At 36.6% G+C, this 72,089-nt stretch overlaps 3 pseudogenes; all 3 read right to left on the reverse strand.

Annotated features, from left to right (window-relative positions):
* Nucleotides 1–29,726: 29,726 nt before the first annotated feature.
* LOC114022976 lies at nt 29,727–30,720 on the reverse strand (annotated as a pseudogene).
* A 2,663-nt stretch (nt 30,721–33,383) lies between these two features.
* Nucleotides 33,384–33,561, reverse strand: LOC114022988 (annotated as a pseudogene).
* A 34,162-nt stretch (nt 33,562–67,723) lies between these two features.
* Nucleotides 67,724–72,089, reverse strand: part of LOC114022902 — a 6,345-nt pseudogene continuing 1,979 nt past the window's right edge.

Here is a 72,089-nt window from a genome sequence, read left to right on the forward strand (position 1 = left end):
TGTATACAGTAACTGCAACATTGTACGATGAACAACTGTGAATGACTTACCTATTCTCAGCAATGCAGTGATCTAAGACAATTACGAAGGTTTGCTATTCACTTCCAGAGAAAAAACTGGTGGATTCTGAATGCAGATTGAAGCATACTTTTTTCACTTACTTTATTCTTTTTCCTGGCTTTTTTTCCCCTTTTAATTTGTTTCTTCTTTCACAGCTGTGACTAATACAGAAATATGTTTTGCATGATAACACATATATCCTATATATATGTGTTATATATATATATATATATATGTATAACCTATATCAAATTGCCTACCATTTTCACAAGAGGGGAGGGGAGGGAAGGAGGGAGAAAAATTTGGAACTCAAAGTCTTGTAAAAATGAATGCTGAAAATTGTCTTGGCACATAATTTTGGGGAAAAATAAAATATCAAAAAAATAAAGTGAGTATGCATTACCAGTCTGCATTACCAGAGCATAAGCTTAGGCTATTGAATTGGATTGGCCTTTTCATCCAAATAGTAGACAACTTATTTTCATCTTATTACCCAGACCAGTGTGGGATTCCAATTCAGTAATTCGTTTGCTTTCTAGTTTTTTTAAATTTTTAAAAAATTTCTCCACCTACAGTGAATGAATCAGTCAATCAACAAACATTTATTCAACACCTACTATATACCACATACTGTTCTAGGTACTGGGGATACAGATAGAATGAAATAATCCCTATTCTCAAATTCAAAAGAAAGCAAAATTCAAATGGCATTATTGCATATCCTTGCCTCTTCAAATTCCTTGTGATACTTTGCCTCTGCTCAGTGAACACAGGCAAACAAGCCTAGTCCTTTTTAAAATTAATTTTTTTTAGTTTTCAACAATCACTTCTATAAGTTTTTGAGTTTTAGATTTTCTCCCCCTCACTTCCTGCTTCCCTCCCCAAGATGGTGTGCAGTCTTATGTAGGCTCTACATATACATTCCTGTTAAACATATTTTCACATTAGTCATGTTGTAAAGAAGAATTAGAACCAATAGGAGGAACCACAAGAAAAAAGAAACAAAACAAAAAGCAAATAGTATACTTTGATCTGCATTCAAACTCCATAGTTATTTCTATGGATGTGGATAGCATTTGCCATCATGAGACTTTTGGAGATGTTTTAGATCCTTGCATTGCCGAGAAATAAGCCTACTCTTAAAGGCACATATCTCTGCTATATACAGCATTTGTAAAATAAAAAGGATTTACAGCAGCATTCCCTTATGGCTAAAGTGACAATAACATTGTATAAAATGTTTTCACTCTTTTTAAAAAGATTCTTGAATTGCCAATTTTGTAAGCAAATCATCTGGGCAATTGACATATAACAAAGTATGTTGTTTCTTATTAAATTTCTTTCTTTTTTTGTTACATTGTTTTACTCTTTAACTTGTAATAGTCACACACCACTTTAGAAAATGTGAAAGGTACCACTTGTTTTTAATAGGGTTCCAAACCTCCAGGCAAATTCCCAAGACCAATTTTGTGATCTTTATACATAATTCTTATGTGATGAATTCCCCACTAGGCCATTTATTGGTTGTGGATACCTGGGTTTACAACTAAAGCATATACCTGCTTACTACCTTTCAAAAAGAGCAGCAAACGATCATTAATTATGAAGTATTTGAGTAGCCAATTTCCTTCCTCTTCTTGACTTGGATACTTTCTAACTTTGATATCTTTATTAGAGTGTGGGCAGGAAAAGGTACATAAATTCTGGGCAACTTTGAGTAATGATTGGTCTGTTTAAAAACCAATAGTAATTAGGGAAGGGGATGAAACTTGGCTAAAAAAGAGACTTCTGTGTGAAGGAGGGATCTCTTTTTAAAAAATTGTTTAACATTTGTTAAAATCTTTGAGTTCCAAACTCTCCCCCCTCCCTCACCCTCTCACCTCCCATGGAGAAGGCAAGCAATTCCATACAGGTCATATATGTGTAGTCATGCAAAGCATATCAATAATAGTCACGTTGTGAAAGAAAACATAGACAAAAAGAACTCAAGAAAAATAAAGTGAAAAAGAAAAAAAAAGGTTGCTTCAATCTGTGTTCAGACACTGTCAGTTCTTTCTCTGGGGATGGATAGCATTTTTTGTCCTAAGTCCTTCAGAGTTGTCATGGATCATTGTATTGCTGAGAATAGCTAAGTCATTCATAGTTGATTATCTTACGATATTGCAATTACTTTGTACACAAGTACATTTCACTTTGCATCAATCCATGTAAGTCTTTCTAGGTTTTTTCTGAGCACCCTGCTCATCATTTTTTATAGTACAATAGTATTCCATCATAATTACATACCACAACTTATTCAGCCATTCTCCAATTGATGTGCATCCCTTCAATTTCTAATTCTTCACCTCCCAGAAAAGATCTGCTATAAATATTTCTGTACATAGAAGTCCTTTTCCTTTTTGTTTTTTTATCTCTTTTGGGATGCAGACCTAGTAGTGGTATTGCTAGGTGAAAGAATATACATGGTTTTATAGTCCTTTGGGCATAGTTCAAAATTCCTCTACAGAATGGTTGAATCAATTCACAGCTCCAACCACAGTACATTAGTATCTCTTTTTTTTCCCACATCCCATCCAAAATTTGTCATTTACCCTTTCTATCCTATTATCTAATCTAATAGGTATGAGGTAGTACCTCAGAATTGTTTTAACTTGCATTTATCCAATAAATAGTGAGAATATTTTTTCATATGGCTATAGATAGTTTTAATCACTTTATCTGAAAACTGATTATGTCTTTTCATCATTTATCAATTGGGGAATGGCTCTTATTTTTATAAATTTGACACAATTCTCTGTGTGTTAGAGAAATTAGTTCTTTATCAGAGGAACTTGCTTCAATTTTTTTTTCAGTTACTATTTCTAACTATATTTTCCTCCATCCTATCCCCCCCTCCTGTTTATTCTCTCTCTCTTTTCATCCTGTCCTTCCTCAAAAGTATTTTGCTTCTGATTATCCCTTCCCCCAATCTGCCCTCCCTTCTATCACTTTGCCCCATCTCTCATCCTCTTCCCCTTCTCTTTTCTTGTAGGGTAAAGTAGATTTCTATACCCCATTGCTTATGTATCTTATTTCCCAGTTACATGTAAAAACAATTTTTAACATTCGTTTTCAAAACTTTGAATTCCAAATTCTCTCTCTTCCTTCCTCCCCCCCCCCCCCCCCTTTGAGAAGGCAAGCAATTTGATGTAGGTTATACATGTGTAGTCATGGAAAACACTTCAATAATAGTCATGTTGTGAAAGACTAACTATATTTCCCTCTATCCTATCCTGCCCCCTGTTTATTCTATTCTCTCCTTTCACCCTGTCCCTCCTCAAAAGTGTTTGCCTCTGATTATCCCCTCCCCCAATTTTCCCTCCCTTCTATCACTCCCATCCTTATCCCCTTCTCCCCTCCCACTTTGCTGTAGGATAAGATAGATTTCCATACCCAACTGAGTGTGTATGTTATTTCCTTCTTAAGCCAATTCCAATGAGAACCAGGTTCACTTATTCCCTCTCACCTCCCCGGTTTCCCCTTCAGTGTAAAAGTTTTTCCTTGCCTCTTTTATGTGAGATAATTTACCCCATTCTACTTCTTCCAGTACATTCCTCTCTTACCCCTTAATTTTATCTTTTAGATATCATCCCTTCATATTCAACTCATCCTGTGCCCTCTATCTATATATATATATATATATTCCCTCCAACTACCTTAATAATGAGAAAGGTTTCAGGAATTACAAAGATCATCTTTCCATGTAGGAATGTAAACAGTTCAACTTTAATAAGTCCCTTATGATTTCTCTTTCCTGTTTTCTTTTTCATGCTTCTCTTGAGTCTTGTATATAAAAGTCAATTTTTCCATTCAGCTCTGGTTTTTTCTCAAGAATGAACTAAATTCCTCTACGTCACTGAATATCAATTTTCCCCCTCATTGATTACACTCAGTTTTGCTGGGTAGGTGATTCTTGATTTTAATCCTAGCTCCTTTGACCCCCAGAATATTATATTCCAAACCCTCTGATCCCTTAATGTAGAAGCTGCTAAATCTTGTGTTATCCTGATTGTATTTCTACAATATTTGAATTGTTTCTTTCTGGCTGCTTGCAATATTTTCTCCTTGACCTGAGAACTTTGGAATTTGGCTGTAATATTCCTGGCAGTTTTCATTTTGGGATCTCTTTCAGGAGGTGATCAATGAATCCTTTCAATTTCTATTTTACCCTCTGATTCTAGAATATCAATTATTGATAATTTCTTGAAAGAGGTAGCTGGGTGGCGCTCTGGCTTTGGAGTAAGGAGGACATGAGTTCAAATCCAGTCTCAGACACATGACACTTACTAGCTGTGTGACCCTGGGCAAGTCACTTAACCCCGATTGCCTCACAAAAAAAAAAAAAAGATGATGTCTAGGTACTTTTTTTGATTAGGGCTTTCAGGTAGTCCAATCATTTTAAATTTATCTGTCTGGAATCTGTTTTCTAGGTCAGTTGTTTTTCCAATGAGTTTTTTCACATTGTCTTCTATTTTTCATTCTTTTGGTTTTGTTTTTATAATTTCTTTATTTCTCAAAGTCATTAGCTTCCATTTGCTCCATTCTAACTTTTTTTTTATTATTTTTTTGGTGAGGCAATTGGCATTAAGTGACTTGTCTAGGGTAACACAGCTAGTGTCAAGTGTCTCAGGCCAGATTTGAACTCAGGTCCCCCTGACTTTCACACCAGTGCTCTATCCACTGCACCACCTACCTGCCCCTCCATTCTAATTTTTAAGGAATTATTTTCTTCAATGAGCTTTTGGACCTCCTTTTCCATTTGGCCAATTCTGCTTTTAAGATAGTCTCCTCCTCGTTGGCTTTTTGGACCTCTTTTGCCATTTGATCTAGCCTTTTTTTTTGGCTAGGCAATGGGGTTAAGTGACTTGCCCAGGGTCACACAGCTAGTAAGTATCATGTGTCTGAGGCTGGATTTGAACTCAGGTCCTCCTGAATCCAGGACTGGTGCTTTATCCATTGTGTCACCTAGCTGCCCCTAGACTTTTTTAAGATGTTATTTTCTTTAGTATTTTTTGGATCTCCTTTAGCAAGCTCTTGCTCTTGACTCGTTCATAATTTTTTTGCATCACTCTCATTTCTCTTCCCAGTTTTTCCTCTACTTTTCTTACTTGATTTTCAAAATCCTTTTTGAGCTCTTCCATGGCCTGAGATCAATTCATATTTTTCTTGGAGGCTTTGGATGTAGGAGCTTTGACTTTGTTGTCTTCTTCTGAGTGTATGTTTTAATCTTCCTTGTCACCAAAGTAAGTTTCTATAGTCTTGAGTTTATTTTCTGTTGTTTGCTCATGTTCCAGTCAATTGCTTGAGTTATAAACTTTTTGTTAAGGTGGGGCTCTGCTTCCAGTGTGGAGGGCATACTGCTCCAATCTTCAGGGGTTTTGTGTGGCTGTTTTCAGTGATACTTCTAGGGACGTATAAGTTTTCAGTTCTTCCAAGGTGGTATGATCTAAGGAGAGGTGTTTACTCCTCTCTTGGCCTGTGCTCTGGTCTGTGAGTGACGACAATCACTCTTTCCTGCCCTGGAAATGTGAGGAGGGTTGCCTCTCCACTGCTGTCACAAGTTCTGCTATGCCAGTGCTCCCCTCCCCCAGGACTGCCACCCAGATCCAAGCATGGGCAAAGCAACAGAGTCCTGCCTCAGTACCAGCAAAGAGACTCCTGTAATCTCCTTCTGATCAGTTGTTCAATCCCCTTAACGTCTGTGGGCTGAGAGCTCTGGAAGCAGCCACTGCCCCTACTGCTGCCACCACCACTGCTGCTACTTCTGCCCTAGGGCTGTGCTGGGGTCAGAACTGGACTGCTATAGGGAAAAGTTAAAGATCTGTGTTGATCTGTTATAGCCACAAAGATGAACCTCTATAAGTAGCATTATCATTAAATAGGTAGGATGATAAATTATTAGCAATGTTGTGGTTGTACATTTTTCACTGCATTCTTAATAGGTTATGCTATTTTAGAGTGATTTTTGCTGTTGTCCTGCCTGTGGTGGATATGTTATGTTTGTGGACATAACAGATTTTTGGCTATCCCATAGTGTCACACAGTAGGATGGCTTGGCCTAAAGTCAGTGCAAAGGTAAATTCTATTTATGACATTTTCGCTCACCTCAGAAAGCCACAAGAAAAGGAAGGTCTGCACCTTTCAAGAATCTTTACAAATGCTTTAATGTATATTTCTAGTCAGAATCTAAGATTTCACAAATATTAGAGGAATGACAGGAACATAAAACTTTTACATCCTTTTAGAAAGTGTTTTCTTTTGTTTGTTTGTTTGTTTTTTTTTACTGTCAGGGCATCCTTTAAACAGTCATAAAAACTATAACTTGTTAGGAAGTAAATAAAAAGGATAGAAGAGAAATCTTTAGTGAAGAATAGATGCTATAATTGTTTTTAAAGCTAGATAAAAGTTATTTGAAATTATATGTATATCAACAGGTGAAAACCTTGTTGCAGTAAAACCATAAGTCCCTGAAGGCATTTTTATAGAAAGACTGGGCAAAATAGTTCCCAGGAAGAAAATCCAGGGCCTTCCTTAAGAAAAAATCCAGGACCTTCCTTTTTACAAGAAAGTTTCAAACTCTCCTCTCCAGAAAAGGTAGAACCCTCCTATTGTGAAAGGAGAAGATCCACATGGCAAGCAAAGCATGTCAAAATCTCCAAACACTGACAAAAATAAAATAATATTTCATTAGGAGAAAATGCCAAGCATCACCAGGGATTTTTTTCTCTTCTCTTTCTACTGTGATCTCTCCTGAGTCATTCTTATCTCATCTAGTTCCCCTCAATCTTTTCTTACCTCAAGCTTTATATGTTAATATGTAAAGATGATTTTTTATCATACACACACACACACACACACACACATATATACATACACATGTGTGTGTGAGGTAGTTTAATAGGTCAGCTTACCTAATCACATTTTGTGTTACATGCTTGAAATGACCATAACATCTTAAGAAAATTTAAAATCAGTGTATTATTCTGTCCTGTACACATATAAACTGGTTATCAAGTTTCACATTAATCTTATTAGTCATGTTAAAATAAGAATCTGATTACACACTTTTAGATCGAGGGCATGTTTTAATCTTCAAGTCAGGGTTTCTCTTTTGCCAATATTTAAATTTACCTCTTCAGTTTAAACTGGTTTTTGCCTGTTCTAACCACTCTCTCAGTTTTGTGGCTGCTGAAGGCTCTTGGGTGAAACTTTGATGATGTGGACTCAGTCAATAAGTACAATATAGCTGTGGCACAATCACAGTATTCTGTCCTCCACCCTGCACTCAAAGAAATAATGATTCATAATGAGTACTCTTCTTGAAAATGAATCAAGAACAATAATGCTTATTTTGAATTAGCTCTTCTATGCATGGGGACTCGTGAAACCACAAGTAGGTCACCCATATGTTCTCCTTCCACTTCATTGTATCTGTAGATAATTATTTGTTAGGAAGCTTTCCTTACATCAATCCTAAATTAGCTTTTTATAATATCTACCTATTACTCCTGGTTCTGACAGCCAAGCAAAAAAAAGTCTAATCCCTCTTCCATCTGATAGCTTTTATATATGTAGATAGCAATTGCATCCCAACCAACTGTTCTGGTTAAATGTGAGCAATTCCTTCAACAGATCCTCAATGTGACATGATCTCAAAGCTCTTCATTTGAGTTGCCCTCTTCTGGACACATAAAAGTTCTTTCTAAGATGTGGTCTCCAGAATTGAACATAATACTCAAGACTGTGATCCAACAAGTGCACATATATACAGCAGGACCTAATTGAATGTAGCCTAAGATTGCTGTTTTGGCTTCCATATCATGCTTTTGACAATATTAAGTTTGTGATCCACTTAAATTGGCAGAACTTTCAGAGGAACTGAAATTCTATGGAGCCATTCCCTGCCCCCCCCAATACTTGTGGGTCAATATTTTGATCCTTAGTGCAAGAAAACATTTATCCTTATTAAATTTAATCTTAGATTTGGCCCAGTGTTCTAGCTTATCAAGATCTTTGGGGATCTTAATTGTAATGCAATATATTGCTATTCTGCAATTTTTTTTTTTTTTTTTTTTTTTTTTTTTTGCAGTCAGATGGCCAGGAGTACTTGAATGTATTTTATTTGGAAACATTAGAAATCTGAAAAGGCAGCTTTCTCCTGGCCACTGACTGAAGTATGTTTTTATGGTCTTTATAAAAGAAGAGCAATAAAGATGTACAAACAGGGTAGTTAAGTTTAATGACGGTAAGCGCCAGACACCTGAATATCTGTAATTTATTTTCCTACAAAACTCACCCAGTTGAAGCCACTATTAATTAGAACAGTAATGCCTTGTACAACTGTACTTGTATATGGTTCATTATCTGAGGTGCTTTTTTTCCTTTCCCTTTTAGTTCAGTTTATTAATTGGTCAGGAACACAGTAAAGCAATAATATTGTCTAAAACCAGTGATTTTGGTTGGGTTTATCATTATAGCAGATGGAATAAAATATTGGAGTTTTGTTGTTTTTTCCCCCCCCCGGTACATTTTACATCTTTATGAACAGTCTTTGTTATGCCTGTTAAATTTTAACTATTTTTTACTACATCAGGTGCTCCCTGGCATGATCTGAATGACCTAAGATGGTCGTTTTTGTTTTTGTTTTTGTTTTTTTTAAACATGCATTTTTCAAACTTTGGGTTCCAAATTTTCTCCCTTCCTCCCTCCCCACCCACCCTCATTGAAAAGGCAAGCAACTCAATATAGGCTATACATGTGCAGTTATGCAAAACACTTCCATAGTAGACATGCTGTGAAAAACTAACTCTATTTCCCTTAATCCTATCCCTCCCCCCATTTATTCTAGTCTTTCTTTTGACCCTGTCCCTCCTCAGAAGCATTTGCTTCTGATTACCCCCTTTCCCAATCTGCCCTCCTCTCTTTCATCCCCCTACTCTCTTGTCCCCTTACCCTCCTATTTTCCTGTAGGGTAAGACAGATCTCCATACCCAATTGAGTGTCTATGTTATACCCTCCTTAAGTCAAATCCTGTGAGAATAAGATTCACTCATTTCCTCTCACCTTTCCCCGGTTTCCCTCCACCGTAAGAGCCTTTTCTTTTCTGTTTTTTTTTTTTGTGAGATAATTTACCCCATTCTACCTTCCCCTTTCTCCTTCTCCTAGTATAATCCTCTCTCACCCCTTAATTTTATTCTCCAGATATGACCCCTTCATCTTCAACTCACCCTGTGCCCTCTATCTATCTATCCATCCATCTATCTATCTCTATATATATACATACATATAATTTTTTCCCTCCAACTACCCTAATACTGACAAAAGGTCTCATGAGTTACAAATATCATCTTTCCATGCAGGAATGTAAACAGTTCCACCTTAATAAGTCTCTTACGATTTCTCTTTCCTGTTTACCTCTTCATGTTCCACTTGAGTCTTGTATTGGAAAGTCAAATTTTCTATTCAGCTCTGGTCTTTTCATCAAGAATGTTTGAAAGTCCTCTATTTCACTGAATGACCATTTTTTCCCTGAAGAATTATACTCAGTTTTGCTGGCTAGGTGATTCTTGGTTGTAATTCTATCTCCTTTGCCCTCTGGAATATTATATTCCATGCCCTGCGGTCCCTTAATGTAGAAGCTGCTAAATCTTGTGTTATATTGATTGTGTTCCCATAATACTTGAATTGTTTCTTTCTGGATGCTTGCAATATTTTCTCCTTGACCTGGGAACTCTGGAATTTGGCTACAATATTCCTAGGAGTTTTCCTTTGGGGATTTCTTTCAGGAGGAGATCGATGGATTCTTTCCATTTCTATTTTGCCCTCTGGTTCTAAAATATCGGGGCAGTTTTCCTTGATAATTTCTTGAAAGATGATGTCTAGGCTCTTTTTTTGATCATGGCTTTCAGATAATCCAATAATTTTTAAATTCTCTGTCCTGCATCTATTTTCCAGGTCAGTTGTTTTTCCAATGAGATATTTCACATTGTTTTCTAATTTTTCATTCTTTTGGATTTGTTTTACAGTGTCTTGATTTCTCATAAAGTCACTAGCTTCCAATTGCTCTATTTTAATTTTTAAGGAAGTATTTTCTTCAGTAAGCTTTTGGACTTCCTTTTCCATTTGTCCAATTTTGCTCTTTAGGGCATTCTTCTCTTCATTGGCTTTTTGGACTTCTTTTGCCATTTGGGTTAGGCTATTTTTTAAGGTGTTATTTTCTTCAGTTTATTTTGGGTCTCCTTTAGCAAGCTGTTAACTTGATTTTCATGATTTTCTTGTATCACTCTCAGTTTTTCCTCTGCTTCTCTTACTTGCTTCTCAAAATTACTTTTGAGCTCTTTCAAGGCCCGGGACTGATTCATATTTTTCTTGGAAGTCTTGGATGTAGGAGCTTTGACTTTATTTTCTTCTTCTGGTTGTATGTTTTGATCTTTTTCACCAAAGTAAGATATTATAGTCTGACTCTTTTTGCGCTGCTTGCTCATGATCCCAACCAATTACTTGAGTTTTAAGCTCTTTGTTAAGGTAAGAGTCTGTTTCCAATGTGGAGAATGTATTGTCCCAAGCTTTGGGGGTTTGTACAGCTGTTTTCAGAGATACTTCTAGGGACCTGAAAAGTGTCAGTTCTTCCAAGGTGCTATGATAAGGGGTGAGGTGTTTCCTCCCCCCAGCCACAACAAGCTCTTCCTCACCCCAGGACCACCCCTCAGAACTGTGCCCCAGATCCAAGCACAGGCAAAGCAAGAGATTCCTGCCTCAGCACTGGCAAAGAGATCCTTGCAATCCACCTCTGATCAGCCACTTGATTCTCCCTCTGTCTGTGGGCAGGAAGCTCAGAAGCCAGCTGCTGCCCTTGGGGAGACTGAGATCTAGCTTCTTCTCTCATTGAAGTAACAGACTATTCTCACTGACCTTCTAAATTGTCTTTGGTGTTCGTGGATTGAGAAGTCTGGAAACCGCCACAGCTGCCTATGATTCTGCCCTCTGAGGCCTGCTCCAGGGTTGCTGTGGCCTGCGTGCCCACGCCCAACTGTGCTCCTCTTCCTGCCCGGCGTGATATACCTTTCTGATCAACTATCCAGGCTGCCTTTGGCTGGAGATTTGTTTTACTCTGTTTTTTTGTGGGTTCTGCTGCTTTAGAATTTGTTTAGAGCCATTTTTTGTAGGTATTTGGAGGGGTTTGGGGAAGAGCTCTAGCAAGTCACTGCTTTCCCTCTGCCATCTTGGCTCTGCCCCTCCTAAGGTCTATTCTGCAAATTTGATAAGCATGCCAGCTATGCCCTTCTCAAAGTTATTGATTTAAAAAAATGTTAAATAACACAGGCTTCAGGACAGATTCTACTCCACTAGAAATTGCCTTCCAAGTTGACATCAAACAATGATTGCTTTTTGGGCTTAGACATTGAATCATCTCTGAATCCACCTAATTGTAATACTATCTAGCTCACATCTCTCCGTCTTTTCTACAAGAATTGAAAGAAATTTTGTCAAATGCTTTCCTAAAATTTAGGTAAGCAATACCACTATAGGGACCTTGTCCAAAAAAAAAAAAAAAAAAAGGAAAAGATGTTAGCCTGCTATGTATTGTGCTTAATTAACCCATGCTGACTCTTGGTGATCACTGCTTCCTTTTTCTACATCTTCATTAATCATTGCTTTAATGATATCTTCAAGAATTTAGACAACAACTGTATAGTCTCTCTCTTTTTTTTAGTCAGGATACTTACCCTTTTGAAAAATACTACACTCTCCCATTCTCAATAATATTTCAGAGATCACTGGCAGTGACTTAGCAATTATGGCTGCCAGGTCTTTCCATACCCAGGTTGTTCATCAGGTTTATTGCCTTGAACTCATAACATTTAGCCAGGTACTCTCTTAGTACCTGACTTAGCTAAAACCACAATTCTCTATCGGACATTTTTTTCTGGCCTTTCCGTTCAAAAATATCTTTCATTTTGCTGATAAAACAGAAGCCAGTTAAAGAGGTAAGCAGCCATGCCCTCTCTCTGCAGTCCCTTTTCATATCATCTCTCCCCTCCTCATTGCAATTCTCTTCCTGTTTTGACACTTCTGTTTTCCCCAACACAGCTTTAAAACAAAACAGAACCCTTTTGTTTTCTTTAGCACTCATTGCCAGCCTCAGCTCACTCTGAGCTTTCATATTCCCAACACGATTTTTACAGCACTGTGCTGTGTTTTTGTACCATCCTTTATTGCCAACTTGCTATTATCTTCTATTTATTTCTTTTAAAAATGTAAATTGGTCAATGAATTCCATGTCCATCCCCTTAAATTGCTCCCTTGGCAACTCCATTTTCTTCCTTACTAAAATTGCTTTTTTATGTCTTCAAAGTTTCATTCTTGAGGGTTTTCTATCCTGGGATGATTTCATATGTGTGTGTTTGTGTATGTATGTAAGTATATATACACATGTGCACATATCCATGTATACATATGTATATTTGTGTGTATATACCTGTATTTTTAGACACACACATACATGTATATTACTTAGTCTTTTTCTGAATTCTTTGAAATCTGCTCTCCTTGGATATAAGGTACATGGAAGACTATGTATGACTTTCCTCTTTTCTATTACAAATTTTAAGATAGTATTAATTTTCACTCAAGGTTTCTGTCATTTCTACCCCAGCAACAGGTTCCTCTTTGGTAAGAATGAGATATAGGAGTCCCCTTTAACAGTTCCTCCAGCATTTGAAACATAAAGTAAGTAAAATTAAATTAAAATTAAATTAAATTAAAAGCTATCTATAGCCTTATGAAAAAATGCTCTAAATCACAATTGATTAGTGAAATGCAAATCAAAATGACTGAGATACATCACACCTATCAGATTGGCTAACATGGCAAAACAGGAAAATGATAAATGTTGGAGAAGATGTAGGAAAATTGAAACATTAATGCATTGTTGGTGGAGTTGTGAAATGATCCAGCCATTCTGGAGAGCAATGCCCAAAGGGCTATAAAATTATGCATACCCTTTGACCCAGCAATACCACTTCTAAGTCTGTATCCCAAAGAGATCATAAAAATAGGAAAAAGACCCATATGTACAAAAATATTTATAGCAGCTCTTTGTGTGGTGGCAAAGAATTGGAAATTGAAGCAATGCCCATCAATTGGGAAATGGCTAAATAAGTTGTGGTATATGAATGTAATGGAATACTATTATGCTATAAGAAATGATGAGCAGGTAGACTTCAGAAAAACCTGGAAAGACTTATATGAACTGATGCTGAGTGAAGTGAGCAGAACCAAGAGAACATTGTACACAGGAACAGCCACATTGTGCAAGGACTGATTTTGATTGACTTAGCTGTTCTCAGGAATGCATGGATCTAAGACAACTTCAAAAGACTCATGATGGAAAATGCTCTCCATGTCTAGAAAAAGAACCATGGAGTCTGAATGCAGATGGAAACATACTATTTGCTCTCCTTTTCTTTTGTTGTTTTGTTTTATTTCTTCTTTATCATGGTTCCTCCCATTAGTTCTACTTCTTCTATACATCATGACTAATGTGAAAATATGCTTAATATGAATATATGAGTAGAGCCTATATCAGATTACATGCCATCTTGGGGAGGGGGGAGGAGAGGGAGGGAGAGAAAATTTGGAACTCAAAATCTTATGGAAGTGAATGTTGAAAAGGAAAAATAAATAAATTATTCAAAAAATAAAAACAATTAAAAAACTTATTAGCTGTTTTGCTTTCTTCAGAGAGAATGACTGCAGATGTCCCCATAACCAAAGTCTCCATCACTACTGTTCTCAAGTCTCTACATTGGGCTTGTGATCTATTTCACCAACTCTTTAACTTTTTGCCATTGTTGATCTTTAACCTGGTATCTTTCTCTAGTTTCTTGATTTCTCTACATGAGAATATCTTCTTAATCTACTTTTCTACTTTGTCTCCACTACTTCCAACCCTTTCTTTTTATATATTCTGTTTTTTTAATAAAATATATCTTTCCAACCACATTCATATCCCAGCCAGAGGACCAAGTCTCAGTAAAATCTATAATATCAGATTCATCTTCATGTGTTGTTAATCTGGTATACCTTGCCTGTTAGCCAGTCTTTGTGCATTTGTCTATCATCTGAAAATACAGATTTTAATCACTGGCTCTTTTCTTGGGATTTGTTGACCATAAATTTCTGAGTATCTCCATCACTATTCTTCCTTGTTCTCTATGGTATCTCATTTGATAACTGTGCATCAGTAGTGTTCTCTCTTCCTCTTCTTTGAGATTGGCTTTACAGCTATTACTTAACTGGATTTAGTGGTCCTCTTCCCCTTTCTCATCTATCTCATTTTTCTGCCTCCCAACATCCTGATATAGATGAGGGTTGTTCTATTCTTTGTCAGATACTTTAATGTTGTTTTTACACCGAAGGCTTTCTTCCCTATTTTTAAGAAACACTCCTTTCTCTCTGATAACCTAGAGAGTGGAAAAGTCTGCCTTGAATCCCTTTACCTTCTAGAAGTAAGTCCAGCCTGCCTTTTGAACATAGATTAAAAGTTATTTGGATGTGGCAGATATACCAACATTGTACCCTAATTTTCTCTATTCTTCATTCTTGCAGGAGGTAACAGCATCAGTCCCTCATCTTTCCTGCTTGTAGCCAACCTGGGGAATGTATATGGCAAATTTCTTGTGGGAAACTGAAGTTATCACTCTCATTCTCACCTCCTTAGCACCTTTCCACATGATTAGTACTTTTTTTTACCTTGCTAATATCTTAACTATGACCAATTTCCAATATCTTATCTTACTGATGTCTTTTTTTTAATCTTGTCCTAGCTTCCTTCTTACTCTCCTTCCAGGGTTCCTTCTCCTCAAATGGCTTTCTTTTCTTATTTTCTTTCAATTTAAGCCCTTCTCTTTCTATTTCTCCTTCCATTGTCTTTTGATCCTTCTGCTTGTGTCTTTCTCCTGGAATCTTTATTCTCTTTAGTTTATGCTTTCTTCATTCATCTCTAAACTTTTTCCTTCTCTTTCTTCTCCTCAAGTCCTCTCAATTTCCCCCTCCTTGAATGAAATATTTGATCTTCTTTAAAAGTCTTCCATCTAAGTCTTTCACAATTCATTTTCCTCTTTCAGTTCAAATTATCCTGCTCCTCCCACACAACCTTCTCCTAATATGACTTAGTCTTTTAAATTGAATATTATTTTTCAATTAACAAATATTTTTCCCCTTTCACTTTCCTCATAATGAAAAAAAGAAAGAAAAATCTCACTTAAAAGTTATGCATAGTTTTTTAAAGTAAGTTTTTTTACTAATGATTATTTATTGTCTTTTTTTTACATCACATTACATTACTTTCCCCCAGTATCCCTTCTCTTCCTCTTCCCCAAGAGCCATCTTATATAAATAATAGTTTTTTCTTTTTAAATTTATTTATTTTTAGTTTTCAACATTCACTTCCACAAGATTTTGAGTTCCCAATTTTGTTTCCATCTCACCCCTCCCCCCATCCCAAGATGGCATGCATTCTGAATACCCCTTCCCTTAATCTGCCCTCCCTTCTATCTCTCTGCCCCTTCTCTTATCTCCTTCCTTTTCTATTTTCCTGTAGGGCAGGATAGATTTCTATACCCCATTTCCTGTATTTCTTATTTCCCAGTTGTATGTGAAAACATTTTTTTTTAACATGTGCTTTTAAAACTTTGGGTTCCAAATTTTCTCCCTTCCTCCCTCTCCACTCACCCTCATTGAAAAGGCAAGCAACTCCATACAGGATATACATGTATAGTTATGCAAAACACTTCCATAGTAGTCATGTTGTGAAAAACTAACTGTATTTCCCTTAATCCTATCCTGTCCCTCATTTATTCTATTCTCTCTTTTGACCCTGTCCCTCCTCAGAAGTGTTTGCTTCTGATTACTCCCTTCCCCAATCTACCTTCCCCTCTATCATCTCCTTGCTCTCTTGTCCCCCTATTTTCCTGTAGGGTAAGATAGATTTCCATACTCAATTGAGTGTGTATGCTATTCCCTCCTTAAGTTAAATCCTATGAGAACAAGATTCGCTCATTCCCTCTCACCTTCTCCATTTCCCCTCCACTGTAAAAGCCTTTTCTTTTCTGTTTTATGTGAGATAATTTACTCCATTCTACCTCTCCCTTTCTCCTTCTCCCAGTATAATCCTCTCTTACCCCTTAATTTTATTCTCCAGATATCACCCCTTCATCTTCAAACCTCCCTGTGCCCTCTATCTAGCTATCAATCTATCTATCTATCTATCTATCTATCTATCTATCTATCTATCTATCTATCTACATACATACATACATATACATACAGCTTCCCATGATTCAGCCCTCTGAGGCCTGCTGCAGTTTCACTGAGGCTTGTTTTGCCTGCTTGCCCACCCCAAACTGTGTTCCTCTCCCTGCCTGACATGATATACCTTTCCAATCAACCATCCGGTCTGTCTTGGGCTACAAATTTGTTTCACTCTTTCTTTTTGTGGGTTCTGCTGCTTTAGAATTTGTTTAGAGCCATTTTTACAGGTATTTGGAGGGATTTGGGGGAGAGTTCAAGCAAGTCACTGCTTTTGCTCCACCATCCTGGCTCCGCCCCAACAGTTATGCATAGTTAAGCAGAAAAAGAAATCAGAGAAACCTTGGAAGATTTAGATGACCTGATTCAATAGGAAGTGGACAAAAACAGGAGAACAATTTTTATTCTAACAACAACATTGTAAAAATGAAAAATTTTGAAAGATCAACACAACCCCCAACTATGATTATAGAAGACCAGTGATGAATAATGCTACCCATCCCTTGACAGAGAAATGATATTCTATACGGGCAGAATGAGACACATTTTGGGGTGTAAGACAAATTTAATATGACAATTCAGATTTTTTTAAGATAAATTAAATGGTATTTATTTACCCAAAAAGGTCAGTTAATCAGTCAGTAAGTATTTATTAAGGACATATTATGTGTCAGGCTCTGTATAAAGGTAGTTCCAGATATAAAATGAAATGAAAAATGAAATAGTTCTAATTCTCAGAAAGCTTACATTCTATTAAGGGATATAAGAGATGCATATTTAAATATATACAGAAGAATTATATTCAGAATAACTATAAAATGTAGTGAAATACAATTAAAAGCAATTAGGAAGGGGGAGCACTAACAGTTGAGTGAATCAAGAAAGATTTTTCAAAGAAATCAGTGCTTGAACTTTATCTAGAAGGAAATTAGAGATTATACAAGGTGGAAGTGAGAATGGTGTTCATTCAAACATAGGGAAAAGCCATTGCAAAGGAAAGCAGATGGGAAATGAACTGCCTTGTGTTAGAAACAAAAGTCTAGTTGGAATATATTTTAAAGTATGGAAAGGATAGTAACATATAATGAGGCTGGAAAGATAGTGGATTTTGTTTGTTTGTTTTAAATGTAGCATTCTGAATTCAAATAGCAATAACAAATTCACAAAAAATGTGGATATATTAACAAGATATGGTTAAGTACTTTTCAAAGTTTTCCCATGATCTTATAAAGCTTGCAATTTTTCATGAAGCCTCATGATATTCTCAAGTAGAATGAAAAGGCCTTAAAAGCCAAACAAAAGATTTTATGTTTTATTTTAGAGGCAGTAGGAAGTCATTGAAATAGGGAAGTCAGATTTTCACACAGGGAAAATCATCACTTTTGGAACTGTGTGAAGGCTGGATCAGAGTGGAGAGAGACTTGAAGGAAGGAGATTGACCAATTTGAGGTCCTTTGCTCCTTTTGTAGAGTAAAAAATGATAAGGACCTGATCTATGTTGGTGGCTATAAGAGTAGAGATAATGGGGGTTGATGCAGTTGATGTGGAGGTAGAAACAGCAACATCTGGCAGCTGACTGAATATATGAAGTGAGGAAGAGTGAGAGTTCAAGGATAACACCAAAGTTATGAACCTCAAAGACTGGAACAATGGTAGATGCCATAACTGGCAGATATTACTGTAGAGTACACACTCCACACTCTCTTACCCCTCTCTCCATGTTGAGGAATTGATTCCTCCTAGATCGCACTTTTCTCTTTTCACTAGGTGGCCAATAGGTTGTGACCTTCATGTCAGGGCACACTTCTACCTGACCCTTTTAAAACTTTTGTGTCAGAGACTTAGAGCAATTGAGGTCCTAGCTACACCCCTGACTATAGGAATGACCTGCATTCTAGCCTGGGATTAAAATGTCCCTTTGTTCCACATGGATCCCTTTCTCTGCTATTTTAAAGAGTATATAAGCACAGGTAATTAATAAACATAATTACTTGAAGATAGCTCTAGAATTCTCTGATGGCCAAATTCTGATCATCAGGAATAAATTTTAAAAGCTCTGATCTATTTAAATTATGGGTGTTTCCAGCTAGTCATTGGTTTCATCCAATTTCCCATTCCCAGCACAAAATAAAATACTGACATGTAGTATCCAGCATCTACCATGGACCATGGATTTTATGTGAAACAAAAATGAGAATAAAGAAATAACTTGAAAGAATAGAGAGAAAATCATGTAGAACACCCATTAGCAAACAGACACACAGATGGGAAGTGAAAGAGTAAAACCTTTCCATACCTTTCCTCGGTTCTTAAAGGTATGGTCATAGGTAGTGCAGTGGATCAAGTCCTTTGTTCTTTGAAGTAGAGGCTGACCTGCTACACTTATTCACTAGTCTGAGAACATATACCATAGGACCTCAACTTCCATGCTGCCATGGCAATTAAGAGATTATTGTTAACTTTGATGAGAATAGTTTCAGTTGAGTATGAGTTTTGGAGAGCTCGTTGTAAAGGGTTGGGGATTGAGTGAGAAATGAAAAAGTGTTAACAATGAATTTAGACATTTTGACTGAGAAAAGATAATAAGATGATAGTTTGAGGGGATGGTAGGGATTAATAAAGATTATTTTTTGTGTTTTTGTTTTATTTTGTTTTTAAAGATAAAGGACAGAAGCCTGTTTGAAAGCAGTAGGAAATGAATTAGTAGGTAAGAAAAGGTTGAATAATAGAGAACAGGATCAAGGGCAGATGTAGAGATTAACCTTGAAAAGGAGAATTATGTCACTATCAGAGGACTGGAGGAAAGAAGGAGAGTGGAAGATAATGACATGAGATTTTGAGACCCTATTTTTCAAGAAAGGGAAGAAAGGAAGCACACAATGAATGGTCTCAATTTTCTCAGTAGAGTGGCAAGGTCCTCACATGAAAGAGTGTAGGAGGGAAAAGTGTGAGAGATAGGAGGAAAGAAGAGAAGGTTTAGAATAGCCCTTTGGAGAATAGGATAGGAAATCAATTAAAAATTAAAAAAAAAAGATTGACCTTCTACAGTGAGAACCCCCCAAATCCAATCTATTGCCATGGCTTGTCAACTTCACCTTTACAACATCTCAAATACACCCCCTTCTAGGTCAGAACCTCATTATCTCATGCGTGAACTATGGAAATAGCCCATTTGTGGGTCTGCCTACTTCAAGTCTCTTCCCACTCCAATTCATCCTCCATTTAGCCACTGAAGTGATTTTCCTAAAGTTTAGATCCAACCATGTCACACACACACACACACACACACACACACACACACTAAACTCCAATGGCTCCTTGTCACCTACAGGAGCAAATACAAAATGCTCTGTTTGGCATTCAAAGCACTTCATAACTTATCCCCTTCCTACCTTTTCAGTCTTCTTACACCTTATTCCCAGCCATGTACTCTTGGATCCTTGTTTCCTTGTTCTTCCACGAATAAGACACTCCATCTCCCAGATCTAGGCATTTTCTCTCTTTTTTCCATGCCTAGTATGCTCTCCTTCCTCTTCTTTCCCTTCTACTTTCCCTGGCTTCTTTCAAGTCCCAGCTAAAATCCCATCTTCCAAAGTATGCCATTCCCAAGTCTTCTAATTCTAGCGCCGTCCTTCTTTTAATAATTTCCTATTTATCTTGTACATAGATTACATGTATTTATTTGTTTGCATGTGTGTCTCCTCCATTTAATAAAGAGCTCCCTAAGGACAGGGACTGTCTTTTGTCTCTTTTTGCATCCCTATTGCTTAGCACTGACTAAGTGTGTCACTGACTAAGGCACATAGTGAGTGCTAATAATGTTGATTGATTGATTGAGACAACCAAAACTTATAACAGGGCATTGGAGCACTCCCAGATTGCCTAACATGGAGGCCTTCTGCATCCTCCTGCCACATGGGTGAGAGTAGCCTTGTTTGACTGGCTATGTAGCCAGAACAAGCTGCCTCTTTAAAAAACTATCAAACTGAGACAGTTTCTCTCTTTCCTGCTTGTCTTTTCCTGCTGTTCCAGAGGATAAAGATCACTCACCAAATACACATCATGAACTGAAGCAAAACTTTACTTGACTCTAAGTGAGCCTGCAGGTGTCATTTGTCCTTCTCAGTTATTGGCAGTTAGGTGGCACATTGGATAGAGCCAGGTGGCTTGGAGTCAAGAAGATCCAAGGTCAAATTTGCCCTCAGACACTTAGTAGCTACTTGTGAAAGTCACTTAACTACATTTGCCCCAGTTTCCTCATCTGTAAAATGAGCTGGAGAAAAATGGCAAACCACTTCAGTATCTCTGCCAAGAAAATCCCAAATGGGGTCACAAAGAGTTGGACATACCTGAAACTACTAAACAACAACAAAAGTCCTTCTAAGTTTCAGGGGCTGGCAGTGATCCACACTGGACCTGGATGTTCAAGTCATGGTGACCTTAGAGTCAGGATTCCAGGTGGGATGTTGCAGTTATCCATCCCAGCAAGGAAGTCCTGAGAAGCTAGGGTACCTGGGACTGGAGCGCCAAGTTGGGTTTGGACTTAGAAACAGGACTGTGCTCTGTAGGAATTGAGCTGTGTTATGAACCTAATTCTCTTCCCCTTCCCAGAGACTGAGGAGTACAAGGGGTATGGAGATTAAGCTGTATATACTGTGGAGTAAATTTGTATATTTGGGATTACACCTTTGAAATATTATTTTTCTTTGTAAAAGCTAATCTGTTAGTGGCTAAATAGAACTGTGATGTAGGGGAATCCACCTCCCCTCTCCCCTACACACACACTTGAGGAACACCATTGATAAAGACTAGGTTATTGGCAAAGAGCTTGGATGCACCAAATCCCCATAAGGGTAGCAGAGAATCCTCAGGGAGGGAAGAGCTATAACATACTTGGCCTGCAGACAGCCAAGGCTAGGGTAATCAGTGTCACACTTGTAGCTTACCCAGACTGGTTTTGTGAATGCTTCCAATTCTGTTTAACTACACAGTAGGAGCAGACAAGAATACTAGAATTAATCCAGGGTTGTGATTAGGCCAGGGATGAGGAGTGATAGGAAAAAAGGATGAAAGAATTGAGATTAGAAGAAATCACTATAGGAATCTTAAAAGTAGCTCCACTAATCCATTTTAAAAATATAAGAGATGGGGGCAGCTAGGTGGTGCAGTGGATAGAATATATATATATATAAGAGATGCATGCATTTTTCTTTTTAAGAAGATACCTAGAGACTTCACCCCTGGGAGCCAAGATGGCAAAGTAATAGGTGAGTCTCTCTTACGCTCCCTTATTAACCGCTGAAAGCCTAGAAAATATCACCCCAGGAGAAACCCTGGAACAGTTGAACTAGAAGAAAGATGGGGTGCAGCAGTCCAGTAGCCCAGGTAGCTTGAGGGACTAACTGGAAAGGCCCCTCCTACCCTAGGGGAAGGGGAGCAGTACAGAATGGGAGGCATCCTGGCAAGCTAGTGGAAAGCCCAACCTCAGTGTACCAGGAGGAGATCTTGAAGCCCAGGTGGTGGAGCAGACAAACACCAACACCTAGACCTCCTGAGTGCCTCATTGAGGGCAGGGGAACTAGTGGAAACCAACTCAGAAAACCAGCAGGTGCCTCGGCATTCTACAGCAACCGGCTCTCCCAGTCCCTCAGCAAAACTAAGGGAAACAGAGCTCCAAGGGGCCCCAGGTGGATAAACACCCTACAACATCCATCTGAAAAGAGCTGAAGAAAGTAAAAGGAAGGAAAGGCCTGGATGAGCAGGAAATCTCCAGGAACCACACTACCCAATCCTACCCCTAGAGTTCCAGTATCGTTGTTTTCAGCCCAACACCAGGTAAACTGTCAGAATCCTACAGCCTCCAACTGTCAACATTGGAGGCCCCAGCACATAAAGCCATGGATCAGGTCCCAGGCTCCCAACACAAGAAGCTTGGGCAGTACCCTCTGCTCCCCAGCAGGAGAGCCCAATCTCTTTAAAGATCAGGAAATAAGCAAACACCATGAGCAAAAAGAAATGTATGATAGATTCTTATTATGGGAAGAGTGAAGATCAAGGCAAAAATTCTGAAGAGGACAACATTTTCAACAAACCCACATCTGGAACCTCAAAAGGGAATATGAACTGGTCTGAAGCCCAAAAAGCCTTCTTAGAAGAGCTCAAGAAGGATTTTCAAAGTCAAATGAGAGAGGTAGAAGAAAAAATGGGAAAAGAAATGAGAGCTATGCAAGAGAGAGACAATAACTTGGAAAAGGAAGGACAAAAATTAACAGTAGAAAATAAGTTCTTAAAAGATACAATTGGCCAACTGGAAAAAAAGTACACTGAAGAAAACAAGTCCCTAAAAAATACAATTGGCCAATTGGCAAAAAAGTACACTGAAAAAACAAGTCCCTAAAAAATACAATTGGCCAAATGGGGAAGGAGGTACAAAATCTAATAGAAGAAAACAATGTTAAAAATTAGAATTGAGCAAATGGAAGCTAATGACTCTATGAGAGAGCAAGAATCAGTCAAACAAAAACAAAAGAATGAAAAAATAGATGAAAATGTGAAATATCTCATTGGTAAAACAACTGACCTGGAAAATTGATCCAGGAGAAACAATTTAAAAATTATTGGTCTACCTGAAAATCACAATGAAAAAAAGAGCCTGGACAGTATCTTTCAGGAAATCATAAAGTAAAACTGCCCTGAGGTCCTAGAGCCAGAGGGTAAAATAGCCATAGAAAGAATCCACCAATCACCTCCTGAAAGAGATCCCAAATTGAAAACACCAAGGAATATAGTAGCCAAGTTCCAAAACTACCAGGTCAAAGAGAAAATACTGTGTAAGCAGCCAGAAAGAAACAATTTAAATATCATGGAACCATAGTCAGGATTACACAGGACCTTGCAGCTTCTACATAAAAAGACTGTAGGGAGTGAAATATGATATTCCATAAGGCAAAGGAGCTTGGATTACAGCCAAGGATCAACTACCCAGCGAAAATGAGCATGATCTTTCAGGGGAGGAGATGGATATTCAATGAAATAGGGGACTTCCATACCTTCCTGATAAAAAGACCAGAGTTCAACAGAAAATTTGATCTTCACATACAAGACTCAAGAGAGACATAAAAAGGTAAATGGGACAGAAAGTAACAACATGTTATTAATAAGGACAAACTTTTTACATCCCTACAAGGGAAGATGACACTTGTAACTCTTGAGAACTGTATTGTTATTACACCATGGTAAAGGGGTATACATAAAGGGAGTGGATATAAATTGACTTTGATGTAATGATGAAAAAATCTAATCAAGTAGGTTAAATGGATCCAAGTAAGTGGATCTGATCTAAGAAAATGTACTGAGAGAAAAGGAAAGGAGGAGTCAGACAAGGGTAAATTACATCACAGGAAAAGGCACAAAAACCTATTACAGCAGAGGGAAAGAAGGGAGGGACATGAGCATTGTTTGAAGCTTACTCTCATCAGATTTGGCTCAAGAAGGGAATAACATAATCAGTTAGGTATGGAAATCTAACATGCCCTATAGGTAGTAGGAGGGAAAAGGGGAAAGAAAAGGGAGGGGGCTAATAAAAGGGAGGTGGGACTGAGGGAGGTGGTGGTCAAAAGCAAAAGATTAGTGGATTAGTGGAGGAGGGAAAAGGAGGAGAAAAAAAGCATAAATGGGGGGAAGGATGAAGAGAAAGACACAGATAGTTATCATAATTGTAAATGTGATATATGAATGTAATAGAATATAACAAATGATGAACAGGCAGACTTCAGATAAACCTAGAAAGACTTGTATGGTTTGATGCTGAGTGAAGTTAGCAGAACCAGGAGAGTGTTGTTCACAGTAACAGCCACATTAAGTGATGACTGACTTTGATAAACTTAAGCCACTCAGCAATACAAGGATCTAAGACATCTCCAAAAACCTCAAGATGAAAAATGCTATCCACATCCAAAGAAGGAACTATGGAGTTTGAATGCAGATCAAAGCATACTATTTGCTATTTTTTCCCTTCTCTTGTGTTTTGTTTCCTCTTTCTGGGGGTTCCTCCTATTTTTTCTAATTCTTACTTACAACATCACTAATGTGAAAATATGTTTAATAAGAATGTATACATATAGCCTATATTAGATTGTGTGCCATCTTGGGGAAGGAGGTAGGGAGGGAGGAGGAAAAAAATTTTAAACTCCAAAGCTTATGGAAGTGATTGTTGATAAATCAAAATAAATTAATAAAAAAAAGAAGATACCTAGAGATGAATAGTGGAGTATGTTCTTTCTATTCTTGTTTTTACCTTTCCCCCTTTCCTATTTAATAAATTATGCTTATACTTTTTGTCCTATACTTAGAAAACCTTACAGATGAAGAAACTGTACTTCAGGTTTTAGCACTGAACAGTATAAAGGGAGACATACTTCTCCCTAGGAGAATTTTTCTATGATTATAACATGTCATAGCACCTAATTATAAATAATATTTATGAAGCTAATAATATTGAAATGTGTAGTCTAAAATTTACATTTAATAGCTAAACTAAATTTAGGGGGTGGGTGGAGGAAAAAGGGCAAGTTATTTAAGATAACCAAAGACACAACCTTTTTATGCCTCTCAAGACATAGAAGAGGATGTGGTTTTAGTTGGTTCTTCCTAGTTTAATTCTACAAGAATGTATTGATGTTTCAGAGATAAGATAATATATAGTTAGACTTAGTCATTTTCATTGTATATTGACTTCCTATTTTGTTTTAAAAAAGATTTTCTAAAAATCTATGGTATGGTAAAAATTTATGTTAAATTATCATACCACAGGAAGAATTTGATGAATTTGATATAGTGAAAACCTATATTTAGGCTGAAAAGTGCATTTTTACAATAAGTATATTTGTGGAATACTATATGACTCTGCTCTATCTCAAATTTCAAGTATCTTACATATACACAAAATCAAAACCAGCAACAATGTAAGGAACTCGGGCTTTTCAGGTAAGCATCACTGTTCCAAAGAGAAGAAAATTAACAAATGTTTTACAGTTCTCACTTGCATAAAAATGAAAATCACCTGAATCTTTGCTTCAGAGATATAAAATGACTAAGGAAATGCATTTTTGTGTGTGTGGTTAAAGAAGGAAGTTTGTGGTTTTCTACCTAGGTGGGGCATACTTCTGAATGTTTTAAAAAAATCTTAATCATTATGAATTTGACAAAAATCAATAATCATGAACATTTCCTTACACAAAGAACAGAAAAAGAGTATTGTATATGACACTATGAATCTCTATTCATGCAGTTTGTTTTAAATATACACATAAATATTTAATCTAGCATGGTGGCTCCAATATTATCCTGCTTCTCTGTGTCCCCTTATTAACTTCCTTCTGCTCTCTTTTGTGTATTTTAAGAATGATCCATTGATGCTCTTTCTTTCCTTCCTTTATTTAAGTGTCACTTTCACTAACATTCTTCCCCCAAACTCTCCCCTGGTTGGTGTGAGGAGAAATATTCCCTTATAATAAATAACCATAGAAAGGTAAAAACAAATCTATATATTGATCCTCTGTGAAAATGTCTCATTTTGTACTTTTAGTTCATCATGCCTCTGCCAAGAGAGAGGAAGCATGATTCATCATAAATATTCTGAAGTCTTGATTGGTCATTGCAGTGATTATGGTTTTTCATTCTTCAGTTTTCTTTCTAGTTTTTAGTTTTGGTTTTTTCCCTTTACAATAACTGCATAATTTTTTTTCCTGGTTTTTCTCATTTTCCTCTGAATTAGCTCATGAAACTCTTCTTAGATTTCTCCAAATGTGTGACTTTCAATAATATCTAATGGTACACTCATATACCATAATTTCTACAGCCATTCCTCAATAGATGGATACCATACTTTGCTTCCTGTTTTTTTCTAAAACAAAAGATTGCTATACATATTTTTGTGCATATGGGATCTGCATTCTGTCTTTGAACTCTTGGGAGTATATGCCTTGAAGTAGTAACATATGGTCAAAGGGTATGCATAATTAAAAGACTTTGGGACTTTACAGTTGAGGAAACTGAGGCAAGCAGAGGTTAAATGACTTACCTAAGGTCAGATAGCTAATAAGTGTCTGAGGCTGGATTTGAACTCATATCTTCCTAACTCCAGGCCCAGTGCTCTATCCACTGTACAACCAGCTGTCTCATCATCCTTGTCAGCAAAGATGACATTAAAGAAGAGACATTGCCATCTGCTTTGCTGCTGCACTTTAAGGACCATGGGACCTTTCCATCAGACTTACAGTTGAAATTATCCATTTGTGTTGTCTCCTCCATTAGAATGTGAGCTTCATGAAACCCAGGACTGTTTTACTTTTTGACTTGTATCCCCAGTGCTAAAAATGGTGCTTTGCATATAGTAAGTGCTTAATAAATACTTTATTCATCCATTCATTCTTGATTTTTAGATAGATAAGACTTACCATTATCATCTATTAAGGAATGGTCCCTTTATACTTATGCTTGCTAATGTTTTTTATATTTTGGAAAAAATCTTTTTTGTACCTATTTAACATTTTCATATGATTTTATTACTTTTTATTGATAAAATCTATTATGTTTAAGGACTTCCTAATATGGAATCAATTCTGTATTCTTGAAATAAATCTAATATCCCCATAGCACATAATATTTTTTAAAAATTTTGTTGTAGAATCTTTTGGTAATGTATTATTTAATATTTTGTATTGATATTTCTTAGTGATAGTGTTCTATAATTTTTTTCCTCTGCTTTATCTCTTTCTGGTTTTGTTATTAGAATTGTATTAGTCTCATAGAAGGAGTTTAATAAGATCCCCTTTCCTATGTTTACAAATATTTATGTAATATAGTTCATTTTTCTTCACTTATTTGATAAAATTCACTTTTAAATCCATCTGCTTTATTTTCTTTTTTTTCTCCTTTGGGAATACATTTATGGCTATCCAATTTCTTTTTCTGAGATTAGCTGATTCAAATGCTTTATTTCTTATTTCAATAATCTGAGCATTTCATATTTTTGCAAATATTCATCTATTTCATTTTAATTATCAATTTTGCTCAGATGTAATTGAGCAAATGAGTTTTTAATAATTTTCTTTATTTCACCTTCATCTGGAGGGAAGAGAAGGGAATAAGCATTTATCTAATAGCTACTATGTTCCACGAACTGTGCTCAGCACTTTACAAATATTGTCCCATTTGATCCTCACAACAATGCTATGAGATAGGTGCTCTTATTATCACCATTTTACAGTTAAAGAAATTAAGGCAAACAAGTTAAGTGACTTGCCCAGGGTCACACAGCTAGTATGTGTCTTGAGCTGGATTTGAACTCTAGCTACCCTCTCTACCCCCTTTCTAGTCTTCTTATGCCTTACACCCCACCATATACTCTTTGATCCAGTGACACTGGGCTCTTGGTTCTTTCAATATACTCATTTTCTTGGTTCCAGACATTTTAACGGGCTGTCCTCCATGGCTGAAATGTTGTCCCTTCTCATCACTGCCTACTGACTTCTCTGACTTCCTTCAAGTACCAACTAAAATCTTATAGGAAGCCTTTCCCAATTCCTCTTAATTTTGGTGTTTTCCCTCTGTTAATTATTTCCTATTTATCCAATATATAGCTTGTTTTAACATATATTTGTTGTCTCCCCCATTAGATAATGAGTTCCTTGAGGGCAGTAACAGTCTTTTCTTTTCTTTGTATGGCCAATGCTTAGCACAGTGCCTGGCACATGATAGGGGCTTAATAAATACTTACTGCTTGTCTGCCTGATTGCCTGACTGACTGCCTAACAAGGCTGGCCCCTGAGAGCTGCAGAAAACTCACAGAGGAAACATAGGCAGATTTTACTTCCAAGAAAGGCCTGAAGGTGGCAGCAACAAGGAAAATAGCAAAGCAGCAGATACAACTCTGTAGCAACAGTTCTATGAGATTATCATCCCAGTACACACACATACAGATACCATCTAGTTTTTGGCAACAGTTCAATGACATCTCAATATGTATATGTATATGTTTGTTGCTTAATAAATTCCTATTGAATTACATTGAGGTGGTGTAGGCATTTGCAGGAAAGTGTAACCCTGTACTCTGAGGAAAAATTTCCTTCTTATTTGTTTTGCAGTGCTGTTACTTATCTTCTGTGTTGAACTACTGTGTTCAAATCCTTCCTTTGATGCTTAGTTGCTATGTGATCATTGTCAAATCACCTAGCTTCTCTGGAGGTCTAATAAAAGAAATATTGGTGGGGGTCCATGAACTATGGTTTTGAGTTTCTAATTTACCAAAAATAGTCCTTGAACCTGGGAATAACTGGGGAGGAGGGAATCCATAATTGGGGAGGTGCCAGGCTGCATGGAGATGAGGACTAAATTTCTGAGAAGAGTTGTTACTATGCAGTCTTCCTTGCTAATTTAGGGCTTGGAGATGAGTCCCATTTCTCTCTTTTATATGCTTTATAAAAAAATGTGTTCTAGTCAAATGTTTCTGGCGACCTTGGCTGCTTCAGATAAACTGAATATAGCTAAACAAAAAATTGCTTAAATTTGTTGATGTGTCATTTCCAGGTTAGCTTGCTAATAATGACCTTGAAATAGTATGAATGTCAGCAAGTGCCACCAAAGAGATGGGCAGTGTGGGACAGTGGAAAGATCACTAATTGAAGAACCTGAGTTCAAAGCCTTCCTCTGATGTTTAAATCCTATGTAATCTTCGGTAAGGAACTTAGCTTCCTCTTGATCTGTTTCCTCATCTGCAAAATGAATGTGTTAGCATAGACAGCCTCAGAGATTCCTTCCAGCTATAATAAAGGGAGAGCAGACATATTGTATGGAAATACACTTTCAAAAATGGTTACTTGAGAAAATGTCAAGAGAGGCCATTTTCTATAGGAGGCCTTATTTGATCTTCTCCAATTGCTAATATTTTCAAGGTTACCTTGTGTCTGCTTTATAGATGTCTCTATATCCATAAATTTTCTCCAACCTATTATAATTTACACCCTAATATAAAGGGACCAGGGACTGTTCCACTCTTGTCTCCACTCCAAGTGCTTAGCACAGAGCCTGGTACATAAGAAACAATAAATGATTTCCTGTTGGATGATTTTAGTCTTAGGGTAAAAAAAATATTCTTGAACTTATTTATTCCTTTACACATTGTTGGCTCAATTTAACCTTAGGATTATGTAATTTAATGATACGTAATAAAAATGTAAATTTATTCTCTCTGTGTCATTTCTTAGGAAAAGTTTTATTGTATTTGAATCAATAAGTCATGGACAATAAATTTTGTTTCAAATATCCCAAGATGTTTTTTTCTTCAGATTCTTTTTCAAGACACTAATTATTTCCTTGTTCCTCAGGCTATAGATAAAAGGGTTTAAAAAGGGAATGACTATTGTATAAAAAATAGCAATTGGCATGTTCTTATCTCCTTCATTAACAGAACCTGGTTGAATGTACATGAAGAGAAGAGAACCATAGAATATTGAGACAGACACAAAATGGGATGCACAGGTGGAAAACACTTTGCTTCGCCCCTCCTTAGATTTCATTCTGAAGATAGTGAAAAGGATGTAAAGATAAGAAACTAAGATAATGACTATGGTAAAGACTAGAATTGAGCCTGAAAACATATACATCATCAGTTCATTAATATAAGGGTCAACACAGGACAGTCTGAACAATGGAATTACATCACAAAAAATGATTTATTTGATAAGGCCTACAGAAAATTAACCTGAACATAAAACCTACATGAACTGCACAAGTCAGATTACCACCTACATATGACACAATGAGCATCTGAATGCAGAGTTTCTTTCACATCATGATGGGATAACACAGTGGGTTACAGATGGCCACATAATGGTCATATACCATGGCTGCCAGAAGAAAACAGTCTGAAATTTCAACCACACAAAGAAAATAAAATTGTGTCATGCATTCATAGATAGAAATTATCCTATCCTTGGAAAAGAGGTTCACCAACATGTTAGGAGTTACAGCACAGCCACAGCAAGCATCTATGGATGCTTATGGATGCTATGGCTCTCTTATGAGAACCAAGTTACCAAGAAAGAAATACATAGGTGTATGAAGTGGAGGTTCAGTTGAAATTAGTATCACCAGTCCAAGATTCCCAACAATGGTTATCAGATAGATTATGAGGAATACCACAAATAATATGACCTTTATCTCTGGGTGATATGTAAATCCAATGAAGGTGAAGTCAGTTGTCAAGGTGTGATTTTCCTCAGCCATCTTGAGCTTTTCTGTTGAAAACAGGAATTGTGTATATGTAAGAATGTAACACCATACCCCCGTCTTCCTTACTTCTTTGGCCAAAAGGCACCTCTTCCCTCCTCCTGTGTTATCTCCTAAAATCTAATACAGGTCAGATCTAAGGGAGGATTATTCTGCCTGAAATGTCAGTTTATCTAGTTGCAAGCCACCAAAATTTTGAATTCCAGGTAAAGTACCAGATTGGTTGGACATGGACATGTTTTTTATTAATTTATTTTGATTTATCAATAATCAGTTCCATATGCTTTTGAGTTTAAAATTTTTCTCCCCCTTCTTCCCCACCACTCTCCCCAAGATGGCACACAATTTGATATATTTATATTCCTATTAAACATATTTTCACATTAGTGACGTTGTAAGTAAAATTAAAATCAATAGGAGGAACCATCAGAAAGAGGAAACAAAACTCAAAAGAAGAGAAAAAATAGCAATTCGATTTCCATAGTTCTTTCTTTGGATGTGGATAGCATTTTCCATCACAAGGCCTCTGGAGATGTCTTAGATCCTTGTATTGCCAGGAAGGGTTAAGTTTATCAATATTAGTCATCACACAACATGGTTGTTATTGTGTACAACGTTCTCTTGGTTCTGCTCACTTCACTCAGCATCAGACCATACAAATCTTTCCAGGTTTTTCTGAAGTCAGCCTGTTCATCATTTCTTATAGCACAATAGTATTCCATCACATTCATATACCACAACTTGCTCAGTCATTCCCCAACTGATGGGCATCCTCTCAATTTCCAATTCTTTGTCACCACAAAAAGAGCTGCTATGAATACTTTTGTACATGTAGGTCCTTTTCCCATTTGTGTGATCTCTTTGGGATATAGCCCTAGAAGTGCTATTGCTGGATCAAAGGGTATGCATATTTTTATAGCCCATTGGGCATAGTTCCAAATTGCTCTCCAAAATGGTTGGATCATTTTACAACTCCACCAACAATGCATTAGCGTTCCTTTCCCACATCTTCTCCAACATTTATCATTTTGGACATGGACATTTTTTAAAATACCATTTAGGAGAATAACCATTCACACCAAAGACTTACCATTAAGGAACTTCTGCTCTGGGTTACCACTCTCCTGATTGGCAACTGCTTCTCCTAGAAAACTATTTCAGGAAAGCCTCGGTCAGGTTTCACTTCACTTCTTTTTCTCTCTGCCCGTCATAGACACTAGAACAGGCAACTCCTTTTAGGAGCAAAAGCCTGTTAGCGGCCACAACCCAGTAGCACCAGAACAGCAAAGCTCCAAACTGCCAGTGCCAGGGTAGATAACCCCATAGCATTTCCTCCTGGAGGCAGTAGGGAGCTATTGGAGTTTTTTGAGTAGAGAGACATAAATAGACCTGCACTTTAGGAAAATAACTTTAGTTGGTGAATGGAGGATTGATTGGAATAGGAAGAGACTTGACCATGAGTCTATTACAATAGTCTAGGTGTGAAGGGAGGATCTACACTAGAGTGCTGGCAGGATAAGAGGAGAGAAAGGGATCATTGTATTTATCACAGTTAAGTCTTTCAAACTGGTTCTCCTTTACATTATTGAAGCATCCTAGAAATGACTCCCCTGGTTTTCTTTACTCTGTATCTGATACTTCTGTATCAGTTTGTACAAATCTTCTAAGTTTTTGAGTTCCCCCTTTCATCATTTCTTGATGCACTTTATACTCTTGCTTTCTTAGTTACTGAGAAGTGAAGTGATTTTCTTTTTTTTAAAATTTAAATTTTTTTTCTTTTTAAGATTCATTAATTTGTTTATTTTTAGTTTTCAGCATTCACATCCACACAATTTTTATTTCCAAATTTTCTCCCCATCTTATCCCTCCTCCAACCCCAAGATGGCATGCATTCTGAATACCTCTTCCCCTAATCTGCCCTCCCTTCTGTCTCCACCCCCTTTTCTTAGCCCCTTCCTCTTCTATTTTCCTGTAGGGCAGGATAGATTTCTATACCCCATTGCCTGTGTATCTTATTTCCCAGTTGCATATGAAAACACTTTTTTAACATTTGTTTTTAAAATTTTGGGTTCCAAATTCTCTCCCTTCCTCCCTCCGCACTCACCCTCATTGAGAAGGCAACTCTATACAGGTTATACTTATGTCATCATGCAAAACACTTCCTAGTAGTCATGCTGTGGAAAACTAACTATATTCCCCTTCATCCTATCCCGGCACCCCACCCCCACCCCCCTGCCCCCTCCGTTTATTTTATTCTCTCTTTTGACCCTGTCCCTCCTCAGAAGTGTTTGCTTCTGACTACCTTCTCCCCTAATCTGCCCTCCCCTCTATCGTCTCCCATCCCTCTCATCCCCTTCCCCTCTATTTTCCTGTAGTGTAAGAGAGCTTTCCATACCCAATTGAGTGTGGACATTATTACCTCCTTAATTCAAATCAGATGAGAATGAGATTCACTCATTACCTCTCACCTTTCCCCACTTCCCCTCCACTGTAAAAACCTTTTATGGTCTGTTTTATGTGAGATAATTTACCTCATTCTACCTCTCCCTTTCTCCTTCTCCAAGTATTGTCCTCTCTCACTCCTTAATTTTATTCTCCTGATATCACCCATTCATCTTCAATTCACCTTGTGCCCTCTATCTATCAATCTATCTATATATATAATTTCTTGCCTCCAACTACCCTAATCATGACAAAGGTCTCATGAGATACAAATATCATCTTTCCATGTAGGAATATAAACAGATTCCAACTCCCTGTCCCAAAAATCCATTTAATATATTGTCCTCGGGTAGAGGACATATCAGATATTTAACTGATGAGAACAGATACTAGATCTTAGCCGAAAGGCTGAGGAACAATGTGAAGTGACCTTCTCCTGGTCACAGAGGCAAAGGCATAATGCTGAGAGGTGGGCCTTGTGTCTGGTTCTGCCCAACTCCTAGCGCGGCGTTTTTTCTTCCTTAGTTGTGCCATGCTACTTCTTCATCTTGCAAAGAGGTGCTCAATAACAGTTTGTTAATTGCATTGAATTCTGTTTTTGACCCAATTTTCTCCTGTTCTTCACTATGTAGCACCTGCTCTTTAGTCAGGTGAGTCATTGAGGACATCTCTAATCATCCTGATCTACATCTTGCCACTAGACCCAGATGGTCGAGAGGAGAAAGTGAGGCTGGTGACTTTGCCTTATTTAAATCCAATTCACTTGCATGTCATGAAATCTCCTTCCTGACATCATAGTCCCCTTCCAGAATGAAAGACTAACAACAACAACAAAAAGAAAACAACAATTTCTCTCTGCCCACCTACTCCAAAGCCTTCCAGATAACTTCTCCCAATCCCCACTCCAGTTCTGTAATCAAGAACTAAGGTAAAATCTGTCATTGTTCCTGGAAGGAGTGTGTCAATCTGTTCTCTTAGGGCTCAACTCAAAATCTCAGTAACTTTCCAGACTTCAGTGCACCTCTCTGGCTACCACTTCCTTAGTTATATCACCACCTATTAAAATGTGTGCCCTTTAAGGTCAGACACCATCTTTGTTTATGTAGTTGACACCCTAGAGTTTAGCACAGTGCTTGCCACATAATAATCCTTTAAAAAGTGATTGTTTATTAATTCATTCAATATTACATACACAAAAAACTTCTATTCATGGATTTATGAAAGCATAGTCTATGATCAAAGGTCAGAGAATTCATCTTATTATTTCAAAACATCTAAAATGATAGTAACAGAATGTTGATTTTTAAAAATTTAATTTTTCTGTGCAGGTATTTTTGCTTAGTACATTTTCACTACATACAATGGTGTATACATATTAAAACTGCATGTTTTCAAATGTTTTGAGTTTTGTGGCTTGGAAATATCCCAAGAATTATGAGTCATATCCAAATTCTACCCAATTTTGAATTGTATAGCAATGACATGAAAGTGCCTATAGCAATAGCATGTATTGTCATTCTTAATGCAGGTCTTGAAAAGTTATGAAAATGTTAAATGTCCTAAGATTCATTTGTCCTACTACCCATTGAATTTTTCAAAGTTATTTGTAAATATTCTTTTCAACCAAAACCACATCTTGCAGTAACATATTAGATAAGTTTATGTATCACTGTATAAGGAAGATCTTCCTTTAGCTTGTACTACTTTGTCTTTCAAATTTAAAGGTACATCCTTAAGGTCTAATTTTATTGGTTCCAGTGAAAAAAAATTCTATGCTCATATTCGTCATGATATACAAAATTTGTATTAATTTCTATTATCTACCAGAGGCATTGTATCCTAATGGATAAAGACCTAGTATCAGAGTCAGTTGCGCCTGCATGTAAGTTGATCTTTATTGGCTGTATGCCTCTGAGGAAATCATTTGACCTCTCAGAGAGTCCCAAAGTCTCTAAGACTCAGCAGGGTTCAATCTGCATTGGTAAAGGGAGCTTTCTTATTGAAAAGGCCGTACAGCAATGAAAACACAGATTCAGTTCAAAAAAAGTTTAGTATTTAGTTGTCATTTTCATAGAGCCTAAATCCCTTTAGTATATTGTCATGTGAAAGCTTTTCTATTTCTTTGATCGCTGTAATTGTCCTAAAAATCTTTGCCTGATCTGTTATGTCTTTCTTAGAGATCAGTGATATTAACTGCCCAAGGTATCTGGTTCCTAGTGAGATATAATGACCTTTCTGCTTTCCTTCCATTGACCTTTATTATGTTCATTTAGAATTTTTGGATTCAGTATTTACTAACAATATCTATCTTTAAGTAACCCTCTATAGAATCAAGAATCTCAAGTATAACTAGTATATTTTTTCATTACATGCATTACCATACATTCATCCTCTCTAAGACTCATCTTCACCTTTTGCTCACTCTGGTAGCAACGTGGTATTTTGTTTCAATTCATTCCTGGAATTAAACAGAGACTGCTTTAGATTCTTGATTTTACTTCTCTAATATCTAAAGACAAAGAACAATCCTCAAAATACTATCAAGATTTTGAAAAGGGAAAAATGGAAATGTCACTACTACTTCATATTAGGGAATGCCTGCTAAAGATACAAGGCATGCAACTGTAAGGGATTATTAATTTTTAATTGGTTTGAAAGTCAATATTAAATTATCTTTTTTTTTAGCTTAATAGCTGCCTGAAAAAACCCATCACAGCCCCCATTATTCAGACAGGTTAAATGATGATTAACATATATGGTATTTGTGATCACTTTCTTAGAAAATAATGTTGTGCCCTTATCAGTATACCTTGTCAAGTGAATATTCCACTGGTATTCAGACTTGGTTAGGCTGCATAAGAATTCTGTATATAGCGCTGCAATCCAAATGCAGAATTTTGATTTTAGGAAAGTCACAAAGAATTGATAAGAAAAATTTTCAAACTGTGAGAAACTAAAAGAACTTGGAGAAACAAGTGTTTCTAAATATTAGCATTTTAGTAAAAATAAATAAAACTTCTTTCTCTCACCTAAATTTCCTTCGAGAGGATTTAGTAGTCATTGGCTGTTTACTTGATTATTAGTTCTTGGCACCAGAATATACAGAAATAAATTGTGGGCTCTGAAACTTTGGGGATGTGAAGAATGAAAATGCAGGAGACTCTGAGTACATCTTAATTCTGTTACTATCAGAAACAAGTTATAGTTTTCTTAACAGTTCAAAAGGGATTTCCTTGGAATTGACATTAGGGTATGTCTATAGGGTGTGGTAAGCTGAGAGAGCCAATCTCCAAAACATTACAGATGAACCAAATTGGGATTAATTAAATGTAGTCTTTGAGGTATTGGGATTAAAGCAAATGCCCATTACTAAGTTGTAGAAGGGCTATGTTGTTTATTTCAGTGTAGTCTCAGACTTTTTTTTTTGTATCCCTAGCACAGTACCTGGCACAAAGTACTTAGTAAATGTTAGTTGACTTTTTATCTTCTTCAATCTTATTGGAAATTACAATGAGGAGAAAATGTGCACTATCTTCTTATTCTATTATCATTTTGTTTTCTGTGTAGATGTCTTGATTCCTTAACAGAGGATCTTGAATTTCTCTTTTTATAATCATCATCATCATCATTAATCAAATATGTATAGCCCTTAAAGGTTTATAAGGCATTTCTTCATTACTGTGTGATATAGATCAGGGCTTCTTAAACTTCTTCCATTTGTGACCCCTTTTCTCCTGAGAAATTTTTATGTGGCTCTGTGTATATAGCGATATAGAATAGATATGAAAATCAAACATTTAATGATAACAAATAATAAGAAAATTTGTTTTAAAATAATTCTTTAGTATACATATAATTTTACCATTGATTAAAGATGAAAATAAATTTGCATACATTTAATGAGATGGTTGTGCTTGTTTATTTACAATAAATACCTTTCAATGACAATAAGGAATTTCTCAAAATATTGTTTTTCTTTTATTTAAAGATTTTTAAAGTAGTTCAAAATATTCCTTTGTTTTATTGCAGTATGCTGCATGCTTGGTATTAAGATGTCATTTTAGTTTGGTTGGTTTCATGCTCTCTGCAGCTAAAACCTCATTACACATTAGGCAAAGCGGTTTTTCCACACCATCATCACTATTAGAAGTGAATCCATTTTGCAAAAATGATTCAACATATTTTCTTTCTCTTGTCAATTTAGTTGTACTACAACCTGGTGGCAAAACTCTGCTGCATTGTCATTAGTACTTTTACAATTCTGTCTAAATTTAGCCATTTATCCATAACCAAAAATATTTTTATCCTAAAATATAAATAAATGTTACTAATAATTTGTCAAATACTAGCTTTAATTTATGAAATTGCATTTGTTTGTGCTTAATTTAAAAAATTAATGTTCACATTTACATATATATACAATGGTGATGGTATAGAATATTATTAAAGGGCTTTTGTCTTTCCTTTTTGCAATTAAACCCTTATGTGTCTGTAAAAGAAGGATATAACAGCAATTTTTAAAATCAAACATTCTGACACAATATAATCCAAAGACATACTAATTTGATACTTAAGTGCTGAGGAATAATGGTAGAAAAATATTAAAAGTCTTTATTTTCCATAATTAAACTATTATGTTTCTGTAAGAGCAGAAAACTTTGTATGTACAGTAAAAACACTGCAATTCATAACATACAATAGTCTCGAATCTGAGCTGAGGTGTTTCTGGCAGCGTTCATTGATGTTGCATGGCATGATGGCATGCAAAGTGCCCATGTTGTGTGTTCAGAACCAAACCTGCAGGAAAGTTGTGTGATACAACATTGGCAAGTGCTTCCCGATACACCTCAGATTCTTAATGCTTTGATTTTGAATTAATTTTTGGTCATTGCACATTGAGAAACCTTTTATTGTTGCCAAATTTTTCTCGACCCCCACATTCAGTTACACAACCAGGGCTGCAAACCCACAGTTTAAGAAGTGCTAAATAGGTAGTGCACTTATTATGCCCATTTTGTAGTTGAGAAATTTGAGGCTCTGAAGCTGTATCTTTCCCACAACCTCTCCATTGATAAATTCCTGAGGTGAAATCCAAATCCAGGTTTGCTGCATTCTGTGGATTACATCATATAGTCTCTGAGGTAGACATCTTAATAAAACCTCAACTGTAATTTCTTAAAGATTTTCAATCTTACCACAAAATGATTTATCAGTCTTTCTGGCACTTAAATACTGTTCTTATAATGAGCAACAGTGGAAAATCAGGATTCTGAAAATGTCTAAAACTAGCACATTTAAAAATTTTTTATTTGAAATAATCTTAAGATTTCTTTTAGGTTTCAGTCCAATGCCTACACTAATTTCAAAGACTGGTGATGAGTCAAAACAAGTGATGGGTAAATACTATATTTCTAATGACTCAGGAACCAAAATGAATGACAACATGGAACATTTGATGAATTCATAACCATCTAGACTCTTACAGCAATGTTTCTGACATAGGTGAAGGGATTTTATTGGTTCAAGAGGAAGTTTCAAGACATTATAGAAATTGGTGTTGCAGAGCTCTAAAAGAGTTTTGGGGATGAACTATTCTCCTTCACCTTCTGAACTCTTCTTTGGACAATGTTGTACCGGCCGCGCCGACCTCGTGTCAGCCGCGCCGACCCTCTCCTCCTATAAGGAGCAGGCTACCAGAGTCATACTCACTTCCGAGTCTTCGGTCCTCAGCCGGATAAACACACAGAGACGAGCCATCAGGAGGCGCCAACACCAGAGCTTTATTCAGAGGCCATCACAGCAAGCCATCACAGCAAGCCATCACAGCAAGCCCAAGCAGCAAGGCCAGAGCAACAGAGCAGGAGCCAAGAGAGCGACCGCGTGATCTGACCACGCTCGTTCCTAAATACCTACCTAGCCCCTCCTCCCCAGCCCTCTTACTAGCCAATGATTGTACGGTCAGATACCGGAAGGGGCTGTCTGAGTTTAGCACACCAAGGGAGAGGGAGTGACGTAGGAGGCTAGGGCCGGATACAGGGAGGAGGCATCTGGGATTAGTGCATAGACAGAGTACGTGACCTAGGAAGTCAGACTCAGATACTGGGAGGAGGGGTCTGGGGTCAGTGCTACACAAAGGGACCCAGGAAGTCAGGAAGGTCACAAGATGCGTCTGGGGATGACGTTGCATATGGGGAGGGGACTAAGCAAAGGGAACTCAGTCCTCTGCCATCCCACTCCCACGTGGCACCGCCCCTTGCCTCAGGAGCACAAGCTCCGCTACTTCCTTGCACCCAGCTTATCTCACATAGCACTGCCCACTGCCTCAGGACTTCTCCGTACCCAGCCCATCCCAGTTCACCACAACTCTGCCTACCACAGCCCCTGCCTCGACTTCCAAAATACCCAGATTCTACCCTACTCTTGCCAAAGCGCCTAACTGGCAACTGCCAACATCAGACAATCCCTCACACAATGTCAAACAGCCGTCAAGATCTTTAGTGCTGCTGACATTGGCAAGAGTGGTAGTGGTTATTATAGCCTTATAAAGGTCATGGGAGGAAAAAGTTTGAACCACTCCTCAGCAAGCAGACAATTTGATTGAGTCATCTATGCAAAAGCATATAGGTTTCACACTGGTATAAAATGGTTATGCACTATATTTGTAAGAGTATTATTACCTGAATTCTCTCCAATGACTAATAGAATCTCCAGACCTCAGAAAGCCAGGGTCCTATGACCAATACACAGGAGTTGTAATTAAGGATGTCAAACCCTGCTTTTGTTCTCTGTGCCTGAGAGTGTAGGAGGAACACAGAATCATCTATGACACATGACTTCCTACTTTATTTTCAAAAACTTCTAAAAATGAGTTTCATTTTTTACTTAGTATTCACTTTTCAATGATCCCACCCTCTATCTATTCCTTACAAACAATCAAATAATCAATAAATATTTATTAAATCCTTTCTGTGTGCCAGGAACTATACTAAGATTTGGAGTTAAAAAGAAAAATAGAAAACAGTGAATGCCCTCAAGGATGTTACATTTTAACAAATGAAACAGGTATGTGTGAAGATATAGAGAGGTAACTAGTGGCTATTTTTTTAGATATACAGACATATATAGAGGAGCAGCTAGATTTTGTAGTGGATAGAGCTCTGGACCTGGAGTCAGGAAGACCTGAGTTCAAACACAGCCTCTGACTCTTACTAGCTGTGTCATCCTGGGCAAGTCACTTAATCTCTGTTTGCCTCAGTTTCCTCATCTATAAAATGGAGACAATAATAGCACTTACCTCCCAGGGTTGTTGTGAGGATCAAATGGAATAATAAGGATAAAATACTTAGCACAATTTCCCATAAGTGCTAAATAAATGTTTAAAAAAAGGAGTGTGTATTTTATATATACACACATGGAGATATCTACCTTCATAAGTACTTATGTATACTTTTATAATATATATTTACATATTTGTATATATGCTTTACATACCTATATATATATACAAGTACCTATATATGCCTTTTTATATGCACTTGTACAAATAATGATATACATACACATATGTACTTGTATATGTGTATGTATATACAAAGAGACAGATGAGGGAGAGAGGGTGTATTCCTTAGAAAGGAATGTATTCACAGGACTTAGCTGGATTTTTAAGGAAATTAAGGATTTTAAGGAGTGGAATTGAAGATGGATATTTAGGGCAGTCAGTGACAAGATGTGAGATGAAGCTTTGGGTGTGAGGAACTGTCCGAATTGTGGAGTACATGGAATACATTAATGGGTAAGAAGACTGGAAAGATGAGAAGGGACAGGTTGCAAAGGACTTTAAATGCTTAACAGAGGGTATTTGATCCTAGAGGTCATAGCCACTGGAGTTTACTGACTGCGGAGGTGACATTGTCAGACCTGTACTTTGGAAAAAATCATTTTGGCAAATACGTGGAGGATTGACTAGACTAGGGAGATACCTGAGGCAGGGAGACCTATTAGGAGACTATTGCAATAATTCAAGAGAGAGGTGATGAGGGACTCAACAAGGGTTCAGGCTGTGTAAATAGACAGAAGGAGATCTATACAAGAGATGTTGAGAAAATAGAAACAAGATTTCTCAGCTGATTGGATATATGGAGTGAGTGAAAGTAAAAAGGTGAAGATAACTGAAGTTGCAAAACTGAGTGACTTTAAGGATGGTGCTGCGCTCATAGTTATAAGGAAGTTAGAAAGAGGGGTTCATTTAGGGGAGAGAAAATGAGTTCTGCTTTAGACATGTTGAATTTGAAGTGCCTTCAAAACTTTCCAGTAGGCAGTTTATGATGTCCAAAGGTTCCCAAAGTCAGTGATACCACACCCTGGGAGGCGCTGGAATAATCCAGGAGGCTGTAGTAGCCTCCAATTGGGAAGGAGCACTGAATAAAAATAAGGGGGCTATGGAAGCATAAGGAAAGAAGACAAGAGAAGAAAATTTTGCAAAACCATTTGTACACGTTTCATCTGTTTTGTAACAAAGTCGTAGTGTTTACATTATTTTCCAAATAAATACGCAAAATTCAAATTATAACCGATCAATGGTCAAGTCTACAGACAGGTCTTAATAAGCAAGTGTTTTGCTTTTAACAGGCAAGCATGTTGTGCATTGTCTAGAAGTCCAGCATCCTCGGCAGGAATATGTGCATGTAATGACTTGTTTACAATACGATACTATATGGTTACATGCTACAATGTTGCTTCATCAAAATTTCAATGCAGGAAAAAAACACAAATTTACAATAAATTATTAAATTTAAGATAAGTCATTTAAAAAAATTTACATTTTTTAAATGATGCAAATTTTTAAAAAAGTTAAAAGGTTAAAGAAAATAGATTTCCAGGGGAGTACTGAGTAATTTTTTTTTTCAAAAGGGAGCACTAGGCCAAAAGAGTTTGGGAACCTCTGTGTTAGACTGAAACTCAGGAGAGGGACTAGGATTGACAATATAAACCTGGGAGTCATCTACATAAAGATTATTACTGAACCCATGGGAGCTGAGACAATTACCAAATGAGAGACTACTGAGGGAAAAGAGGAGTAGGTCCAGGACACAATTTTGACTTACACCCACAGTTAGAGGACACAAAATGGATAAAGAAGCAGCAGGGGAGATTAAGGAGGAGCACTTGGATAAATTGGAGGAATGTCAAGAAATGAGAAAGTGCATCAAATGTTGCAGACAGGTCAAAAAGGAAGAGGATAGGAAAAGGCCACTAGAGCTGGCAATTAAGAAATCATTGGTATCTTTGGAGACAATGGTTTCGGTTAAATAAGATCAGAAATGAGATCAAAGAGAGTTTTAAGAGAGAGAGGAAGCGGGGTGAGTATAGATAGGTTTTTCAAGAATTTTAGCTGAAACCAAAAACTCCTGTTGTTGGTTTTTTGTTTTCTTTTTTGGTTTGCTTTTTTACACAGTCAGCCAATATGTATTTATTAAGCATCTACTTTGTGTCAAGCAGCATGCTAAGTGCTGGTGATGTAAGGAAATGGCAAAGAAAGTCCTTGCTTTCAAGGCACTCACAATCTAAAGAGAGAGACACCCTGAAAACAACTATGTGCAAACAGAATCTATACAGGATAAATTGCGGATAATCAATAGAACGAAGTTATTAACATTCATGGACATTTGGAAAGGCTTCTCATAGAAGGTAGAATTTTAGCTGAAATTTGAAGGAAGCCAGAGAAGCCAGGAGGTGGATGTGAGGAGGGAGAGTTTCCCAGGTGTGGGGAGCAGTCAGTGAAAATACCTGGAATCTGAAGATGGAGTGTCTTCTGCAAAGAACATCAAGGAAGCCAGTGTCACTGGATTACAAGAATACCTTGGTGGGGAGGGTGTGGGAAGGAGGCGCTTGGGGAGGGGAAGGTGTAAGACTAGAAAAGTAGCAGGGGGGCAGGTTGTGAAGGACTTCGAATGCCAAACTTAGGGATGTATATTTGATTTCAGAGGTGATAGGGACCCAGTCTAGTTAATTGAATGGACAGAGAGAGCCATAAAGAGAGAGAGAGAGAGAGAGAGATCTGTGATTTGGAAAGGTTAATTTGACAGGCGAGTGGAAGATGGACTGAAGTGTTGACAGATGAGTCAGGGAAATCAGAAATTTCAATACTATGTCAAATTATTAGATTAGTAAAGGCATAAAATTTCAATTTGAATAGAAATTGTTTTTATTCATTGTATTTGCATACCCAGTAACTAGAACAATGCATTCTTCTGTGGAATAATTTTATTCCCTTACCAGGATATTTTTTAATAAATAAATTAATTAATTAATAAATTAATGCTCCATTTGCACTGATTAGTCCAAAGCAGAGTCTCTCATGGTAAGTTTGGATTTTAGAAAATCCAGAAAAACAACTAAAGAATTAAAAAAAATGAACTTTGAGAACAAAGCTAAAGGAATTTGGAGAAATAGATATATCCAAATGCTGTCATTTAACATAAAAATAAGTTCAAAATTTCTTATCTCCCTACATTTCATTAACTTTGAAGGGGTTTGAAGAAGTGAATTGTTTGCCTGACATTACTAATTCTTTTTTTTTTTGACATTACTAATTCTTAAAAAGAGATGATTCAGGAACAAAATTGTGCATTTAGGGGATTTAAAATATGAAATCATCTTTATGTCTGCCAGGAGGTCAGTAACAATGATTATAGTATCAGGAGAAGAAAGTTCAAGTTTTCTTAACAATTCAAAAGGGATTTCCTAGGTGTTGACTTTCGGGTATTTCTAAAAAGAATATTAGCTTGGGAAATCTGGTCCTCAAAACACTACACATAAATCAAGTTGGGATTAATTAAATACACCTTTCAAGCTCCCGGGATTAAGGCAAATGTCCATGAACAAAGATATGTAGTCAATTTTAATTTATCTAAAATTTAATTTATCTAAATTAATTAAATAATCCAATCTAATAAATAAATCTAATTATTTAATTAATAATTTAATAATTAATTAATTTATTATATAACATATAATTTATTAACAATTATCTATATATTTATATGTATATACATGTAATCTCATAATTAACCATTTATTAATAATTAATTAATAATTGATAATTTAATTAATAATATAATTAATCTGCATTATAAATAAATTAATATCAGAGTTAATAATAAATAAATTAATAATGAATAAATTAATTAATTTATCTAAAGTCTTACTTTTTATTTTTTCCATTTTGATCATGAAATGTGAAGTGCAAGAAAAAAATGACCGCATGACCACTATCTTGTTATTCTGTTATTACCTTTTCTGTTTGTGTGCAACTCAGTCCACCTCTTGGCTTCTTTTTTTATTTTTAAGCAATAGCCCTCATAACACGGGGCTGTATGGCAGCATTATGAATGCACAGCTGGCTTTGGAGATAGGAAGACCTGGGCATGTCATTTATTCCCACACTGCATAGTTTCTGCAAGAAAATATAATATTCAGGCCTATAGCAAAATATTTCAACAATCTTTCCAACACTTTAATACTATTCTTATAAAAATAGATCCTAGGATATGGTGGCATATGCCTATAATACCCCATTACCAGAGAGCCTAAGATTGGTGGGTAGCTTGAGTTTGAGAGCCCTGAGCAGCAATGGAGGCAGTGCCCTAAGTCCAGCACCCCAGCACCAATACAGTGAGCTTCTGGCAGCAGAAGGCCACCAGGCTGCTTAAGGAGAAGTGAACCAGCCTGGGTTAGAAGTAGTGCATGTTGAAGTTTTCTAGGTGATTTGTTGTGGGGTCAGGCCTTTGAGTGGCCATTTTACTTCTAGTCTGGGCAAGATAGGGAGAGCTAGTCTTTAAAAAAAAAACAAAGAAAATCAGAATCCTGAAGAATTGTGATTTTTTAAAAAATTTCATTTCAATTAGAAGTCTTAATTGTTGGATATCCAATTCCTTGGAGGCCTGGTTCCTCTGAGCCTCCACTAATATGAAGGACTGATGATGACTCATAAATAGTAAAAGGTGAATGATGTATATAGAATGATACAGAGACCCAAATAAATGTTCTTTTGCCCAGGACTTCACGAAATTCAAAGTCTGATTTAGCACACAAGACTTCATCAGGGAATACAAAACACACGAGAACACAGAAGTACACAGGTAAAACTGCTTAAGAAATCCAACTTCTTACTCCTCTTTGATGAAGAGATCTCACCTGACAAAGTTCTTTCTCATAGGCTAGCTGCAACAAAAAGCTCTGAAAAACCAGTAGAATGGGCCAACATAACAAACATCAGCCCAGAGGTTGTACTTTCTCTGAAGGCAACCCTAAGGTTGGAGAGAAGCAGATGGAATCCTCAGAGATATTGTCCATTGCTGCTGTCCCCACATTCAACTGTCCTGGTTTCCCTGTTGTGTAAAAATTGCCATCTATATGGGGCTAAACTCACTAAATGATGGAAGGATTTTACATTGCACTTTGAATTCTTAGGACTTCTCTTTTCAGAAATTTTCTCTTTACTTATTTAAATTTATGAAGGAGTTGGTCCTTGAAATCTCAGCACCAAATCACAGGAAGAGGGTCAATAAGGAGATGTTAAATAATTTGTAAAAATGTGGCAATACTAAGCAGCTTTTTTTGGGAAGTGAAAAAAGTTCCTTTAGTGAGTCAGAAGGGAACAATTTCATTGGATGAATAATAATTGGCCACATCTTCAGGTGATCCTTAAAAGAGTGCTATTTGAGAAATAGAGATAGCATTCGCAATGTCCAGCAGTCAAGGAAAAACCTGGGCTATGAGAGGGAATTCCTCATGAAGGGAGGCTATTTCTTTCCCTTGCCCCCTACCCCTCCCTTTGGTCTTGCTGTCTACCAGAGGATCAGTTGTAAGAAATGTCGTGGAGGTAGAAATGGCAAGATTCAGCAACTAATTAGATTATTTGAATGAGGGAGAGTGAAGAACCAAGAATAGTGCCAAAGTTACACACTTAGGAAAACTTAATGGTCATCTCTTCCACCATCATCAACCACCTTGCTGCCCACACCAGAGAGGGGGAACTACCCTAGAGTCCAAATTCCCTGATCAGTAGCTGTCTCTCCAAGACTACTATTTCAGGAAAGCCTCAGCTATATTCCTTTCCAGCCACCTCTTTCACAGCTTCCCCAACCACCTCATTGTGGCACAATTACCTTGCCCTTTCTCCAATTCTGGATCCATGAACTTTGATCATTTGATAATGATCAAATAAACTCTTTAGGATGGAGTGTGTCATTTTACTTTCCTATGGCCCCACTCACCATCTCCAGGAGCTTTGTAGATCAAAGTGCCCCTCCAAGGCCATCATTCCCCTATATGTGTTGTTCCCCTCATTATATTTTGTAAGCACCTTGAGGGCAGAGATCGTTTCTGCTTTTGAATTTGTATCTTGAGTACTTAGTATAGTGCTGGCACATAGTAAATGCATACTCATTTTTTTTTCATTCATTCATTCATTCAAGTTTAGAAGTGGGATGGATTAGGAGAAAATAATAATGAGTTCAGTTTTGGACATGTTGAGTTTGAGATGTTTCCAAGGAACCCAACTTGAAATGAGCAATAATAGGCAATTGGTAAGGCAAGATTGGAGGGTGTATGGAGTGTTCAGGGAGAACTATCACCTTTGGTGTGAGGGCTCACTGAGCCATTTTTAGGGCTGCTCATCCACCTCTGGTGTCCACCTGTCACCCAACTCTCACCTGTGGATGTGAATAAACAGTTCTCAAAAGAATTACAAAGTATTTAAAACACATGAAATAATGCTCCAAATCACTAATAATAAGAAATGCAAATCAAAACAATCCCATAGAGCACATGTTTGACACCTCTGCATTACACCCATCCCACCTTACTGATGGTTTGCTTGGTTTTATTTTGTTTTGCAACTGATATGTCTTTATCTCCCTCTTTGAAAGGATCCAGTTAAATGTCAGTAAAAGAAGTATGAGATATGAGATGGAATGAGACATACAGATGGAAAGGACTTCGACTTTTTGCTCTTTAGATTTGCTTCTAAGAATAGTGAAGAGGATACACAGTAAAAAGTCCAAAACTATCACTATAGTGAATGCAGTGCATGAACTTCCTCCTTCTTTTTTAAAAAAATCTATTTATTTTTAGTTTTCAGCATTCACTTCCACAAGATTTTTAGTTCTTAATTTTCTCCCCATCTCAACCCCCCACCCAAAGATGGCATGCATTCTGTATACCGCTTCCTGTAATCTGCCCTCCCTTCTATTTCTCCCCCCCTTCTCTTATCCCCTTCCCTTTCTATTTTTCTGTAGGGTAGGATAGATTTCTATACCCCATTTCCTGTGTTTCTTATTTCCCAGTTGTATGTGAAAACAATTTTTAAACATGTGTTTTTAAAACTTTGAGATCCAAATTTTCTCCCTTCCTCCTTCCTCACCCACCCTCATTGAAAAAACAAGCAACTTGATACAGATTATACATGTGTAGTCATGCAAAACACTTCCATAGTAGTCATGTTGTGAAAAACTAACTATATTTCCCTTTATCCCATCCCGCCCCCCCATTTATTCTATTCTCTCTTTTGACCCTGTCCTTTCTCAGAAGTGTTTGCTTCTGATTACCCACTCCCCAAATCTGCTCTCCCCTCTATCATCACCCTGCTCTCTTGTCCCCTTCACCCCCCTATTTTCCTGTAGGGTAAGATAGATTTCCATACCCTATTGAGTGTGTATGTTACTCCCTCCTTAAGCCAAATCTTATGAGAATAAGATTCACTCATTCCCTCTCACCTTCCCCCTTTTCCTCTCCATTGTAAAAGGCTTTTCTTGTCTGTTTCATGTGAGATAATTTACCCCATTCTGCCTCTCCCTTTCTCCTTCTTCCAGTATAATCCTTTCTCATCCCTTAATTTTATTCTCCAAATATCACCCCTTCATCTTCAACCCACCCTGTGCCCTCTATCTATCTATCTACCATATAGTTTTTTCCCTCCAACTACCCTAATACTGACAAAGGTCTCATGAGTTACAAATATCATCTTTCCATGCAGGAATGTAAACAGTTCAACCTTAATAAGTCTCTTATGATTTCTCTTTCCTATTTACCTCTTCATGTTCCACTTGAGTCTTGTATTGGAAAGTCAAATTTTCTATTCAGCTCTGTTCTTTTCATCAAGAATGTTTGAAAGTCCTCTATTTCACTGAATGACCATTTTTTCCCCTGAAGGATCATACTCAGTTTTACTGGGTAGGTGATTCTTGGTTGTAGTCCTACCTCCTTTGCCCTCTGGAATATTATATTCCATGCCCTGCAGTCCCTTAATGTAGAAGCTGCTAAATCTTGTGTTATACTAATTGTGTTTCCACAATACTTGAATTGTTTCTTTCTGGCTGCTTGCAATATTTTCTCCTTGATCTGGGAACTCTGGAATTTTGCTACAACATTCCTAGCAGTTTTTCTTTGGGGATCTCTTTCAGGAGGAGATCGATGGATTCTTTCAATTTCTATTTTGCCCACTGGTTCTAAAATACCAGGGCAGTTTTCTTTGATAATTTCTTGAAAGATGATGTCTAGGCTCTTTTTTTGATCATGGCTTTCAGATAGTCCAATACTTTTTAAATTCTCTCTCCTGGATCTATTTTCCAGGTCAGTTGTTTTTCCAATGAGATATTTCACATTGTTTTCTAAGTTTTCATTCTTTTGGATTTGTTTTACAGTGTCTTGATTTCTCATAAAGTTACTAGCTTCCAATTGCTCTATTTTAATTTTTAAGGAAGTATTTTCTTCAGTAATCTTTTGGACTTCCTTTTCCATTTGTCCAATTTTGCTCTTTAGGGCATTCTTCTCTTCATTGGCTTTTTGGACCTCTTTTGCCATTTGGGTTAAACTATTAAGGTGTTATTTTCTTCAGTATTTTTGGGGGTCTCCTTTAGCAAGCTGTTGACTTCTTTTTCATGATTTTCTTGCATCACTCTCAGTTTTTCCTCTACTTCTCTTATTTGCTTCTCAAAATCCTTTTTGAGCTCTTCCAAGGCCTGGGACTGATTCATATTTTTCTTGGAGGCTTTGGATGTAGGAGCTTTGGCCTTGTTGTCTTCTTCTGGCTGTATGTTTTGATCTTCTTTGTCACCAAAGTAAGATAATATAGTCTGACTCTTTTTGTGCTGCTTACTCATGATCCAAGCCAATTACTTGAGTTTTAAACTCTTTGTTAAGGTAAGAGTCTGTTTCCAATGTGGAGAATGTACTGTCCCATGCTTTGGGGGTTTATTCAGCTGTTTTCAGAGATACTTCTAGGGACCTGTAAATTTTCAGTTCTTCCAAGGTGGTGTGATAAGGGGTGAGGTGTTTCCTCTCCACCTCCACAGCAAGCTCCACCACGCCAGCATTCCTCCTCACCCCAGGACCGCTCCTCAGAACTGTGACCCAGATCCAAGCATGGGCAAAGCAAGAGATTCCTGCCTCAGCACTGGCAAAGAGATCCTTTCAATCCCCCTCTGATCAGCCACTCAATTCCCCCTCAGTCTCTGGGCTGGAAGATCAGGAGGCAGCCGCTGCCCCGGGTGGGGGGGTGGCAGCTTAGACCTAGCTTCTACCTCTCACTGCTGTCACAGACTTTTCCCACTGACCTTCTAAGTTGTCTTTGGCTTTCATGGGTTGAGAAGTCCTGGAACCACCACAGCTGCCTGCGATGCAGCCCTCTGAGGCCTGCTCCAGTGTCGCTGCGGCCTGTTTTCTAATTTTTCATTCTTTCGGATTTGTTTTACAGTGTCTTGATTTCTCATAAAGTCACTAGCTTCCAATTGCTCCATTCTAATTGTTAAGGAAGTATTTTATTCAGTAAACTTTTGTATTTCCTTTTCCATTTGGCCAATTTTGCTTTTTAGGGCCTTCTCCTCATTGGCTTTTTGGACCTCTTTTGCCATTTGGGTTAAACTATTTTTAAGGTGTTATTTTCTTCAGTATTTTTTTTTTGGGTCTCCTTTAGCCAACAAATGAACAAACCTAAAATAAGGACAAAAGAGTAGATATTAAAAATAAGAAGGAAACAGAAAAATTGGAAACAAAAATAGAAATGATAAATAAAACTAAAAGCTGGTTCTTTGCAAAGACAAAGAAATTTGATAAATACTTAGATAATCTGATTTTAAAAATAGAACAGAAAATAAAATTAATAAAATTGCAAATAAACAAGTTGAAATCACAGCAAACAAGAAGAAATAAAAAGAATAATCAGATTATATTATGCACAGGTATATGCTAACAAAATGGAGAGCATAAAATATAGAATAGCTTCAAAAATAAAAAATACCTAAACTATCAGAAGACCAGATAAAGATGTTAATTAACCCAATCTCAGAAAAGGAAATACATCTAGCTTCAAAGGAACTACCAAAGAACAAAACTGCTGGGCCTGGTGGATTCACAAGAGAACATTATCAAACTTTTAAAGATCAGTTAGTACTCATACTTCACAAATTATTCTCAAAAATGAGAAAGAAAGCATCCTACCAGAATCCTAAGGCAAATATAGTCCTAATTCATAAACCAGGAAAAGATAAAACACAGAAAGAAAACTATAAGCCAATATCATTAGTGAATATTGATTCAAAAATTGTAAACAAAATCTTGTCAAACAGACTGCTGTGAATTTTCCAAGAAATCAATCATTATGACCAGCATTAGGAAAACATAATCATGGTAGAAACCAAAACATCCTAAACCACCTGATTATCTCAATAAATACAGAAAAAGCCTTTGACAAAGTACAACACACTTTTATGATTAAAAAACCCTTCAAAGTATAGACTTTATTAACATCGTAAGAGGAATCTATCTAAAACCAAAAGCAAGCATCGCATGCAATGAAGATACACTAGAATCTTTACCAATAATTACAGGAGTGAAGCAATGATGCCCACTCTCTCCAATACCAAATAATATAGTTTGAAAAATACTGACAGCAGCATTGATGAGAGAAAGAAATGAAAGGCTTTAGTTGCTGATTATATGATGATTTACTTGAGGCAATTATCAAGTAGGAGTACTGAGGGAAAATGGGAAAGGGCCCAGGACAGAACCTTGATTTATATCCACAGTTAGGGGATGTAAAATGAATAGAGAACTTACAAAAGAGACTAATGAGGAGCCCTCAGATAAGCTAGAGGAAAACCATGAGAGCAGGGTCAGAAACTCAGAAAGGAAAGTGTGTTCAGGAGATGAAGGTGGTCAAAAATGTCAAATGTTTCAGACAGACCAAAAAGGAGGAGGAAGGTAAAGTTTATTAGATTTGGCAATTAATTAAGAGACAGTTTCATTTGAATGATGAGTTGAGAAACAAGACTAAAGAGGGTTTAGAAGTAGAATACAGACAACTTTTTCAACAGACTTAGCTAAGATTGAAAAAGAAAAAATGTGTTTTTTTTAAACCTTTCAGTGAAGTCAATCAATAAACACTTATTAAATATCCACTATGTGCCAAGCACTGTGTTAAGTGTTAGAGATAGAAAGAAAAAGAACAGGCAGTCTCTGCTTACAATCTAATTAGAGTGACAACCTAAAAATAACTATGTACAAACAAGAAATTTACAGGATAAATTGCCGATAATCAATAGAGGAAAGGCATTCAGGGGCTTTAGGAAAGGCTTCTCAAAGAAGATGAGATTTTAATTGGAACTTTAAGTAATCCAAAGAAACCAGGAGGTGTTTATGAGGAGAGACAGATAGTTTTCCAGGCATGGGGAATAGCCAATGAAAATATGGGGAGTCTGGAGATGGACGGTCCTGTGCAAGGAATAGCAAGGGAACCAATGTCACTGGATTGTACAGCATGTGGTGGGGAGTAAGTGATATATATATATATATATATATATATATACACATACATACATACACACACATATACACATACATACATATATATATACATATATATGTATATACACACACATATACATACATACATACGTACATATGTATATATGTATGTGTGTGTGTGTGTGTGTGTGTGTGTGTATAAAGACTAGATAGGGGCAGGTTGTGAAGGACTTTGAATGCCAAACTTGGGATTTTATATTTTATCTCAGAGGTGATAGGGAACCACTATGTTTTATTGAATGGGTAGGGGGAAGACAGGTGAAAAGATTAGAGCTTTGCTTCTGGAAGATTAGTTTGACAACTGAGTGATTGAGTGACTGAGTGGAAGATGGACTGGAGTGGGGAGAGAGCTGAAACAGGGAGACTAACCAACGGGCTATTGCAATTGTCCAGGTGTGGAGTAATGAAGAGCTATACTAGAGTGGTAGCGTTGTAAACTACTGACACTGACCTAGTATAGAGAATCCATCACACAAAGTCCGTTGCCTCTCTGCTGAGAGGAGGTGTGCTCCAACATCTGTCATTTGGAGCCCATGTTGACTACTGCATTTTTCTGATTTATGTTGTACTTTAACTTACATTATAATAGCCATTGTTTTTATTGTTCTCCTGGTTCTGCTTTCTTCACTTTATATCACTTCACACAAGCCTTCTGGTTTCTGAATTCCTCATATTTACCACTCCCTATGGCACAATAATATTTCTAATGCATTCACATACCACAATTTATTTGTCCATTTTCCGTTTGACATTTGTCTACATTTTTTTCTAGTTTTGGGCTATGTCGAAACATGTTTTGTTAATATTTAGTTATTTAGGTGTCAGTAGTTTACAACGCTACCACTCTAGTATAGCTCTTCATTACTCCACACCTGGACAATTGCAATAGCCCGTTGGTTAGTCTCCCTGTTTCAGCTCTCTCCCCACTCCAGTCCATCTTCCACTCAGTCACTCAATCACTCAGTTGTCAAACTAATCTTCCAGAAGCAAAGCTCTAATCTTTTCACCTGTCTTCCCCCTACCCATTCAATAAAACATAGTGGTTCCCTATCACCTCTGAGATAAAATATAAAATCCCAAGTTTGGCATTCAAAGTCCTTCACAACCTGCCCCTATCTAGAGTTTATACACACACACACACACACACACACACACACACACATACATATATACATATGTATGTATGTATGTATGTATATATGTATGTACCTAATACCTAATATTTAGGTATGTATTTAGGTAATATTTAGGTTAGGATAATATGGAATATTTTATTCTGTGATTGACTTCCTTGGGACATGCCCAGTAGTGAAAGTACTGGTGTAAAAGGTTTGTATCCCTAGACCACTTAACTTTTGAGTAATGACTCCTTCTCGTAGATTTGTGACAATTTCCTGTATATTTTGAGTGTCAAACTTTTATCAGAGATGTAAAATTAAAGATTTTTTCCTTATCTCTAGTTTCTCTTCTTATTCTAATTGTATTGATTTTTGTTTGTGCAAATGTTTTATAATTTTAAATGATCAAAATTATTTCTTATCATTATAGCTCTACTTCTTGTCTTTTTGTGAATTCTTCTCCAAACCTTAGTTGAGTAAGTTAACACCTTTCAATTCTAGTTTTAATGATATAACATCTTCATTTTAGATTATTTATCCATTCAAAAGTAATTGTAACACATGGCATAAGATGCTATTCTAAACTGGCTTTCTGCCAAACATCTTTCCAGTTTTCTAGGTAATTCTTGTCAAAAAGGAAGTCAATTTACCTAAGTGTTTATGTTGTTGGATTTTTTTTTTTTAAAGAACTACTATGGTATTTGGGTTCTGTGTCTTGTTTGTACTATTGTACTATTCAAGTACAAAATAGAACTCAAGAGCTTCATTCCTTTTGATCAGATTAAATTTAAAAGGCTTTGCACAAACAAAACCAATGTAGCCAAAATTAGAAAGAAAGCAGGAAACTAAGGAAAATTTTACAGTAAGCTTCTCTGACAATGGTCACATTTCTCAAATATTTCAAAAATGGAGACAAATTTATAAAAAAATAAGCATCATTCTTCAATTGATAAATGGTCAAAAGATGTGAACAATAAGTTTTCAGTAGTAGTAATCAGTTATTAATAGATATGTGAAAAAGTTTGTAAATCATTACTGATTAGAGAAATGCCAATTAAAACAACTCTAAGCTACCACTTCACAGCTAGCAAATTGGCTAGCCAAACATAAAAGGAAAATGAGAAATGCTGGAGAGGATGTTGAAGAATTGTGACATTAATGCGCTATTTGTGGAGTTATGAACTAAGCTGGTCATTCTGGAGAACAATTTGGAACTATGCCAAAAGGGCTATAAAGCTATGTATACACTGTGAACCAGCAATACCACTGTTAGGTCTGTATCCCAAAAAGATCAAAGAAAAAAGAAAAGGATTCATCTATACAAAAATATTTATAGCAGCTCTTTTTGTGGTAGCAAGGAATTGTCAACTGAGGAGATGCCTATCAATTGGGGAATGACTGAAGAAGTTGTGGTATATGATTATGATGGAATACTATTGTGCTATAAGAAATGTTGAGAAGGATGGTTTAAAAAAAACCTGGGAAAACTTATATAAGCTGGCACAAAGACAAGTGTGCATAACCAGGAAAACTTAATAGCAATATTGTAATAGCAATATTGTAAGGATGATCAACTGTGAAAGACAGTTACTCTGATGAATGCAATGATCATTGATTAACTGATACAATGATCAATATTTCCAAAGGACTCATGATGAAAAATGCTATCCACCTCCAGAGAGAGAATTGATGAAGTTTGAGTTGAGATTGAAGAATATTTTTTCACTTTATTTTTGTTGTTTTTTGTTCTTTTAACATGGCTAGTGCAGAAATATATTTTTCATGATTTCAGATGTGTAATGAGTATTGTATTTCTTGCCTTCCCAATGGGCAGATGAGCTCTGGAAGGAGGGAGCAAATTTTGAATTGAAAACAAAATTTTTAAAAATTAAAAATCCAAAATTTTCATTTCTAAACTCATACTTCTTTCTAATATCTAAAAATAGGGATTATATATGGATCTATTGATCCATAAGGGATACTGTCATTCTTCCAGTCACCCAAGTTTACATCCCCAGAACCATCCTCAACTCTTCCCACTACCACTATATTCACGTGATCTGCAAGTCTTATTGATTCAGTCAGCACAATATTTCTTGTATAAATCCTCTTCTCTCTGTTCAAATAGCCATCACACTAGTTGAGACCCTCTATCATCTCTCACCAGGACTACTGTAATAGTCCTTCACTGGCCACCCTGCATCCACTTTCCCCCCTCCTCAATCCATGACCTGTATAGTTGCCAAATGGATATTCCCAAACCCTAGGTCTGATCATATCACTCCCATGCTCAGGAAGCTTGAAGTGGTTCTCTAATGTCTCTAAAGTAAAAATTAAAAAAAGAAAAACTCCTCCATGTGGCATTTATACCCCTTAGTACTTTTGCTCCAATCTACCTGTCCAGACTGATCTTATCCTCTTTCCTTTCACCCTACAGCCAAACTGGTCCATTTACTATTCTTTCTACATGACTCCCATTTCCTGCCCCCATGACTTTGTACATGTACATTCCCCAGGCCTGAAGTGTTTTCCCTCTTTACCTCTGCCCCTTGTAAATCCCCTGCTACATTCAAGGGTCCCCTTAAGTGCTACCTCATTCACTAGACCTTCCCTGATCCTCCAGTAGATAACCCTTCTGCACAACTCTCCCCCTCCCAAATTTGCATTTACTTTGCATATATTGTACATTTATTTATCTCTGCATATGTTGCTTTCACTAGAAGAATGTAAGCTCCATGAGGGCAGGAGAAGAAATGTTTTAATTTTTGTCTGTGTGTTCCTTTGCCTATAGGACAATGCCTGGAACATAGTGGGTATTTAATAATTGTTTATTGAATTTAATTGAATGATTGAATTAAGGCAAAATCATTTATTAAGTACATACCATATGTTAAGCACTGGGGTTATAAATAGAAAACCGAGGTGTTCTTGCTATTTCAACGAGCTCATATTCTCATGTGGAAAATAATACATATAAGGGAATTCAGCAATAGGGAGGAAAGAAAGACCTGATGGTCTTTGTGGTTTGGCAGCAAGGTGGATGGCAAGGTCTGGGAGCCTTAGTGTACAGTTTTAGGCCATATAGTAAGGTCCAATGTTCTAGATAGCACAATGTTAAGGCAGAGGATGAAGACTGGTGGTCTAAAGTATAGAGGAGCAAGATGAATGGCTGGACTTTGGGGCTCATCCCTTTGTCCACTAGGAAGTGCACATCTCTCTCAGCATCTGTTTATGAAGAGGAAAATGAAGTGTTCCTTCACCATGGGCTTCGTCTCCTCATAGTTGAGCACTAGCACCAATGCCTCCAGTATCCCTCATGCCCTCGCTGCTTCCCACTGTCCCTAGGAGGGATATCCTGACTGGTGGTCAAGGCTTCCCCTCCTTTTATCGAGGAAGATAAAGAGACTCCTGCTTTGACAGAGGTACAGATCCTAGCTGCAGATTCTGTGGTGGCTTTGCAGGGGCCAAAGCTTTAGCTGGTACAGAGCAGTTTTAATTTAGACCCATCTATAGGCACTTAGTAAATGCTTACTGACTAGCTGATGTGCAACCATTGGTGTCATTATTCTAATAATAGGTTGGTCCTATAACCCAGACACCATCTATCTCTACCTATTTACAAATGTACTAGCCCTAGTTTAGCATCTCGCAATCTACTATCACTCTGGGCCTGCATGAGATCAAGGTGCTAATGCATCTCTGGGACTAGGCCCTTCTATGTACATCACTCTGGGAGAGATATCTCTAGCTTCATGGCTCAAAGTGATAGTTTAGGAGGGGTTGTAACTCTTATCTAAATTTCCCCAAAGGTCAGTAAGAGAGATTCCCCAGCTCTCATGCAAACACTCAAAGTATTAAATGGATATAGGATGTAGGAAAATGTTTGTCATTCCATAGAACGTGCAAAGGGCACAGTGGACAGCCAAAAAGCCCATAAAGTATTCAAACAGCCCAACAGCTTCCCCAAGAACAAAGGTTCCTAACCTGAGGTCCATAAATTTGTTTTTTCAAAATATTTTCATAATTACTTTGGTCAGTTTTCTTTGAAATCCAACGTACTTTGTTTTATGCATTTAAAAACATTATTCTGAGAAGGGAACTGTTGGTGTCACCAGACAGCCAAAGGGCCACATGATACAAAAAAGAATGCCCTTGCTCTAGGAAGCAAAACTTATTTGCTATATTCTTTTTTTTTTTTTTTGCCAGAAATGTTAACTGTAGCAATTTGAGAAGAAAAAGAAATTGAAGGGATTAGAATAGGCAAAGAAGAAATAAAGCTACCACTCTTTGCAGATGATATGATTGTATAGTTAGAGAATCCTAGAGAATCAAGTAAAAAATTACTTGAAATAATAAACAAATTTAGCAAAGTTACAGGATATAAAATAAACCCACACAAATCATCAGCATTTCTATATATTACTAACAAAGCCCAGCAGCAAGAGATAGAAAGAGAAATTCCATTTAAAATTACTGTAGACACTATAAAATATTTAGGAGTCTACCTGCCAAAACAAAACCAGGAACTATATGAACACAATTACAAAACACTTTTCACACAAATAAAGTCAGATCTAAATAATTGGATAAATATAAGTTTGTTATATTCTTTCCGTAAAAGTTAAGGTCCCTGAGATCACAAATTGTTTTGCTTTGTCTTGATAGTGCCAAGTTCAATGCATAGTAGGTGCTTGATAAGTTTTTGTTGAGTAGAACTGAACAATCAAAGATGAGACACGTTATTAATCTGGATGATTGGAAGGAGTTCAATGAAAATAGCAAAGTGTCAAGAAGATGAGGTAGTCCATTTGAGATGCATTGAATTTGAGATGTTGATGAGATACACAAGTGGAAATGTTCAATAAGCAGTTAGAGATTCAGGACTGGATTTCTGGAGCTAGGGAAGAAGATATAGATTTGGGAGACATCTGCATAAAGAAGTTTATTGAATCTACCATTAGATGTGATCATCAAGGGAGATAAGAGAAAACTAAGACCTAGGGTGGAGCCAAGTGGGTTATCTACAAATGAGGGAGGGTTGGTGAATGATCCTCTAATTTTAAAAAGCCTGAGAAAGAACCAGGAGCAGATAGAACCAAAACAGTCTAGTGTTATACAAGCAAAGGGATAAGAAAGTAGACAGAAAGATAAGGTGAATGAGAGAGTCAGAAAAATCAAGGAGTTTCAGGACCGAGAGGGAAAAAAATAGAAAAGTCTATTAACAGATCTATGGTAACCTTTTAGAGAGTAGTTTCAGTCAAGTGGTGGGATTGGAAAGCATATTGCAAAGGATTAAGTAGTAGATGATGAGGAATTGAATGCTACAATGACTATAGAAAGTAGGAATTTAGCAAGGAAAGGAAGGAATGATAAAGGACAGTAGTTTGAGGAGTAGGGTCAAGCAAGGGTTTTTGTTATTTTTTCAAGCATAGGAGAGATTTGAATATGTTTTTGGCATCAGGAAGGAACCTGTAGTTACAAGGTGAGATTTAAAATAAAAGTATGAAAAAGGGAGACACAATCACTCATATGTAGAGGAAAAGAAGGAGAGAAGAGGAAGAGGAACAGCAAGAGGAAGGGAGAGAAAATGATATTGTATTCATTATCAATCATTGTCTCAATTCTCCAATTTAATTATAAATTCCACCAAGGCAGAAATGAATTTTATACTTCCCCCCCATCATTCAAAGAACTTCACACATAGTAGATAACAATACAATTGTTATTCTTGTTAATTCACATTCAGACAGAATTTAACCTAGGAAAAGTCAGAGCTTCTGACCATGCTAGTAGGAATCTGAACCAGAAGGAGTACTGCAGTGGATTTCCCAAAAGCACTTCTACTGGTTAAGAAGCTGAGCAGCCAGTAGGATAGGCTTCAACCTAAGAACCAAATCTGTCCCAAGGACTTTAAGTGATAGTACAGAATACTCTAGCTGTGTGACTTGGGACTATTATAACTTTTCTATTACATAATATGTAGTATTCATTGGTTTTCTTTTAAGAAAATTCCTCTAGCTACTTCATATCCAGTATGCTTCTAAGTTGAGAATATGAGAGTCTACTGGACCATCTACTGAAGTCTCAGGTTTCTGGGTGAGAGATCAAGCCAATACAGCTGTGATCCTCTGAAAGGTAGTCCTAGAGTCAATATGACTGATGATTCTCCAAGAGGTAACCCTCCTGGCACTTCTAAGTGTCTGGTACCTACTATGGACTGAATAAATGCTTGGTGAATTAAAAGTGAAGGTACCAGTGGTGTCTGCCACTAGAATAATCTCAGTCTTCTGAAAGCACTGTTCTCACTTTGTGATGATGATGTTACCATTCATCTGGTAAGTCCCTCTGGATGCCCCAATAATGATGTCCTTTGTGCATTGTTGGCAAATTTCCAAAACTTGTGTGCAAACACAGAAGTTATTTGGTGTAATCATAAATGTTTCCAGTCTTCAAGTACCAGACTTTTAATAATGTCCCTAATGGAGGCATATGTGATCACTCATAATTTTAATTGAGCATTGTTAATTTTTTTTATAAATCTTTCCAGTCAACTAGTCAAAGATAAAATTACCCAGAGCATTTGCAAACTTTAATGACCTTCAATGGGGATGTTTTCTTTTTCTGCAGCTCACATCCAAGGGAAGTGTTAGTAGCATTCCCATATGTATTCTCTTACAAATACAATTTAGCAGCTTGCCAAATTACATTTCAAAAGAAAATCAGATAAAATAGTTTTCTGTGATTGAGATTGCATCATGTGAAAATAATTGTCTCCTCAGCTAGCATTATTTAAAATACTGATTTACATTTATAGTGCAGTACCCGCTCTGGGCTACTTCCCCAAATGGCACTCACACATCAAGCTGGGGGTCACAGAGGGCAGCCGCTACTCCCAGGTTCTAGGTAAATCCAGGTTCTAATTGTTATTCAACATAAACCTCTCCAGTGTTCTTCCAAATAATAATCAACCAGTAGACACAATTAGCACTTAGTAAAGACAAATTCTACGACCAGAAACTTGGGTTTCTACACTATCCTGCTAACATGCACAGCTTCTGTGGGAAGACTGGGCATAAACTTATCATACAGTGTAATGAGGTACACATGTAAGAAACACACATGACCAGAGATACTCCTTCCTCCAAAGCTCCCAAATCTCAAAGTCTTTCCTTCCTGGAGAGTCATCTCAAGTTTTCTGTGAGTCCCAACATTATTGCTGTTGGGATGGGGAGTGTTTAATCACCTGGCCTCCCAGGCTCGACTCTGCTCTTCTCTAGAGTTTGCTTGAATCTTTACTGTCAGGACCATTTCTCTTTTAGAGTCAATGGTCAGCTCTTTTCTTAACTGCCCAAAATCCCACTCCTTGAAGCTAATTCTGGCCTCCATCAACCATAACTCTGAATCCATGTCTGCCTGGAGTACTTGTCTCTACTCTTTCAGCTGTGCCTTGAATTCTCTGAACTGACTCTGCAAATGCTGAATGGGGTGTGTTCTTGTCAAAGAGAAACTCTTGTTACTATTTCATAGTTGATGTGGGGGAAGAAACAAAATCTCATCCTTTGCTGTCCTTCCTCCTCCCCCCACCAAGAGGTGAAGAGCTAGATTTTTCCACAGACTATTGACTCTCTCTTTGAATCACCCAAATTACCAACTAATCGATGACTCTATCTATTATTTTGTTATTTAAACCTCCAATGGTATACCGAATTTTAAGTCAGCCTCTCTGCCCCTCCAATTCAATCAGAGAGTTGTTCATGCCTTACAAAAGGATCACTGTGTTAACACCTTGTTATCACATCAAAACCTCACCATCTATGACATACAACATGACCACATCAAATCACCCCTCTGCCTTCACAGTAAATTAAATATGACTAGAAATTACTTGGGATTAGACAAGAAGTAAAGCTTGAGGTGACACAGGATTAGAACAGCATCTCGCTTCTGTTTCATTGCAAGAGCTATCAGCAACCTGTAAATTTGGTGCCCCATGCTAGATGGAAGCAGTTCATCAGACCTGATAAAGGAATGGAAATACAATTGGGTTCAATCTCATACCCCTCAAGTTTACTTAAGATAGGGATGTGGGCTTATGACTGTAATGTTCCCCAACATAAGGAGATTGTAGTAGCCCTGCATTTCAGATTCAAAGGTCCTCCTAGATGGGGAGGTATCAAAAAGTGAATCATTGCAGAATAAGAGAAAAATACTGAAGTGCCCAAAATAGTAAGAGAAAAGGTTTCAATAAAAACCCAGCACAAAGCTGACAGTCCAACAGAAAGGACCAAAAAAAAGAGAAAAAGGAACATGTAAATTCTCAATGAGGAGCCAAAGCACATTAAGCAAATAATGTTATGTAAAAGACAGTGAACCAAAAGCACTTGATACATGCCCCAGAAATCATGTAACATTAGCGAGATACTCTAGAATGGTTCAAAAGAGAAACAAAATCCATTACAGAAGAAATTTGGAATGAATTTAAGTCAGAGATTAGAGGTCTCAATTCAAAATTTAAAAATATAATTAGCAGATTAGAAAAACATTGAAACAATCATGAAGAATCTTTAAAAAGAAGTATGAGCTATATCAGAGAGAACAGACTTAAAACACAAAAGTATTGGACTCAAAGAAAATTTGAAAGAAGAGAAGCAAAAAAAAAATATTAAAAAGAACACAAAGAACTGACCCAACCATTCTGGAGATCAATTGGGAACTATGCTCTAAGGTCTAAAAAAACTATGCATACCCTTTGATCCAGCACAACCATTTTGAGGTCTATATGCCAAAGAGATCAAAGAAAAGAAAAAAGTACCTAGATATACACATATAGTAGCTCTTTTTGTAGCGGCAAAGAATTAGACATTGAAGAACGTCCTTATCAGTTGAAGAATGACTGAACAAAATATGGTATATGACTGAAATGGAATACTATTGTGCTATAAGGAATGATGAGGGAAATGAAGACCATATATAAACTGATGCAGAGTGAAGTGAGCAGAACCAGGAGGTTCTGTACACAGTAACAGCAATAATGAAAAAATAAGCAATTGGGAGACTTAACTACTCTGGTTAATACAGTGATCCAGGACAATTCCAAAGGACTCATGAGAAAACGATGTTATACATCTCCAAAGAGAACTAATGAATTCTGAGTATAAATTGAAGCGTAATTTTTTCACTTTATTTTTCTTGCTTTTTTTTTGCAACATGGTTAACATAGAAAAACGTTTTGCATGATTTCACATGTATAATGAGAAATTGCCTTCCCAGTAGGTGGGTGAAAGGCTAGATGGAGGGAAGAAATTCAAAACTCAAAAATTTTTAATAAATGAATGTTATAAATAAATAAATAAATAATAGTTTTGAAAAGTATATATGAGCCAAAGGGACTGACCTCAAAGATAAGACAAAAAAAATAACTAGGTCTTCCTGAAAAACATGATTGATTACTGTAATGAATTACTATAATGCAGGAAATAATATAAGAAAATCTAGAACTTTTGAATATAGACAACAAAGCATCAATCAAGAAAATATACTGACAGATGCCAGGAAGAAAAAAAAATCTTTACTTCAGAGACACATAAAGGCTAAATTTAATAAAGTTTAATAACAAACAATAAATTTTATAATTATCTAGGAGAAATGACTTTATAATTATCTAGGAGAAATACATAGGAAAGATATTTTGAATAACAAAAATTACACTACTTTCACCAAAAATTAGAAAAGACAATGAAAATATATTCTCAAACTCCAAGGACATCAATGCACAGTTTTAAATGGTATATGCTTCAAACTCGAATGTTATAACAGAAAAGAAAGACATTCAACCAAAAGAAAAAGTATTTTAAGGCATTTTTGTGAAAAACAAATAAACAGGATTGAACAAATCTTCCAACTTGTAAATGCAGCAAATAAGAAATGCAAGAAGGGCAAATAAATAAAAATCATAAATAAAAGATTAAGTAATGAAATCTATCATCACTTTTATAGTTGTTGGTTTTTTAAAGAAAATGTTTTCTCTATAGGGTAAAGGAAATAATAAAACAAGGTCATCATAAATGTAAAAAGGACCAAACAGGCTAAAGATTTTAGAGTATGTTAAAGACTCAAGAGAATTGGAATAACTGAACTGATACAGTGTGAACTGAATCTCTGGATCCTTTTAGGGTAAAATAGTGCCTTTTGTAGAACAGAATAGTAGAGTAGGAAATTGCATCATTGGAGAGAGGGAAAATGGGTGAGATAGAAGGAATGGATGAAACCCTCCTACTAACTCAGTGCATGAACAGTGAAGTAATGGTTATTTCTATTGCCCTTTACTAAGAGGAGGTAACTGTGGCAGAATGGGATGGAGGTTTTAGAGGGAGAGAGTGCCACCACGGGTTCATGATGCAGGAGAATGAAGTTCTCTCTTCAAAAGTGAAGGGGGAATGTTTTATACTTATGAGGGAAGTGGTATGTGCCACTTTTGGTGATGGATAACTAATGCTGGGTTTAATTTCAGGATAGTTTGTGCACTGGGAAGCCCCTTTCTCTCAGAGATTAATGTGCCTCCATTGGGAGAATCTTGTCCCAGGACAAAGGACATATATGGACACTTAGAATACAGTATTGGTGCAGGAACATAAAGCTAGAGATGGCAAGCCCTTTGGGATGGAGACTGATCATGATGAGAGTAGGAAAGGGCCTGGGACTTATGATTTTGGACACAGGGCAGTTTTTTTTTTTGGCTAGGCAATGGGGGTAAGTGACTTGCCCATGGTCACACAGCTAGTGTAAAGTATTTGGTCTGAGGCTGGATTTGAACTCAGGTCCTCCTGACTTCAGGGCTGGTGTTCAATCCACTGAGCTACCTAGTTGCCCCAACACAGGGTAATTTTTACTACATGGTGCTTCTTCTATCTGACATTTTCCCACATGAATTGACATTTTCTAAGAGTAAGGTATGAAAAAAGGAAGGAGGTAACAATTGAGCCTCCAAGGTAAAAACAGAAATTGAAAAATTAAAAGAGCTCAAACCCAGTACTTCAGAAGCCTAAATGCTATGATGGATATGAAGAGAAACAAAGGGATACATAAAGGTATAATCTGTGAATTAGAAAATAAAATTTAGAATAGACTACAGATTAAGAGAAATAATGAAGAGGACAAAACACAGAAAATCTTCTTGTAAAATATCACAGTAAATCAAGGTTACTAAAAATTATATATTTTAGGGAAGGAAAAGAGAGAAGCATTTGAACTCACTTAACTGTATGGGGAAAGAGAAGGGAGAAAGAGGGGGAGAAATAAATAGGTAATAAAATTAGTTAATAAACAATTTTAGTAAATTCAAAGAACAGGGGGTAAACTTGGCAAATAAGAACCAAGTATGGGAGAGAGCATTTGGGAATAGATATATAAAAGTAATGTGAGCAAACTAAGTACAGAGATGAAATGCTGACCAAAAAAGAAGAGAGGATAAAGGAAAATGAAAAAAAAATTATTGGAGGAAAACAAGTCCAAACATCATAATTTTAAATGTGAATGGATTAAACATCCAATAAAATGAAAGAAAGTGCTAGAATGGCTAAGAAAATAAAACTGAGCATTCTTTTGTATACAAGAAACATATTTAAAAATGAAAGAGAATCAAAAAAGGAGACTTCAAAACAATTTACTCTCTGAATCAAAAAAGTCGGACTTGCAATTTAGCTATTAGACAAGTGGAAAATAATACAAAATATGAAAAGGAAGCTTATGACAAAGTACTACGACAAAGTACTATGCTCCCTCAAAAATCTACGACACTGCAAATAGAGATACATGAATTTTAAACAATTGTATTTAGTTGCATTCCTTAAGAAAGATTGTTAGCACTTGTAGAGAAAATTCTGGAAATATTTGACTACTTTCATTATCCAAGGGGTTGTTATTTCCTGTTTTGCCATAGAATTCTATATTTTCCCAATTCCTAAGGGGCCTTAGTTCCATACTGATCATTTCACTCTTTCCCTTTCTAATGATTTATTCTCCTGGTCCTCAAATTGCAACAGAACATTGTCCTTACCTTGACTCAATCTTTTGCTTGACCTCCTGTCCTCCTTTTCTTCATTTCCTTTCACTATTAAACTTCTATACCTGTGCCTCCATTTACTCAATACTCATCTTTCTATAACCTCCAATATTTTCCAACTCATCTGTGAGATCATAAATACAATTTTAGAGTTGGAGGGGACCTTAAGTCTTATTTTGACAAATTTACTCTTTTACAGATAGAGAAGCTAAGGCTTAGAGATGTTAAGTGAATAGTACTAGGTCACAAAGTTGGTTAATGACAGAACCAGAACTGAAACTCAGGTCCTCTCACTTCTGATCCAATGCTGGAGTCATCTATGATTTTTCTCTATGTTTCATCCCTGAAACATAATCAATCACTATGTTCCATCAAGTATTCCTTTTTTGAAAGTTTCTTGTATTTGTTCCTTCCTGTCACCAAACAACTTGTTTTGCTCTATCACCTCCTGACTGCTTAACTGAAAAAAAGTCTTTTAAAGGGCACTCTATTTCTGGTGCCTTCCCCATTCAATCTAGATTGCTCACTGCCACCAGATTAATTTTTCTAAAACAGTTCTTTGGCTTCATTATATTACAGCTGAAAAACCTCCAATGCAGCTGAAAAACTTCCAGTGACTCCTAGTTGTGCACTGGATAAAATCCAAATTTCCCTATCTTGCAATCTATTTTTCCAACCTTATCTCTCTTCTGAAGACCTTCTATGTTTTCTTCTGACATCAAAAGAATACTTTCTACTGAGCAAGCAAGAAAGTTCTCCAAAACATTGGGGTATCCTCTGTGGTAATTTTACAGGAAGATATGAATGAGAGCCACATAGGATAGATAGGCATAAATGGGTTAAGATCATCATATTTATAATATAAACATTTCCCCTTGTGGGATATCTAGGTGGTGCAGTGGATAGAGTTCCAGCCTTGGAGTCAGGAGGACCTGAGTTCAAATCCAGACACTTGACACTTACTAGCTCTGTGACCCTGGGCAAGTCACTTAACCCTGATTGCCTCACCCAAAACAAAAACAAACAAACAAACAAAAAAAAAAATTCCCCCTTGCTTGGTATACTCTGTCATCTCCTCTTTGCCTATTTAAATCTGACTTGTTTTCCAAGGTCTAACTCAATTCTTTCAAAGAAGTCATATAATTTTATTATTTGTCCATGCTTACCTTTCTCTTATTTATAATCCTGTTTAAATGTTGTCTGGACTACACCATCTGACATATGATCACATATTATCTACCATTGTTTTCTTTTTCATGAGTACCTATCTCCCCAAGCCCCAATTTGAATGGAATGGTAATTTCTCAACACAATCTGTTTTATGCCTTTTTTTCTTTTCCCCTCTCTCCTAATATTTAATACATAGTAGGCACTCAATGAATATTTATTGAATTGAATTGTAGAAGATGTTTGCTACTTTTAGCTGTTGAGTATAAATTTTCAAGGTCCAATGTGTTGTCTCTATACATGTTTACAAATGAAATGTTTTATACTGCACTCAGTGAGATCTGAAAGTTTTGCTTTTTTACTCACTAAGCAATGAATCAGTGGCATTTGGGGAAAATATTTCTTGAATTTATTGACATATTATTAAGGAATTATTTTCTAACTGGCTACTAACCCAATTCATACAAAAATATAATAGGCATAGTAGCCTCAGGCTCATGTCAGCAATAGTTTGATAGAATGACATTACCATATTGCTTGAAAATGAGTGTCATCATGGAACCCCAGACACAGGTGTGCCCTTAAGAGGGAAACAGAAATTTTTGTATGGAAATTCACTTCAAAAAATACTAGTCTTTTGAAAAAGTCAAGTCAAAAAACATTTATTAAGTGCCCACTGTGGGCCAGGCAACTTGCTAAGTTCTGAAGATACAAAGAGAGTCAAAAACAGTCTCTGGTCTAAAGGAGCTTACAATCTAATGGGGAAGAGGGAGAGAGAAAAGGAAGAGAGAAGAAGTTGAGAACAAAATCTAACTACAGTGAGGTGCTTCATGAGAAAACAGAGATGATATGAACATCAATAGCAAAGCTTGCTTTTTAATTTGCTATTAATTCTACATCCTGCTGGGATATAGTTTCATATATTTTTGAAAAATTTTTGTTCATTTGATTCTCCCTTTCCATAGCTAGCTAATTCTGATGATAGGCCAACTTCTTCAGCTTGGTAATCAGTAACTCTCCAATATATTTCATTTCAATGGGCTACTTAATCACTTGACTCCTGAATGACTCTTGTGTTATTGTAACTTTGATATCTAGCACAATACACATAATATACAAATATCTAGCATAATCATACACATTCATGAAATTCCAAGTTTTTAGCATAATCATATATCTAATCAAATATCTAGCATAATTATACATATTCAAGAAATTCCAAATATGCAAGTTTGCTAGATTTAATCTTATGATTATGTAATAATGTTTCCCATCCAAAACATGGATTTTCTATTTTCTTTGTGTTACTTTCCATAACAAAGATTTTTAATACCATATTTAGTTCAATGAGACACAGGGGATGGATTTCATTTCAAAGTATCCTAAAATATTTCACAGTGTTTTTCAGGGTCCTGATTATTTCCTTGTTTGTCAAGCTATAAATAAAAGGATTTGAAAAGGGAATTAGTATTGTAAAAAATAGCGACTGAAATATCTTTATCCCCTTGTTCAGTTGAGCCTGGTTGAATATACATGCAGAAGATAGAACCATAGAATATTGAGACAGACACAAAATGAGATGCACAGGTAGAAAAGGCTTTGCCTCCTCCCTCCTTAGATTTCATTCTACAAATACTAAAGAGGATGTAAAGACAACTGACAAGGACAGTTGATACAGTGAAGACTACTATTGAATCAGAAAAGATAAACATTATCCATTCATTGATATAAGGATCAGTACAAGAGAGTCGATATAATGGAATAATGTCACAAAAGAAATGGTTAATTTGGTGGGACCTACAGAAAGTTAATCTAGATAGGAAGCCAACATGAATTATAGAAGTTAAGTTGCCAATTACATATACCCCAATGATCATCTGAATGCAGAGTTTTTTTGACTTTAGCATGGGATAACGTAGGGGGTCACATATGGCCACATAACGGTCATATGCCATGGCTGGTAAGAGGAGGCAGTCTGAAGTTTCAGCAAGACAAAGACAATAGAATTGTGCCATGCATTCATAGAAAGAAATCATTCTATCCTTAGAGAAGAAATTCATTAACATTTTCAGTGTGATAGCACAGGAACAGCAAGCATCCATAAGGGCCAAGTTACCAAGAAAGAAACACATAGGTACATGAAGTCGAGATTCAGTTGAAATTAATACCACCAGTTCAAGATTTCCCACAATGGTTATCAGATAGATTATAAGGAATGATATATATATAAGATGATCTTCATCTCTTGGTGATTTATGAATTCAATGAGAATACACTCCTGTGACATAGTGTAATTCTCATCAACTATCTTTGAATTCTCTATTGAAAATAGAAATTGTGAACATATAAGATATGTTAACATACCATGTCCACTCCTTTTTTCTTACTTCCTTGGGCAAAGAGAGGGGTGGGACCTCTTCTTTTCTTCTCCAGTACTGTCTATTGAAATCTAGCATGTCAGCTAATGTGGATACAGGTTCTGAAACTCTCCTGAGTTCGAGGTAAAAAAGCAGCAGACTGAATGAACATGGTTTCTTCTTGAATTAAGTTGGAGAATGTCTTATGGGCAAAGGCTTCTCTTCACCTAGCAAACAGTTATTGTCTATGGAGGAGAGAATATTTGTAATGTATGTTTTTAGATCTGTTAAGCTTAGAACTTCCATAAGAATCTCCATGGAACAGATTCATGATCTATCTGGTTCAGTATTTTGTTTGCTCTATCATCTGAGGATGATTGATATGACAAGGCTAGATAATTGCTGGCTATGACACCAACTTTGAAAGTTTAGGAAATGTGCCAGATTAGCTTATGTCTTAGCTTTCCTTTAATGGACCCATGGATTTTTCCAAGCCACAGGATCACTGGCAGTATTATAGATTTAGAGTTAGAAGGGCCCATTGAGGTCTTCTGGCCCAACTCCTTCATTTTGCAAATGAGGAAACCAAGACCCAGAAAAGTTAAGTCACTTGCCAAACATCACACAAGAAGTAAGTGACAGAGGTAGGTGTGGAACCCATGTCCTCTGACTTCAAATCTAGTCATTTTTCTCCACTGTACTAAGCTGCTATGCTAGTCCATCCTTAAGACTAATCATATTTTCTGCCTACACCATTTTTTGGGGTAAAAAAATTAGATAAACTTACCACCTAGAAGAATGAACTCCCTCTTCACCCACACTGATTAGAATGATTGTTCTGAAATCTTTCAAAGCTCAGTCAATCACTATCTTTACTGATTCCTCCAGCTGCTAGTGGATCATCCCCAGATTAACTTTTACATATATGTACATATATATTACATATAAACATGTTTATGCATACTTGTCACCCCATGTTGTTTGCAATAATAATAATAATAATAATAGCTAGCATTTATATAACACTTGAAGTTTCCAAAAAGCTTTATATGTGTTATTTCATTTGACCATTGGAATAATCCTGTGAGGTAGATGCTATTATCATCCCTATTTTATTTTTAAAACTAAGGCTGAAAAAAAGCTAAATGACTTGCCCAGAGATTCATGGCCAGTACATATCTGAGACAGGATTTGAACTCAAGCCTTCCTGACTCTAATTCCAACTCTCTATTCATATCATCTCATTATAAAATATAAGTTCTTGAAAGGTTGGAACTGTTTTATTTGTGCTTCATTTTTATACCTCAAGCACACAGAGCAATGCTTATCACATAGTAACTACTTAATAAATGCCTATTGTTTAATTGGCTTATTGTATACATGTTTTTTTTCTTTCTGTCCTAACTTCCCTTCTTCAAGCTTTTTGTGGGGGTACCTTTCCTTTTGGGAAGAAGTCTGTGTTCATACACTGGATACCCTTTAATACCTTTGTATTAATTTCCATTTTTCCATTCCCTGACTTATCTTCATAGAGCAGAAGGTCCCGTTCTTCAGAATCATTGAACTGGAAGGGGGTCTGGAAATCATCTGGTTCAAGCCCCTCAGGAAAGGACACTGAGGGACAGGGAGGTCATACCTTGCCCAAGGTGCACAGGTAGTGAGTCAGCATCAGAGACAGGTTTTGAATCCTTTTCTTCTGACTCCAGAGACATTACTATTTCCACGGTCCAATTAATTGACCATTTTCATTGCCCTTCCATGTTTCTGAAATTATCCTCTCTGTTATGTCTAGGACAAGGGTTCTTATACTGAGGATCCATGGACCTCAAAAAAATGGAGATATTTTTCCCATCTGTGGATATGAATAGGAAAAAATTCATATCTTTATTTTCTGAAACCTTTGATTTCCTGTATAATAATATTATTTTATGCAATTAAATACATAATTCAAAGAAGAGGTGCATAGGTTCTATCAGGCTGCCAAAAGGGACCATGACCCACAAAGGTTAAAGACCCCAGTTCCAAAGAGAACAATGGTTATCATGGATACCAATGTTCCAAGCCCAGAGGCACCTGTTTTGTAGAGAACAATGGCCTTTCTCCTTTCTTTCCAGTGCCCTTTCTGATTAAATGGCCTTTCTGGCATAAGCATTATTTGGACCAGCGTCTTCAAGAAACAATCTACACAATCCCTCCCCCATATCATATTTTAAGCATATTTTGGATAATTCAAAAATACATTTGTCCACACTGATGCCTGTCTGCCACTTTTATTTCTTTTTGTTTACTCACTTGGGTAACATTTAGAGTTTCCCATAGTTTGTGCCTCTCAGACTTTAGTTAAATAAATGGTTCTGGATTATGGATATTAATTGTTTAAGGTCTAAAAGGAAAAGTGAAAAAAAAACCCAGTTGGGACTAATTTCAACATATCAACTCTTTAGAGTTCAGAAATGTCAATAGTGCCTCAAATTATTAGGTTAGTAATGGCATAAAATGACATTACCTTAGGAATAGGTATAATTTTCATTCAATGTATTTTGTCCTCTTATCATCATATTTCTCAATAAATTAATGTTACATTTGAACTGATGGTCCTACTGAATAAGAGGACTATGTGTAGCAGAGCTTCTCAGATTTTAGGAAATACAGAAAGACAACTAAAAGATTTTAAAAAATTAAAATTTAAGAATACAGCTAAGAGAATTTGGAGAAATAGATGTATTCAAATGTGGTTATTTAACATAAAAATAAATAAGAAATCTCTTATCTCACCTAAATTTCATTAACTTTGAAGGGGTTTGAAGAAGCCAGTTGATTGCCTGAATTTACTACTTCTTAAGAAGAGACAACAAAATCATGTCCTCTGGGAATTTGAGGGATTTAAAATATGAGCATATTAGGGCACCTTCTTTATGTCTGCTAAAAGGTCAGTAACAATGATTATATTATGAGAATAAAAAAGTTAAAGTTTTCTTAACAATTCAAAAGGAATTTCCCTGGAGCTGACATTAGGATATTTTTGTAGAGAATGTTAGCCTGGGAAGTCTGATCCCCAAAACATTATACATAAAGCCAGTTGGGACTAATTAAATGTGCCTTTTGAGATTCTGGCATTAAGGCAATGTCCATGACCAAAAGCTGTTTAAAGGTTATGTAGTCGATTTTAATTTATCTAACTTCATACTTTTTCTCTTTTCCTTGAAATCTGAAGAATTGTGGAAAAAACATCCATGAAAGACCACTATGTTCTTATTCTATTATTGTCATGTGTGTGTGTGTGCAAATGTGTCTTTTCTCCTAAAAACAGTGTGTACTTCTTGGATTCTTTTTTTGTTTATAAAGTGATAGCCTGCCTACAACAGGCAGTATAGTGGCATA

This window comes from Vombatus ursinus, unplaced genomic scaffold, assembly GCF_900497805.2.
Source record: "Vombatus ursinus unplaced genomic scaffold, bare-nosed wombat genome assembly UNPS02014814.1, whole genome shotgun sequence".
NCBI lineage: Eukaryota > Metazoa > Chordata > Mammalia > Diprotodontia > Vombatidae > Vombatus > Vombatus ursinus.